This window comes from Octopus bimaculoides, chromosome 9 (assembly GCF_046866305.1).
Source record: "Octopus bimaculoides isolate indiv1 chromosome 9, ASM4686630v1, whole genome shotgun sequence".
Classification (NCBI taxonomy): Eukaryota; Metazoa; Mollusca; class Cephalopoda; order Octopoda; family Octopodidae; genus Octopus; species Octopus bimaculoides.
In genome coordinates, this window is record NC_142936.1 from 4,910,357 (window position 1) to 4,976,321 (window position 65,965).

Below are 65,965 nucleotides of genomic sequence, written 5' to 3' on the forward strand. Positions count from 1 at the left end.
CTGTCATACGAACAGGTCCAAATCAGATTCGGCTGGTTCCAGCCAATCAGAACCAGAAACCTATGGATGACACAAGCATTGGAGGTATCAGCAGCTGTGGCGGAGCAGGTGAAGAGCAACTGCAGAAAATCCTTGATGGGTTGCCACGAATTGAGGCCAGCACTTATGAACGCAGCCCCATCTGCACAGGATGTAGCATACCTGGCAGCTTGTCACCGGCAGGGAGCGGATCCATACCAAGCCCACGGCCTTTAGGCAAGAAGTGTGAGGACAGCTGCGGCCCCTGCATCGATCGCAGTTTGGAAGAGATCTCACAGAACTTCAACAGTGAAAGCCCTAAACTGACACCACCAAACAGCAAAGTGAAACCAAAGCTGAACACATCCCTCAGCTTCCGAAATCGTCGACCAGTTAGCCTGGGCGTAATGCAACGGACATTGCAAGCAACGGCAAACTACCAGCAAGCTATGGAGCGCAGTAGGGAAGCTATGGTTGCTGCTGACTCAGGTAGTGCACGCCCATATCCCTCTATGGAGGAAAAAGCTTAAACAATAATATTTACACTTGGTAATAATAATAATAGAGTTACTTATAGGCACAAGAAATAAGATTGAACAGAAACATAAAAACCAGGACAAGTACACACACACACACACACAGAGAGCTTAGAAAAATTGAAGCAATCAATAGTTAGACGTACACTGAACACACATACACGCATACCTTAACTGGGAAATCTCAACAACAAATGATAAGCCTAGTCTACTTGAATCTATTGCTGGGGGTTGGACAACTAACATCTATTAGCAAAGTAGCTCAAGTGACCCTTTTTTTTTTTTTTGCTTTTTTTTCATCACTTGGATGAATAATTAATTTAATAAACCAAATAAGAATAATGATAATAGCTTAGAAATACTGACAAAATACTAAAGTAAAAGACTATGATAAAGAAGCCAAGCCAAAGAGTATCTTTGTAATGTAAAATCTCTTTGTCGTGCCACCATCAAATGATTCGGCAATGAACCACAAATTGAAATCAAAAAAACAAAAAAAAGAATTATTTTATATTTTGTAAAATTCCTTTTTTTTAAAAAAAAATTTTTTTTTCATATTTTGTATATTATATATATATTTTTTAATTTTGTTTCATTTTAATTTCGTGTTTTCTTGTTTTATTTGCATTTAAAAAGAATTCTTGTATTCTTTAATATCTGTTGTCATGTAACTGTTTCTCTTTCTCTCTACCCCCTCTCATACACAATGCATAGTACACACACACACACATATATATATAAACATGTATGCACAGCTCATGTACATACATATATAAACAATTATTCACGTGTAGTTATGTGTGTGAGGTGGATGACTTTGAAATCACTTAGTCATCCATCAGATTATTGAGAACTGTCAGTAATTCAGGGCCCAGTTTTATCCTGACATGTATCAATATACAAGAAGTAGTTGTTGAAGTTATAACAGTACAGACAGCAACACACTGGGCAAGAGAGACACTCTTTCTTACACAATTTTAAATCTTGGATCCTTAATTTTGGCCCTCGTCTTAAATCTGTATCATATTGCTACACGATATGAATATCTAGAAATAGGTGTATAATTTGGAGAAAGAGGGGATGTTAGCTTATATATCTCTATCTCCATCAAAGAGAATTTGGAATCTGACTGAAAGCTGTAGACATACACTGGTGTCACATACATTTGTGTGACACCCTGGTATTTTGATTTCTCTCTCTCTCACACACACACACACACACACACAGAGTAAGCATTCATATATGTGTGTGTGTGTGTGTGTGTGCGTGTGTCTAGTAATGCCTTTGTCAGCTGAATTTGAGTATTTACACCTGGAAAGTTCCAAGTGTAAAGCTGGGTATATATATATGTATGTATGTGTGTTTGTTTGTGTGTGTGTGTATATATATATATATATATAAACTCATGCAGATATGTATACATGTACATATGTAATGCCTATAAAGTGTGTGTGCTCATTTGCTTATAATTTCCATATCTACGAGCATATATCTGTGTGATCCTACGCATATAGACACCAGACACATAAACATCTTGATTACAACAATATCTGGACATGTACAGAAGATTTGCCCTGGCAACAATTGTACCATTCTCCATTCTCCTATCATCTATTTAAATTTGATTTCTTTCCCCTTTTTCTTTTTTTGTTTTCTCATGTTTCAGTTTTTCAACTCAAATCCTGTTTTTTTCTTTTTTTTTTTTCACCCTCCTGTGAGAGTGGAGAATAACTTTTGCTGTTTTGTATATGTTCTGCCTGATAAGTCACCAAACAATACTGCTGAAGTGCCTAATTCTTACCTCAAATTATCTATTGGCCACTTCACTTGGATATTATTATTTTTGTTGTTGTTGTAAGGGCAGTGGATTGGCAGAATTGTTAGAGTATTGGACAAGATGCTTTGTGGTATTTCTAAAGCTCTTTACATTCTCATTTCAAATCCCTTTTGCCTTCCAGCCTTTCTGGACCAGTAAAAATCAACTCGCCCTACTCCTCAAAATTGCTGGTCGTTCCCTAACTGGGAACAGTAATTATTATTATTATGACATTTCATTTTTATATTTATTTTTTTCGTTTGTATTTCCCTTATGTTTAAAAATAACAAACTTTTATTGCTTCTTTTTTTTTACTTTTCCTCTACCAAAGACAAAACCTGCCCCAATACTTTTCTTTCATATATTATATTAATATCATCATCATCATCGTCACAATCATTTTCACCACCACCACCATTTATATCTCCCATTACACCTCTCGCTTATACAGTTCCTTTATCACAATTTCTTTCCTTTGTATGTGTAATTTCTTCTAGAATTATATTACTATACATGAGTATATTTCCAGACCTATTCTTCGACACACACACACACACACACACACACACACACACACACTGGGTGGATCTGTTGTTTGACAATGAGGATTCAGTTGTTTGGCAAACAATTACCTCCTCCTAAATTAATGTGTTGGTGGCTGAGTATTCCATAGACACCATCGTACCCTTAATGTAATTCTCAGGTAGAGTCAGCATGCTAGTGTGTGACAAGGCCCTACCTTTCAAATTACGGTTACAGTCCATTTGACAGATTCTTTACAGTTTCCTGCTGCCCAGTTCTATTCACACAGTGTATGGGTCAACCCAAGGCTACACACACACGTCTATGCTAAAAGACATACATATGCATAGATATTATATACATACACCTATTCTTAAACATACACCACAGCCAACATATCTATCCCGAGAAAACCTCAGCTATCTTCTTCATATTTATCTGTACACACACACACACACACACACACAGAGTTGACTGTAAGTCTTGTCAGAAATAAAACGAAAATACTCAAATGTATAGTAGGGGGGAAATATTTATGAAATATTTATAGCAATGTTTGAACAGCAATAGAGATCAATCATTAGGATTTGAAAAGGTGATGTCAGCTCTCATCTACAAAAGGCAGTGACAAACTGCTGTAGTTAAATATTTCTTCTTCAGTAAGAAACAAAGTCATGAACTGGTAGACAACTAGAAGTACTATAATTTGTGTGTGTGTATGTATGTATATAATATAACCATTTCATCCATTTACATAGTTGCCCCACTTCCAACATATATATAAATTAAATTAATTTTATTTTTCAAATATCATTTAAAAACTCTTTTGTCATTTTTTTTTTAAACCTATGTTTATTAAGGTATAATTTCTAACTCCTTGAGATGTTGATGGAGATATTTATTTAATATGAATAGACCAATATTTGTAGCAATATTGGTATTACCCAACAAAGGAGCTTCTACAAGGTCATTTGACAGGCTAAAAACAGCAGCCAAGAACCAACTGTGAAAAAAAAAGGATATGTAGTGATACATGATGATCACAAGTTCTAAAGGCCTTTGATATTATGTCTGGAATTAAACAACAATAATATCATTATTCTGGATGCATTCATATTTTAAGAAATCATAGAATGGTGAAAATCATTCAAATTTTCACAGTCTACATAATTACATGTGTCTGTTCGCAGATGGGTGATGATCCTACTGCCATTAGTAATATATCAAGTAGAATGAACAGATTCACTTTAACTCAAAGTATCTCAGCTATTTGAAAAGTGAACTATACTTTGTGTTCAAAATGAAAGAGGTCCACCGGATGTATCTTTTCTTGCTAATCCCATAAAAATATATTTTAGAGAAAAAAAAAGTTACGCAGCCTTCAATAATTGCCATTTGTAAATATCTGTCTTACTTGCAATTTACAAAGGTGTTTCAATGACAACTTGTCGATACAAGGCAAACAGAAAATCCAGTCTATAATTGTTTTTTGTTTTTTAGTCAAACTTCTCTCCTAATTCATTTGATTCCTAATTGCTCTTATATATTTTATTATAACTCTCTTTCTTAAAGATTTATTCTAAATAGGCTGATTTCATAATACTCAATGTAACAAAAGTGCTTTTCAGTTTAGAATTTCTAACAAAGATGAATAGGCAACAATTACGATATGAAAAGGTAAGCTAAATTTATTAATAATTTTTCTGCATTGCCTGTAAAAATTAGTGGACTAGAAGAAAAAATGTGATTAAGGGATAACAATCAGAAATAAGATTGAGCTAAAACTGAATGAGTGGTAAAGCATTAAATTGGTTGCAAGCGAGTAAAAGAATATTATTTACACACTAGCATGTGTGAATGATATACAACAAATTATCGCTTTTTTCATCACTTAAAGCTGCATAACTTTTTTACTATCTAATATCTTTTAACAAAATCGTCATCAGAAGATTCTACTCATCAAGATCTTTTAAAAGAATATAAGTAAAATATAGTTTTTCTTTTAAGTAACTGAGAAATTATAAGTCAAAGTAAACGTTAGGCGTTACTCTCCCATTTTTGATTCTACATTTTTTTATCATAAGTTTTTTTTCTACAGAACCAAATTTCGATTATTTTATGTAAAAATGTAGCTTACCATTGGCCTGTCATAGTGCAAAAAGAACGAATTAAGATTACACTAAAACTGAATGGTTGGCTGCATGTGAATAAAAGTTGACCCCAAGAATATTATTCACACACTATCATGTGGGAATGATAAGGCCATTATGAATCATCTGAACAAATACCAGTCTTTATAGCCATATTTACTAAAAACTAAGTCAGTCTGGCCTAATTAATAAATGAGCAATTGCAATTTTATGGCAGTGGATAAGAAGAAATGTTAAAATACCTCATTAAATATAAATGCCTTACAGTATTTAAGTTATATTTTGCATTCAAGCCTTGCCTTTCACCCTTTTACTGGGTGATTAGTTAACTGTATCCTTCCCCCTCACAGTTTTCAGGTCATGAACCTATCTAAGAAATCCTTATGATTAGATATATCATACACATCCCAGGAAAATATACATACATACACACACACACTTTTTGTGCAATAAGTTTTTGTGGGTTGGCTAGGTGGCAGAATGTGAAAATGGGTGAGATACACCAAGTTTAAGAATAAGCACCTCATAGACAAACACATCAACAGCTTCAGGTACATGCCCCATTTTGGCATCCTCTCTACCTATCTCTTAATCCATGCAATAGATAGTGGGATTAAGGAATGGAGAATGCTAAGAGGCAGATAGCTCAAATAACAATTTTATGCATTATTCAATTTTTCTCTTACCCTCTCCCTTACAAAATTAGTTGGGAATTTTATGGTGGTGGATGAAGGGTATAATTAATTTTATATATTCAATTAGCATCTTATTTTTATTTATATTCTTGCCAGCCTTTCAAAACTTTATTATATGTGATGTCTGTTTTAGTTTGTGTGAGAATGTTTTGTTTTCTCGTTTCTACTTTTCAACCCTAATAAAAGGTCTCTCAAATACTCTGCTATTTTTATGCTAAGCTAAATTATTCACATTTGATGCTTTTCTTGTTCAAGTTCAGATATAAACATACATGCACAATCATTGCACAGTTACTTCACACACACATCCCATACTTCAAATCTTCAATAGTAAACTTAAATAATTAGTTATATCTAAGTGATGACCAATTAATCACTATTAGCTTTGAGAGACATGAAACTGTTTTTAATGGCAAAGCTCGAAGGAGATAAAGCTATAAATAAGAATGCAAATATTAGGTTAAAAAAATATCCTTTGAATGGAAAAGTTGAGAAAGTTTTAAACATTTTTCTGTCCAAGGTTTTTTTTAACCTAATATGCTACACACTATTATTTATAGCTTTATCTGCTTTAAGTTCCACCGTTAAAAGCAATTAATTACTATCAACTTCATTTTATTTGATGAGTTGACTTTTTATTTTTTAATAAACAATAGCAATCTTTTTCTCTAACTAAAACTGAAAAAATTTTTTAAAAAGCATCATTTTGATGCTTCTTTCTCATTCAGAATTGAAATTTGAGATTTATAAATGATTAACATAAAAAGGTGAGTTGAAATAAAGTTTGACTCAAAACAATTATATAACAATACTTAAATTATCCACATTATTCTGCAACCATTAAAAAAAAAAAAAAAACATTTTTATGCATCCTGTAAGTCATCTAGTTCCACCCCCTCCACCCCTGCCAAGTGGAAAGTTAAGCAGATTCTAAGTATGAGCAAAACCTCAGTAAAAATAAGAGTTATTTCCCTTGAAATTATTTACTTATCAAAGTTATTTCTCTTTATTCTCCCCCCCCCCCCCCCAAATCCTACCAATCACTACGTTTTATTTATTATTTTTCTTGTTCTTCCCCCTCCCCACAAGACATTTTTATGAAAAGGAGGATATAATCGAATATATGAATAACTTTATTAGTTTTTTTATTTCATCAACCCTCAGCAAGAGTTTGTTGAATGAAATATCCCCAGAGCTGACTGATTGCTGTTTTTTTTTTTTTTCTTTGAAAGGGTCTAAGTACCAGTGATATGCTGTAGTCAATTACACCCTCTCCAACAAATATTGGAAATCAGTAATCATCTGAAAACTCTACATGAATATATGCAAATAGAAATCTTGTGTGTGTATAGAGGTTTACAACTTAATACATGTAGTTGATTCCTCCCCAATCTTAAATTGAGATTTTCGTTTCTGTTATTCACAGCAACGAAATAAGAAAAAATAATCTACATGTATTATGTATTGATTTTGTTTTTATCATCTGTACATTCAGTAACACAACTAACTAATGGTGTCACTAAAATAAACAACTAAATACCAAAATAAGAGATCAATTTGATTATACTCTACTCCAATTTTCCTTTTTTTATAAAAAAACAATGAGAAAATTTATTTCCCTATGCACTGTAGCAGCGTGGGCATAATCTCTGTGCCTGTGCAGGTTTTATAAATTTCCCTGAAATTGTGGTAAACTCTATGTTGCTTTAATTCTTGGACATCTGGTATATCTAGTGGTAAGTGAAGCTACCAGCTGTAGTATTTAATGCAACAAGAGTTAAACTTATCTTGAAGCTATTGTCATACCTTCAGATTAATGTGACAAATCTTTGTATGCATATGTGTGGTTGTGCAATATTACAAACACAGATATGCAAGTATATATACATACATACACACACACACACACACAAACATACTCAACTACTATTTCTTATTGTATAATGACACACACATGCTCACTCACTTTTGTATGTGTAAATTCAGACATACATACACTTTTAAACACATTTACTGTATGCATAAACACACACAAATTGACACTCTCCCGTCATTCTTATCATATATATATATATATATATATATATAATTAAATACATGCACACACAAACATATCTATGTAACTATTTCAAACCTGAATCATGCTTAAGGCTTCTGTCGGGAAATTTTTTTTTTTTTACTAATTTGAATTCATTTCTCCCCATTGAGGTAACCAAGATGTTTTTCCTTACAACAACTGTTTCAACCTACAAAAAAAAAAGTCTTGCGACTTTTACTAAATGTTATTTATATTTTATACTTATTTTTCCATTAATTGTGAAGCCTTCTTGCATGCAGTTATATTTTTTTAAACCCATTCATTCATGCTATTATGATTATTACTTTGTATATATTTGATTAAATGTGTGTGTGTGCAATTGAATTTCTACTCTTCTGTCTCAATGAACCCATTATATATATATATAGGAAAAATAGAAGTTGAAAATGCACTGAGAACAGTCAAAATATTTTTTTTTTATTATATTTAAAGATTTAACCAGTTTCACAGATTACACTGATTTTCAAAAAGTTGAAATAAAAGGGCATGGCCTATGTCATAGCTGTGTTACTTCTAACTAGTGTTTGAAGCTAGCCCCTATTTTTATAGGGAGTCCATGGCTCAAATTAGTATGTTTTGAATAGGATTTTGTTTGGTTAAGGATAGTCACATGAGTGGTCTTAGAAATTTTTGTAACAGGGAACCTACAAAAATTTTTGTAGTGGGGACATAGTAGGGAACCTACAAAAATTTCTAAGACCAACCATCTGACTATCCTCTACCAATCAAATCCTATCCAAAACATACTAATTTGAGCCCTGAACTCCCTATAAAAATAGGGGCAAACTTCAAATACTAGTCAGAAGCAAGACAGCTGCGACATAAGCCACGTCTTTCTATTTCAACTTTTTGAAAATCAGTGTAAACTGTGAAACCGGTTAAAGCTTTAAATATATTAATAATAAATATTTTAACTATTCTCAGTGCATTTGCAACTTCTATTTTTCCTATATTTCTACCCATGTGGAATTTATTTATATATATATATATATATATATAGCTAACTGTACAAATGTCTTGTTTTGGTCTCTACTGCTGGTTGTAAATGTATATGCTGTTGATCACATCAGGCTCCATCTCCAAGATACTCTCTCTATAGATACATTCTGGCTTTAGTTTTAGATTTAAGAAGTCATTAGGAATCACTGCAGATGTTGATGGCAAGTTTGCATGACGCAGTTCCACCCTTCATCTTGTTTGATTCTCCACAGGAATTATTGTTCAATTCAGTACCAAAAGCTAACAAAACACAATTTTAGTGTAGTTACTGCTTACTGAAGTGAGTTGTTCCCACATTATGGTTCCTATTTACAGCTAAATAGACTGAGGTGGGATGCTGAGAGCTGTTTTACCTACATGCACAGCACTAATGACCAATGTCTAACATCAAATACAAGGTTACTGTGTGTGTAAGACCACACAACTAACCCTGCTCCTTCTTAAGGCAGAAAGATCATGTTTGATCTGTTTGACTTTTGTGGTGAATTACAGCAATTTGTTTCATCATGAAAATATTAAGGTAGATAAATATAGCACCATTGCAGTCTCTAGCTTAATCACCTAGGTTACTGATGTTGTTTTGCCAGTGCAGCACTAGTCCACATTTCATTGCTGCAACAAGCAGAAGACTTGCAGCCTCTGCTCTGCAAGATATTCATGTGTGATCTCTCTCTGTATATATATATATATATATATATATATATATATATATATATATATATATATATATATATATATATATATATATATATATATATATATATATATATATATATATATATATATATATATATATATATAGAGAGAGAGAGAGAGAGAGAGAGAGAGAGAGAGAGAGAGAGAATGTTCTATCATCAGTTGGGTAGGTAAAGTAGCATTGAGCTGTGTGCTTGACTTCTCCTTGGCCTGTCATTCTCACAGGTTATAAACCTTTGGTCCCATCAAGAAATTAAAGCACAGTTGAGAGAACTCCTGCACACATGTCCACACAATACTCATGGTATCAAGGCACATTTACTTCATATCCCTGCCCCACTTCTGCTTCTACAATTAAATGCCTGTGAGCAGAAATTAATAGTTAAAATGTTAAAAGGAAAACAAAAAGTGTTCACATCCTGCTTTGAGTTAAAAGGTTAGGTTACAAAATATAAATTGAAACAATGACAACTATTTCTTAGGGAGAAACTAAAGCTGAAAGATTAGAAGTTATGTTGTTTGTTTTTTTTGTTGTTTTTTTAATCACGGTTTCAGTACAGACTTGTGATTAAAGGTGTGCCAGCTATGATCTACCAATCTAGAAGTACAATATCTTTTTAAGATGGTAGGGTGTAATTTGAGAGACATTTGGCTGACGACAGGAATGTTGATAAATGCAAAAGATTTTGTATGAGATTTCAAGTCCAGTAAAAGAAGAGGACAATCATACTTGTTCTCAAGAAGTTGTGCTAAAAACTTGTCTCGGACATGTTTTATTCCGTTCTTTTCTTGAAGAAATCAGGATGTAAAAGACAGAGGTAATGTTTAGAACCAAACTAAACTTTTCTCATTCGTGTCCAATTAACACAACAACACTACATAGAAACCTTCTTTTCTGTAGCGTATGTGCCTGCTTATTTTGCAAGGGTTTGGCACAAATCTGAAGCTATATAAATGAGTTTATTTATATGAAGAAAGCCATTCTCTTTCCTCTTCAATGATCAACCATGACATACTTCTCCTTTCCTCTCTCCATTCCTCTAAATGTGTGTGCATATATATATATATATATATATATATACACACATATGTATTCACACCAACCCAACGACTCTGTTAAATGTTGTCTCTTAGTGTTGTGAGAATCTCTTAGACTGATAAACAGAAATCAGTTGGATATGAGAATTATGTAATTCATTCTTATCTCATTGATTTGTTTTTCTTACTTTAATCTTAATTCATCAGATTTTAATTTTATCATCACTTCATTTAAAACAAGTAAATAAAAAAAAGTTTTTAAAATTATTGAAAAAAAAAAACTGGAGCTTTCTTCAATTGTTTGTCTTATTGTTCAGGATTTTTTTCTTTTTAAAATTGTATTTGAAATATGAACTTAAAACCCTGAAATTGTCTGTAACTCTCTTCTTTTCCCCAATCTTACAAACAATTTAACATTGTTTAACCCGAAGGGAGCTCTCAGTTTAATAACCCTTATATTGTATTAATATATTTTTTCTTTAAATTTTTTTTATAATTTATATATATATAGGGATGTGTGTGTATGTATGTATGTTGGTGCCACCATACTTTTCAACAGTTCATAATTAAAACAACAGAACAAAGATGTGTTCGTTAGTGTAACCTAAATGTCCAGCTAATCTCCTAGTTGTAGGATGGCCAATTAAATGACTGGAATTTATTGAATAAACATTAAAATTATGCCAACAAAAATGTGTTTTTGGTAATTATTTTCTAAAACTTGTTTTTTTGCCATTTTTGCCTCTCATTATTTCCAATGTCCACTAATCCTTGTTCTTACCCTATGTTGTGAGCATAAATCTCTGCATTTTCATACCACTTAAGGGTCAGTATGTACAAGTTACAGATTTCTGTTGAAATACATTGCCCTTGTTTCAATTGGTTTTGAAAATAACTGTCATTATTAAGCTGGTGTTTGGGACATAAATTAACATATAAATAATACGTTTTTTTCAATTTCATGAACTAAAAGTTGGAGTGGGGCAGGATAAATTACCTGCATCAACTTGCTATAAAAGCAGGTAGTAATTTTACCTTGTATTTATTCTTAGTGCAAGTTTTGGAGATTGCAGTTTGATTTTTAACAGTAGTATAAAAGTAGTATAAAAAAACTACACTATTTATGGAATGAGCCAATAATTTTGATTGAAGGTTTCAAATTAAGCCTACTTAAATCAGGAAATTTGTATTCTAGAACCAGGGGTAAAAAAAAGGGTAACGACTCCCTTCAGTCATGAATGACCATGGGATTGCACCTTGAAAGTTACGTTCCGAAGCACAAGCCTGGGCAAAGTTGTTTATGGAAGACAAGCAGTCAGCCATGCATACCAGCCTCCCCTCTCCATGCCACTGATGTTACCCCAGGCAAAGGCCAATACTGTTCAGACCAGTAACATGGCAACTCATTTCTACGGAGCAACATGAAATAAAGTGTCTTGCTCAACATAGCCCAGTCCAGGAATTGAACTCACTACATCATGATTGTGAGCCCAATGCTCTAACCACTGAGTTATGTGCCATCACTGAACCAGGCGTAGGCTGGTATCAAATTGGTTGAGAACTTCTACATAGTCTTTCACTCACTAATGAAGCCTCAGTGTTGTCCCTATCCTGAATAGAAATAGCAGTTAAACCCCCTCAAACCGCTCCCTAAAACACTTTGAAATGGAAACCACACACATTTTAAATCTTAAATTATGGCACAGCCTATCTCTACAAGAACACAAGGTTCTCGTTACACCGGAACATTAAATGAATGATGCTTCAGTTATTCCCCTGCCTTTTTACCATACATCATATCGTATAATATTCTAATATTATTTAAACAGCAGAATCATTAGCATGTTGGTCAAAATGCTTAGAGACATTTCGTCCAGCTTTACATTCTGAGTCCAAATTCCTTGAGAAAGATTTTGCCTTTCATCCTTTCAGAGTCAATAAGTACCAGTCATGCACTGGGGTTGATGTAATTAACTTAAAGGTTCCTTCAAAATTTGAAATAATTTAAATAAATATCTACCTGTCTGTTAACTCTCTCCATTCTTCTGGGTTGAACTGATTATTAATAATATACACAACACATAACCTCAAAGGAAAGTAAAGAAAGAAAGACATCGAAGGGGCGATACACACTCTGTGCGCACACAAGGATAAAATAATATTTAATTTAATAATCTCATATGAATTCGTATTTCAACAAAATGACATCAAGAATTATTTCCCCTCCTTATCATTTATAAAGATTCGCCTGTCCAACAGTTTTGAAGATAATCAAATCAAAATTTAATAAGTTTGAGCTACTCACCCAATGAGTATTTCTTCCAAATTTGGTGAAAATCCGTTGAGCCGTTTTTCCAGACAAGCAGACAAAGACAAGCCCTTGCTTTGCTTATGTGCGCAGGGTTAATAAATCCTTCTCATCAAGGATTACGTAGAATCCAATTTTTTTTTCAAGATTGTTGAGTAACATTTAAGGAGATTTGGCTACCATTTCTAGCAGTTCAAATAACAATGTAGAGGTTCTCTCATTAGCTCAAGACAAATTATTTTCTTCCTTAGGTAGGGGATCAAGGATCTTCAGAAGTTTCATAATTAACTGTACTAATCTTAATTACTGCTGCTAAACTTATTGGCTCTTGAATCTTGGTTATACTACTCCCCTCTACATAGCAATGAATAGATTTTTTTTTTACCTCAAAATTGTTGTAAGAAGAAATATAGTTAATTGAATTAGCTCCAATATAGATCTGGTAATTTATCGTAGAGGCAAGAAAGTCAAAGCAAAATTTGTTGATTCAAAACTAAATATGTCTGCAGTTCGTCTAAAATTGTTCCACTAAATATGTAAGCAGCTAATCTAGCACAGTACCACTTCAGCTAGTTCACCACCTTCTGCACTTAGCAAATTAATACCATTTTCATTTTTCTATTAATCTCCAACCATCATCAGATACCATGTCAGATTGGATTCAAACTCAGAACTTTTATTCCTAAGCTAAGAATAATTAACACAAATATCAAACTCAGGCACTGATGCTTGTAAAATGATGACAAATGGAGATGAAGCCAGTTAAGACAAAATGCCAGCAAGAAAGGCTGACGTTAAATGATGATGATGTAAATTGTGAGGGAATTTTTTCATCTCTGAGCTTGATGTTAATAAAGAGACCAAAGAAATTATAATCATATTAACAATAAACTCATCCCAGATATTTAGATATTTAATAATCTGTTAAACAATTAGGGAAACAGAAAAGAGAAAATAGTTGAAGCATCAGTAGTATTATGTGTCTGTATGTTTATAATAGTTCTTTAGTATGGCCACGCTCATACTAGAGCACTGCTGTCTAAACACGTGTATATATGTGTATATATATATATATATATATATATGTGTGTATTTAGACAGCAGAAGGGGGACAATAGCTTATAAGTTTCTCTGTCCACCTGTTTTGTGCATGTGTGCGTGTGTGTTGCGAAATGAAACAAATTAATTCAATGTTAAAATATTCATTAGATAAACAACCAACTGTTTTTTTCTTCTTTTTTTTTTAATTCAGTGAATAAATTTTAATTAACATTGTAATATGAGGAAGAAAAGAAGACCGACCTCAGATCAAGCTACTTTGGCCATGTGCATGATCAGATCAACCACGCGGTGGGAGTAGCCAGTTTCATTATCATACCAGGAGACCAGCTTGACAAAGTTGTCGTTTAGGCTGATGCCAGCACCAGCATCAAAGATGCTGCTGTGGGTGTCACCCAGCAAATCTGTTGAGACCACAGCATCCTCTGTGTAGCCAAGAATTCCTTTCATTTTACCTTGTGATGCCTTCTTCACGACTTTTTTGATTTGGTCGTAGCTGGCCTAAGAAAAGAAAACAAAAACAAAACTGCTAGTAGGATTATAAAAAAAAATACAAAAGGCTTCTTGGGAAGAGAAGCAGGGGATACATTTAAATGATGTCTACACCAAAAGTGTATCAGAGCAATGGCCAAGGAAATACTTTTAGGAAAGACACATGTTGTTCCATGCCAGCACGGAAAGCGGACATTAAATGATGATAACACCCTACATTAAATGATGCGGTCCTCAGTACAATGCTGTACTCAGTAAAAGACTGGTTGATTTATGGTTTAATCATGTCTGCCCTAGTGTGGCCGACCTGAGGCTAATTAAGACAACCAACCAATGAGAAGAAAAATTTATATTACAAACCAAATTCTCCAGGTGAGAACATATTTCAAATTTGCTTGATCAAATTCAGAAATTAATTATTAACATGGTATTTCCCCTTCTTTCAATTAGGTTTGGGCCTTTGGCTCATCGTCAACATGTGTCTTTGTGTCTTTTCTATAAGTATTTCCGTGGTCATTGCTCTGATACACTTTTGGCTGCTAACCCATGCCAGTATGGAAAAACGGGTGCTAAATGAGGATGATTCTGAGCAACCTCATACAGCATTTAGGTTTTGCACAGGTAAATGCCTGCTGATTGAAAGAAAAAAAAAAAAACAACTATCCTCGTTTATCACAGGGTTTGGTTCTAAACACAAACAGTGATAAATGAACCACCTTCATGCACTTTGTAAATCAAATTAATGGGAGATCCACTGATAACAAACTCACAGCAACGAAGCCTCCACCATCAGTTATTTTCCTCATCACCTCTACCATTTCCTGTACAAAATACACTCATCTACATTATTTGTTAGGATCAGGGGCACTTTGTATATTTTTCTGTTCACCAGTCCCATATTGATGGATACAGTCCATGTAAAAAATACACAATCTTGCAGCTTAGCAATATAAACACAAGTGATAATCAGTGCATTTCTGGGTAACTGGGGCACACTTTAGTGATCCTAGAAGAATCTTTCACAGATCAATTCATGATAAGCATAACACAGTCCATCACTGAGCATGCTGTTATCCCAGACCAGTAGTAAATGAGGCTACATGTATTATAGTATTAGTCAATATACTGTTTTCTCTGTTGCCTGTTTGTATGTGATGGTAGAGGAACACTGAAAATTATTTGCTCTATTAGCTGTTGATGTTTTAGCAATTAAAAACAGACCTGTTGTTTTTGTTTTTTGCTTTGTTGCCAGTGTAGAAATGAGGTTACAGCCTGTTAATTAGTTATTTACAATTATAGCCATACAACCATCAAGCATGACAAATATTTCAGTTCAACTTCTTAAAATTCAGTTTACAATTCCTTAAGTGCTTTGTTTGGCAAACGTTATGCAATACTGCAAACCTTCTGTTGTTATTTAACCCCAGGTTCAAACCTGTAATCAAGAGTGTTCTGCTATCAAACACTACATATATATAAGCTGATAGTGTGTTAGATGAGACCAATAGAATAAGTACTAGGCTTACAAAGAATATGTCTTGGGGTCAATTTGTTCGACTAAAGGCAGTGCTCCAGCATGACTGCAGTCAAATGGCTGAAACATAAGAGTAAAGAATGGACACATGCATGCAACTAGATTCTTTTGCAATCTGAGAGGCAGAATTTGTAAAGTGTCCAGTTTAAAGGCACCACGTGGCCCTTGGGTGTCTTTCACCAAGTATTTCTTGCAATCATTAATATCAGGACCCTAGACAGAGGATAAGTGAATATGGTGATGGAAAGTGGTTGGTGTTAGGAAGGGCATCCAGCCATAGAAGCCATGCCGAAACTGATATAGGGGCGAGACAAAGCCCTGCCACTCATCAGATCCAGCCCAAACCAGCAAGGGGAATGAGTGGGTGGATGGATGGATGGATGATGATGGTGGCGATGATGAGGAGGAGGAGGAGGAGGCCTCCCATTACAGTAGCTGTTGTGCTAACGTTACTTTTTCCTTTTTTCTCTGCCAAACTTGGAGCCTCTCAAAAGAATCAGGACATCACTCTTCCTCCTCTCACCAAAAGAAAACCATTTTTCTCTCCCAAAACTCCAACCACACTCATTTGCAAAACTACCGTCTCCACACATTAATGATACAACCAACAAGAAATATAGAATTAAAAGCTTGGATACTAACGCCTTTCTTAAGACGACAGGTAACATCAACAACAGAAACATCAGGTGTGGGGATACGGAATGCCATACCAGTCAATTTTCTGTAAAAGGAGGAAAAAATGATGAGTAAAATAATGTTTTCTTACATTGACATGGGCCACAAATTTGTAAGAGACAGAGAAATAGTTGCTAGGATGGATGAAACACAAATTCAACCTTGGTCGGGATTTGAACTCAGAATATAATGATAGCAAACTTGATAATCACAATCATACATTCAGCTGCCACTTCAGCACCCTCCAGAACCACATGGGATTAAATCTCTAAAACTGGCTGAGTCCCCTCCTCATCCTTCCCAGCTTATGACAGGTATTTATTTGATCAGGGTCAGTATCAAGGGTACTATGCAGTAGTATGAAGGGTACTATGCACTAGTACCAAGGGTACTGTGCACTAGTACCGAGGGTACTATGCAGTGGAACAAAAAAATGCTTAATTCCAATTTGAATTGATAAAAACTTTCAGGTGCAGGGATGGTTGTGTGGTTAAGAAGTTCGGATTGAAACCATATGCTTTTAGGCTCAATTCCACTGCACAGCACTTTAGGCAGGTGTCTTGTACAGTAGCCTCAGGCCAACCTATACCATGTAAGTGAATTTGGTAGACACTGAAAACTGTGTGGAAGCCTGTCGTATGTATGTGTCTTTGTGTCTGTTCCTCCCACTGTTTCACAACCAGTGTTGGTTTGTTTACAACACCATAACTTAGTGGTTCAGCAAAACAGACAAAATAGAATAAGTATCAAGTCCTGGGGTCAATTTGTCCAACTAAACCCTTCCGGGCATTGCTCCAGCATGGCCGTAGTCCAATAACTGAAACAACTAAAAGATAAAAAGTATTTAACCTTTCAAAGACAACTGGGTCAATATATTTGCCTAATATTGGTGTATGAGGAGCTGGCAAACTGGCAGAAACGTTAGCACACCGGGTGAAATGTTTAGCAGTATTTCATTTGTCTTTACGTTCTGAGTTCAAATTCCGCCAAGGTCAACTTTGCCTTTCATCCTTTCGGGGTGGATCAATTAAGTACCAGTTGTGTACTGGGGTCGATGTAATCGACTGGGCCCCTCCCAAAAAATTTCAGGCCTTGTGCCTAGAGTTGAAAAGAATATTAGTGTACTGGAGAAAAAATATACACTTTTACAACTCTCCATATCTGCTGAGATTTTGACACATATTTCTACAGAATTTTAAATAACATACATCATTTTTTTTTTTCTAACTAGCAAAAAATTATAAACAGAGTTCTGCCTTCATTACAAGGAAAAGAAACTATCAGTAAGCTTTGTCTCTAAAAGATTGTTTAAAATTATTATTATTTTTTAATTTGAGTTTGATTGTCAGTTACAGATATTTTATTCTTTAAATTCTAATTTGAAGTTTATTGTATACAAGTTAGTCTTAGCAATGTGCCATTACACTTCTATTCTCTTAAAAATATGAGATGAAATAAAAAGAAAATCCAAAATTTGTAGCATTTATTAAAAGCCATGAGAATCAGAAAACAATGCAAAGAAGTGAAATGAGAAAATGTTGGTTTCTTTACCCATTTAAGTCTGGGATGACTTTGCCAACAGCTTTTGCAGCTCCAGTGGAACTTGGAATAATGTTCTGGGAAGCCCCACGTCCACCTCTCCAGTCCTGTCAAAGAATTTTTATTAACACGTTACTCAGTGCCTAATTCTATTATGTTGAGTCAAAAGTTTTGCAATATTTTGGTAACTGATTTGCTTTATTCATCAATTTACAACAGAAGCATCCTAGCATTCATAGTAGAGGTCATTGTGTTGCATTGTCTGAAGCCACTTTTCTGCCAGTTCTTTGATCCCATGCTGATACCAGTTCTTGTCCTTTGAGGCAAAGAACAACTTTGACTGAATCTTCCACCTTTTTTTATTCTTGATTGATGAAGCATCACAAGCACAGGAAGTGAGCCAAAGATTGGAACAAGTAATAATCTGAGGGAGATGTTCTGCAAGTTTAATGTGCATAAGTGGTTGTTAAACAAGGGCCAGCTCCCAGAACCTGTCACCAAACATGGGGTTCTCAAACACAATTATGAGGGGATAATTCACTATGAGTTTGCTCCAGGCAGTCGAACCATCAATGCCAACCTGTACTCTGGATTGCTGAAGCAGATGTATGCCGTTGTATGGCAAAAATACCTGGCATTGGCCAAGAGAAAGCAAGCTCTTCTTTCAACAAGACAACGCAAGACCTCATACCACTTGAACGATCTGGAATAAATTCCAGGAACCTGAGAGAAACGAACTGATGCCACACCCAGCAATATATCAGACCAATTCTAGTGGGAGTGGAGCAAGTCAATTACACTGACCCCAGTAATTGACTGATACTTTATTTTATCGACTCCAAAAGGATGACAGACAAAGCTGACCTTGGCAGGATCTGAACACAGAACGTAAAGAGCCAGAAGAAATGCCACTAAGCATTCTGTCTGATGCTCTAATGATTCTGCCAGCTTTCCACCTTAACCATGCTATATAAACTGATTAAACATACAAACAGCATGTCTGTATGTGCAACCACATGAATACACTTCACTCCAGTTCTAATTTATGAAGTTACACACACACACACTTTAAATACAGATGTAGTGGGTTTGAAACCAAATTGCTAGGTAACCGAATCGACATCATGACCAAGCCACAGTAGTTTCACATGATCAGCCAATTAAGCGACCAATCAGCATCAAGCCATCACATGATTTGACTTTCTAGAACTTTCTCAATGAGCCCTAGATAAAGGTGGGTTTTGGCAGTAATCCCAGAATGCTGAGACAGTTGCTTGACATCTCTCTTTTCATTCACCAAGAGCCTACGGTAGATAGAAGACCAAGATTTTGTCACCAGTTGTGATGGGCTGGCCACCGATTGCTATATCAGTTAATCTGTCACAAATCCCAGCAATATGTCTCTCCAGGTGTGTAACTGTTGCTGTTAGTATTCGTAAAAGACCAACACAGAAAACGTGCAGTGAATAAATCTTCTGTTAAATGTTCATGAGTGTTGTTAATTACTTCTTAGAAATAAATTTTCATTCACCAGCAGCAAACAACCACCTGTGACACATTCATGTACCCTGTTAATTAATTGTACAATAAACCTATGATTTTAACTACTATGCACTTCCATATATAGACTATCTCATATTAATTAGCTTCACTCATTAGTGATAATATTTTTAATGAAATGTACAGAAATTGTGTTTCTAATTTTGAAAATAATCAGGAATTTGGTTGTTTTTTTGTTTTGGATTATTAACCTCATCTCCAGAGATTTACATCTGCTCTACACTTCAAACAATTTGATAATAAAAAAAGACAGACACATTGGATACAATAGTATGAGATAAATTGACTGGAAAGATGTGATGGTCACGGATAGAGTGCCTTTGACCATAGATCTACAGAATCAGGGTTGATATAGTTTGACATGAACAACATATGAAAGAGTGTGTGTATATATATATATATATATATGGGAGAATATACGAAAAAACAACAACAGACGAGGACAGATGGTGTAAATAACAAAAGGATGTATTAGTATGACGCTCGGGAATACGGAAAGTCTTTAACGTTTCGAGCTACGCTCTTCAACAGAAAGAATACGGAGACAAGGAGAAAAACACGGAGAAAAAAAAAAATATATGTATATATATATATATATATATATACGTCACTATGAAACAAAGATACAAATAGGAGAAAATGAAAGTACCTTTGCTGAAGGTCCATCCACAACTTTCTGTGTCGCAGTGTACGAGTGGACTGTGGTCATCAGTGCTTCTTCAATGCCAAACTCATCATGGATCACTTTGGCCAATGGTGCCAAGCAGTTGGTGGTGCAGGAAGCATTGCTAGAGAAAAGAAAAAATATGGAAACTTCATGTGAGTAGAAGAGTCTAAAATGGCTGAGTGGAGATGTTGTTGTACAGCCAACTCTTAACTTAGGAATTCAAATCCATTAGTGAAGGCAAGTGGCCTAGTGGTTGGCATGTTGCACTCATGATCGCAAGAATATGGTTTCAATTCCCAGACTGGGCAGTGTGCTGTGCTTTCAAACAAAACACTTCATTTCACATTGCTCCTGTCCACTCAACAGTAAACGTGTAACCCTGCAATGGACTGGCATCTCATCCAGGGGGAATGTTGCACCTCCACCCAGCTAAGCCTGCATCCAGAGACATGTTTCTGAGTCTTTGCTCGTCATCAGTAGCAATGGCCTGCTAGTTGGAGATGCCTGTCAAGCTCTCGTAAACATATAATAATTCCAGTGAAACACATTCACTGATTTCAAAACTAGCAGACCATTGCTACTCCAGACTGATGACGAGCAAAGACTCAGAAACATGTCTCTGGATGCAGGCTTAGCTGGATGGAGGTGCTTGTCTCCCCTTTGTAAACATAAGGACACAGGAAATGTGTCAAGGCCGAAAGGAAGCAGTGCTGCTTCCTAGGGCTAAATAGCAGTAGTATTATTCCCTTCATGAGACTGTCACGTTAAGTTGACAGCATACAACTACTTTATATATATATATATATATATATCATCATCATCATCGTTTAACGTCTGCTTTCCATGCTAGCATGGGTTGGACGATTTGACTGAGGACTGGCAAGCCAGAAGGCTGCACCAAGCTCCAATCTGATCTGGCAGAGTTTCTACAGCTGGATGCCCTTCCTAATGCCAACCACTCCGAGAGTGTAGTGGGTGCTTTTACGTGCCACCGGTACAAGGGCCAGTCACACGGTACAGGCAATATATAAGAAGCAAAGGAGGAAACCTGTACAACGATTATTCAAGGTAGAGATGGGCTGTGCAGGCCCAGAACCAGTCTGTCTTCCCAGCACGCAGCTTTAGCTTCATGTATGGAGACTATAACACACAGACATCAGGGCAAGCATGACAGTACCTTCATCTTGAAATCTGCCTTCTGTCATAGCTGTTGCATGAGCTGAGCTAGTTTACTCACAGCTCGGTGTTGCTAGATGTTAAAAGCAAGGCTGCTGCTGGGTGAAATGAACCTGCATACATTATGTCTGAATAAACTCAAGATATCACTCACCTCACAATATTGAGATCTTTCGTGTACTTATCATGATTCACTCCCATTACAAACATTGGGGCATCAGCCGAAGGAGCAGAAATAATTATCTTTTTGGCTCCACCTTTTAAATGAGCCTAAAAACAATAGAAATAAAAATGAGAAACAGAAATGCCAGTATCTCAGTTGCTACTTCAGAGCAAAACAATAAATTTCTTCAATTATTGATGTACAATTCAAAGAGGGTAACCTCTGCCAACCCTTGAAATGCTCAACGTTGCGGCCAGATCAACCTCAGTAATTTCACACCTATCTTTAACACAAGGATCACATGGTTTAAGTCTTAACATTTGGCTTCAAGCAATCAATAGGCTGGACACAACTAGAAAAGCTTATTCTGTGTTATAATAAGTACCAGGCTTACAAAGAATAAATCCTGGGATCGACTTGTTCGACTAAAGGCAGTGCTCCAGCATGGCCGCAGTCAAATTACTGAAACAAGTAAAAGAATGTGTTCTTCCTGCATACACAGTCTAGATTTCCATTGGCTGAGACAGTTGAAACCTCTCACTCGCAGCATCTTTATATTCTTGCAGGAATATCCAATCGTTTGATCTTCAGCTTCACTTAGGGAAGGCCTAGTGGGAAGTTTACTTGCTCAGAATGTGGGCGAAAGCAAATTCAAAGACCCAGCCTTCAGAGATACAGCAGTGGGATAATAACAATAACAGATTTGAAATAATCTAGACTATCGTTGTTGTTGTTGTTATTAGCAAGTAATTAACTTCAAATCATTGATTAATGTGAGGTTGCATTGTAGCTGAACAGAAGAATAATTAAGTGACTGGTGATACACAAAGTCAAATAGAAAGTGTGAAATACTCACTGCCGCCTTCTCAATAGTGGTGAAAACTCCAGTACTTTCAACAACATATTCAGCCCCAGCTAAGCTCCATGGAATGCAGGCAGGATCTTTCCTATAAAATTTGTTTTTAAATAAAAAACAAACAAACAAAATGTAGTGTTAACAAACGTGTATAAAAGAAGAGACAAGTGGTAAATCAGTTGAATATAAATGTAGCTGAAGCCATCAACAGAATGTCTATACCAGCCATAGGCAAACCGTGACCCACAGGACTTACTTTATGAATGGCGCACCATCAAAAACTTTCTTTCAATGATTTTAGTGGTGCAGCCTGCCTGATGATGAGCTATGTCTCATGCAGCACACTTCTCAAAAATTGGTTGCCCATACCTGATCTATACAGCAGCTTGACCTGTTAGAAATAGCAGCAAAATTTCCCTCACATCATACCCTACTATCTTGTCTGACATATATTGGAATATCTGTAGCAAAGCTACATATTACATAGTAATGTGTGAGTCGACCTGCACAGCAGACGAATATATTGAAGAAGCATCTAGCCTCGCTTTGATACAGTAGCCTCATTCTGAGACACTAGCTGCGTTCTGAGCTACACCGTAGAAACAGTTCAGTTCCTGCCAGGCCTTGGTCAAAGACATGTCTTCTCTGCTGCTCCATGTGCGATCTCCCACATGTGACTCACATGTCTATTCACCTTGACACAAGAGATATGGTTTGTAAACGAAGATATTTTATCACACACACATTCTCAAAATGACTGTTCTCATTACATAATTGCATACATACTGTAATACAAATATTATATGTTACTTTTTTCAGTGCAAAAGCAAATATCAAAACTTTCTTTGTATGCAAACACACATGTTTTAGTATCATACTACATGCTTCCACCACAATAGGTGAACACAGAATAAATAATATATTTATACACAAAATAGTCTTATGGTGATTCATACAAACTGTTTCCATTTAATAACATGCACTTGAACAGCCAACAACAGCCGCTGTATATCATTATCCTAGATACATCTAACGGTATCCTAGATACATCTAACGGTATCCTAGATACATCTAATGGTATCCTAGATACACTGTTAAAATAAAAATGGGTTGATTACAGCTGGAACATAATCCAGCTCAATCTTGGTTGATCACAGATGAAACAAGATATACCTTATTTATGCTTATGCTAATGATCTGGTTTGATCATGGCAGTATCTTTAATGCACACAGGATTTTACTCACTGTGTATATTAAGAAGGAAAAGTTATGTAGAGGCCAGTGATTACCACAGACTAAACCCTATCCTATACTTTTGCTTTCAAATTTTGGCACAAGGCCAGCAAGTTTGGGAGAGGGGGTAAGTCGATTACATTGACCCCCACCCCCCCATCCAGTCCTCAACTGGTACTTATTGCATCAACCCTGAAAGGATGGAAGGCAAAGTCAACCTAGGCAGAATTTGAACACAGAATGTAAAGACAAAACACTACTAAGCATTTTGCCCAGCATGCTAACAATTTTGCCAGCTCACTTCATTACCTTACCCTATGTTACCCCATAAAAAGAAGTTGGTCACAGAACATCATAGAAGATAACAAACACAGAACATCCTAAATGTCTCTACTTAAAGTGCTGTTGAATAATCCAATGTCATCTTTGTTCAAAAAATCGTTGAGTACTCCTAACAATTTCTAAGGGAACAGAAGGACCCACTTTTAGGCTGATTAACATATATTATGCTATTAGATTTACATAAAAATATTTCTTTAATAAAGACTTTTTACATTCTAAAACGGCCATAAATTTGTTGGGGAGGGAGAGTTAAGTGAATTGATTGCAGTAAATGTGTCTAATACTTATTGTATTAACTCAGGACCTATACATTCTGACCCAGGTATATTTTGAACTCTGAATGTAAAGTGACAAAGCTTAATAGAGTAAAACATTTTAGTCTGGTGTTCAACCCTTTCAGCAACACTGCTGAAACTTTTAGGCAAATGGTACAGTTGTTTCATACTAACTTCCAGTATTTCACTGACATTTCATGTCTATACATATGCATTTCTTTACATCTACAATCTCAGCATTGGCACTCATCTTTTTTTCCTGTCAAAAGCCAGTTGTTCAATTCTTAAAAGCCAGAGTGTTGTGGTTTTAAATTTACTATTTTTTCCTGCATCTTTCCATCTCTCATGTTCCTCTCATTCACTTTTTTTATGACTCAGTTCAATTTTGATCGAAGTGTAGAGTATATTTAATTCCTGACACTGTACTTTCACTCTCACAAGCTCGCTTTTATACACACTCATTCTCTGGCCTTATCTATGACACCAGCTACAGTTTAAGGCCTTGATCACAAATCAGTGTAGTGATGATAGTGGTGTTGGTGGAGTGTCTAACCATTTCCGACAACACCTCTTTATGGTTTAATTTTTTGCTATTTTATTATGGACAGTCCGTTCTCGTATGAAGTGGGGGGGAGGTACCTTTTTTACTAGATTTTGTAACTGCTTTTGATAAAATTTGCTCAACTAAAAAGTTTTTCATGGGCAGGGCCCCAGTATGGCCACAGTGCAACAACTGAAACAAGTAAGAAGTAAAATGGAAACGTATTCTTTTATTTCTTTTGTTTCAGTCATTTGATTGTGGCCATGCTGAAGCACCACCTTAAAGGGATTTTTAGTCAAAGAAATCAACCCCAAGACATTCTTTGTAAGCCTAGTACTTATTGTATTGATATCTTTAGTGAACTGCTAAGTTATGAGGACATAAACACACCAACATTGGTTGTCAAACGATGGTGGGGGTGAGGAGACAAACACACATAAATATATACATACATATACACAATGGGCTTCTTTCAGTTTCCGTCTACCAAATACACTCACAAGGCTTTTGGTCAGCCTGAGGCTATAGTAGAAGACACTTGCCCAAGGTGCCATGCAGTGGGACTGAACCCGGAACCATGTAGTTGGGAAGCAAGCTTCTTATCACACAGCCACACCCATGCCAACAAATATAACACAATAAATACATTTAGATTTGTTTTCTCTAATGTTTTAGCATATATTACACTCGTTCTCTTTCAAACTCTCATGTTCACATTGTGTTGTTTTTGTCATAGTCAGAAGAGGAGGGACAGTGCCCATGACATTTGTCAAGGTGTTCAAGACTGACGGAAAGAAGAGTGGCCCAATATAATCTGCCTGCAACACAGGATAATCTGCAAAGGGTACCCAACAGCAAGATGGAGATATTTATTATTTTGTTTATTATAAAAATTAGATGGCTTATTGGTTAAGGTGTGGCTCACAGTCCTAGATCATGGTTTCGATTCCCAGACCAGGCAATGTGTTGTGCTCTTCAGCAAAAGACTTAATTTCACATTGCTCCAACCTAGTCAGTTATGAGTACCAGCAATTATTAGGGGAGTTAATGCTGCAATGGACTGGCATCCCATTCAGCAAGAAAGAGTGTTATAATCTCAGTCACTTATAAGCCATGGAAGCCATGTTAGTCTCTGGCCTTATGAGTCCCAGGGTTCGTGGCAGACTCAAGTATATGTACAAAGGTTGAAATCTATAAAACTAAAGATTATGAGCCATCGAGGGAGCCTTTACATGGTCATTCCACTTGCTAAGAATAGTAGCAAAGTCTCCACAGAATCATACATTATCATGTCTGAAGGGAAAGAAACATTGGAATAATGTAGCTTTGAAATAAAGATGGGATGTAGATGTATAGAACATATTTGATTATATATATATATATCTACTCTATGAAGGCCAAGATATAGGGGTGGGTGGGGAGAAGTTAAACAACAGCAGTTATGAAGCTATTGGGTTACAATAAAATGAAGGTGTGTGTGGTTGGGGGTGTGCGTGTGCATATGTGAAACAGGTAATGAAAGAAGACAGTGTACTCACTCGCTAGTCACAGTAATGAGGGTATTGTTAATCTTCAGTTTATCGCCTTCCTTGCTAACACAAGCAGGGAATTGTCCATGAGTACTATCATATGTCAGCATGTAGACCTAAAACAGAGATAAGAGTCTCAACACTTAAAATTGAAATGTAGAGGATTTGATGAGAAAGCTTTGATAATAATACAACCAAAAACATGCCAGGATTTGTCACACATTCTTTCCAAGACTCAAGGCAATACAGCTGTCTTACTAATGCAGTCTTCTTACTCATTGCATAATTTTTATCCTACTTAACTTTTATGATGCACCCTGCTTTAAAAATTCTAAGACTAACTTTACTGAACATTTAACTGTCAGTTACACTCTGGACAATTTTCTTTATAACAATACATCAAAACACACACACACGTGTGTGTGCGTGCATATGTAAGACAAGCTGTAAATAATGGTCATTACATGGTCTTCCTTATTGCAGTAAATTTAACTTACAGCTGTTTCCAGTAGTCATTCTAGGTCCGTTGTTGATAGGTTTACTCAATTGGTCCATTGATCAGTTGAGGAAAACTGAACAGCCTAAAAAAGTTAATGCTATTTTCATCAGAGTCATTTCTGGAGCACAACCCCAGATTCACAAAATGGAATGGTAAGGAACTATAACCTCAGACTCTGCCACGAGAATACAAGGAGTTCTTTACTAATCTAAACAATATTGTTAGCCTGGTGTAATAACAGAGAGCTTATAAAGTATTTTGTCCAGATTAATAACCCCTCACTTTAGCTCTGTTTTATATATATATATATATATATATATATCTTAGTATATGAGAAGAGATCAGAGAATTCCAGTGTTTAGTTCAGGCAGCACTCCTGTGAACAACAACAACTATCTGAATACAGTAATCCCTCACCATATTGTGGTTCACCCATCGCAGTTTATTATTTAAGCTTACATCGATTCGTCTGTGGTGTTTGTAATAAAATAAATATATACAAATTTTTAAAATAATTTTTAAAAAATACAGTACTGTTTCTACTTTGTCGATTTTCACCTATCATGGGGGGGTTTTGGAACGTAACATCTACAAAATAGTCAAGGGATTACTGTATAAGTGAACTCATCCAATTTGTTGCTATAATCTATTTATTCTTTTTTTGGCATGCCATCAGTAACGACAATGAGGTTTCCAGTTGATCTGATCTAAGGAACAGCCTGCTTGTGAAATTAACATGCAAGTGGCTGAGCACTCCACAGACACATGTAACTTTAATACCAAAAACTCCATCCTGTCTTCCAAGAAATTTCGGCCATCAATATTCAATAAAGACCACAGCCAACTACGTAACGCTTCAACAAGGGATGCAGTTGTGTGATGAGGGCCAGAGAGACAGGACTGCTCTTGCCTAAATTAGAATGGAATTGGCAATATTTCATTGTTGCAGATGTACAGGAAACCCTAACAGCTACAACAATGCTATCTAATCATTAGTTGGTGGTCTGTCATTCATGCATCACCCTACAAGAGAGTGAGGGTTTGAATTAGGAAGCTCCCATCTAGACCGACATTGTAACTACAGTTAGGGGGTCCATCACAGTCTCGCTATGTGATTGGTCACTAACTCCAGTATTTCTGCATCCCTGTGCACTACTTGCTTTCTTCTTTTACTGGACACAAAAAGTCAAAAAGAGAAAGAAGAGTAGATAATACATAGATGCTAAACTAGTATAAATTATATTTTCAAGGGAGAAAGTGATGCGTGCACATAAAACTCACTCTCTTGCTCTTAAGCCAAGTGGCAAGATAAAGGTAACTGATCAGAGAATGTAGGTGACTGCCAAAACAGCTGAAAGGAACTCCTAACATTGCATAACCAGTTAACTTGGTATGTGTCCAGGTTAAAAAAATATCACATCATATATTTGTCCTGCATCATGGCTTCTAGCCTAGCAAGAGGGTATGTTGCCATGTGGATCAACTGTCTCTTTGGCTGTCACTGTCAACATCAAAGCTGTGAAGATGGAGGTTATTTCTTCTAAACCATGTTTCAATGAAATGCAAACATGCCACTAACAATACTCATGCATATTTAATGTGCATATCTTTATCTTTCATCTTTTACTTGTTTCAGTCATAAGACTGTGGCCATGCTGGGGCACTAACTTGAAGAATTTCAGTTGAACGAATCAGCCCCAATACTTATTTTCTTTATTAACCCCCCTTATTGTATCGGTCTCTTTTATCAAACCACTAAGTTACAAGAACATAAACACACCAACACCAGTTAAGCAGTAGTGGGGCTCAAACACAGACACAAAGATACACACATACACACATATACACATATAATGGGCTTCCTTCATTTTCCATCTAACAAATAGGATGACAGATGGGGCAATATATAGACATTAGTAAGTGAGAGACAAATAACAAAACTACTAGGTGTTAGAATCACGGCTATGATTAGTTTACCTGTCACTTACCATATAGTCCAGCTCAATAAAAGGATCGTTGACAGCAACAACATTAATATCCTTCTTTAAAGAAGCACGTAGTATGATGCGGCCAATACGACCAAACCTGGAAAATAATGGAAACACATAAAAATAACAATTTACCTTTTCCTATGATTAACGGTATTCAAAGCTGTTCGATCTAATATTCAAACATTGTGTGCCCCAACCTGGACTGTAATATACAAAGTGTCCTTAAGAAAATGGATATGATTAGAGGGAGATTTAGCATCTATTTCTAGGAGGTCAATTGACCACATAGAAACTCTCTTAGTTGCTCCCTCTTGAGGAAGTTAGGAGAAACTTGAAGGGCATGTATCACATTTTACTTGGTTCTCTACATACAACTGGTAACACAAAACCTTGAACCATTGATCTATTCTTAAAATTACATTTGACGTTGTTAGTTCAGTCTTTAAAGTTTAAAAGTAGCCCATTTAGAAGCAGACTTTATCTACCCAAAGTACTGTGTACATTAAGAATGTGTAAACAATCATAGAAGTTGAGTAAACTTCATGATTGTTTATTCAAAACTCTGATGTGGCCTGGTATTTCCTTTCAACGCTTACCTATGTTAACTATGCTTTGTATTTCACTTTTTTGAGGTCTGACAACCCTAAATTCTAATCAATGTGTATCCCCTAACTTCAGACAGACACCCAAAAATAAATCTCTATGGTCTCCAAAGAATAAGAATGAGGAAATGTGGTATAGGAAGAGGGAAAAAGTGAATGATGCTATTTTTAAAAATTAATCACTTGTAAGATAAATAAAGGTGGTGAAAAGCAATAAAGCACTACTATTCTCCTCTCTGTAAGATGAAAATTGCAATAAAACACTCTAAAACTGGAAATAATATTCGTTGTGTTTCATATATAATTAATAATATATGTTGTCAATACAATAGAATATATTAAACACCTTTATACAACTCAATATCAGGTGAGCGAGTGTGTGTATACATTGTGTTTCTTTTATCTTGTAATTTGTTTCAGTCACTGGATCATGGCCATGCTGGAGTAGTGCCCCAAAGGGTTTAAGGCAAACAAATCAATCCCAATACTAGTGTTTTTTTTTTAAGTGTGGTATTTATTTCACTCGTCTCATTTGCTGAACCGCAAATAAAAATTATCTACAGGAGGGTGTTCACAGTGTAAAAGCCTTTCCAACAGCTAAACGATGAAGTAAGAACCAAGATTACTCTCTAATATTTCTCTTCTTAATAGAGCTATGCTAGTGGAGTGCAGGTTCCTCATAGGGCCTCTCATGTTGGACAGGTAAAAGGACAGAGGCCAGACAGATGTGAACCACCTGTTCCCGGAAGTAAAAATGGGTTTGCAAGGGGATAAACCTCCCCTACTTCAGGAAGGCCACCAAATGACTTTTCTCCTCCGTTCTCAGCTGTCTTTCCTACTCCTCTCCAGCTGGATCCCTGCTTTTATTGATCTGCCTCAGTAACTCTGCAGCTTTTTAGCTTTTCTTTATATGTTTTCCTGAGGTTTCGTTTTTTTTAAATGATCGTCAATGCTTCTGTAACTTTGCTTTTTCCTGAAGTAGGGGAGGTTAGCCCTATGCAAACCCATTTTTACTTCTGGAAAGAGGTGGTTCATATCTGTCTGGCTTCTATCCATTCATCTGCCCAACATGAGAGGTCCGATGAGGAACCCGCACTCCACTGGTATAGCTCTCAAGGTCATTGGGGCATGCAAGCCACCACACTGCAACAAAGACGGGACCTTGTGGTGGCAACAAAGACTGGACCATGTTGAGGGGTAATGCAGAGGAATGTAGTGAAGTTTCACTACCACTACCACATACCTACAAATCATTAGTATTTACATACCAGCTTCCAGGAATGCATTTAATATGTAAAATTGGTATATCCAATAACTATACACCACTGTATATACAGTGGCTACTTAAGCAATGTGTTCAAGGATGATTAATGAGTTAGATGGGTGCTGATGAAGGGGGGAAAAACCCCTGAGATATGGCATATACACCCATTACCCATTTTTCATCTTTGATCTCATTGTTTGTTTGCACTTGATGTCTCGTATACAAAATGTAGTAATGAAAGTCAGTGCTGGCTATCATTTCTATAGAATGACTGTGGAGATAACCTTATCAAGTAATGTAAAAGTGCACTGCTAAAACAGTAGAATGAGGTATTGACTTGTAAAACGTTTAATATACTTTTAAGTTTATTATGGTCGCATAACAAAATACCACATGCCTACAAGTCATTAGTAATAACAAGACAGGTATAGCTACTACTAACAACTCCTGTACAATCCCACAAGTCTCAAAGACCCTACAAAGTTGGTTTTAACACTGCCCTTCCTTCTACAAGTCATAAAATGTTCCAATGTGATCTATAGTGAAGCACCTAAATATCATTGTGCTTTCATTTAAATCATTTTGTAACAGTAGAAAACTATATGAACTAGCAAATGAAGAATGCAAAACGGTAGCTTACCCATTGATTCCAACTTTGGGTGCCATTTTCTGTAGAAATGAATAAAAATCAAAATTAAAATAATACAAAATCAATAAGTAATTAGCCAATAAAATACAAAAAGGTAAACAAAGAACGTTTTTAATTGGAAATCATTTGTTTTATTAGAATGAAAGGCAGACTGTATGATGTTTGTGTGAGAACAGCCATAAAACCTTTGCCAAAATAGAACAGAACTTATTGCAGCTCCCCAGCTTACCAGTTTTCAGTCCAACAGTCCAACCCATGCCAGCATGAAAAGCGGACGTTAAATGATGATGATGATGATGATGATGATGATCAGTAAGGCACTGTAAGGGCAATGAATTGGAAGAATAAGTAAAGCACTAAGCAAAATGCCTGATGCTGTCCCTTGGTTCACCAGCTCCTATAAAACATCCAAAACCATGCCAGCATATAAAAAAATCAGACATTAAATGATGAGGATGACAACATGAAAGTTGAAAATATAATAATTTGATGAGGGTTATTGGAGCAGCAGGATATTACACTCCAAGATTTGTTGCCTTTCTCTTAAAATATCCATAGAGGAAGGAAATGTCAACTAAAGTTGTTGAGGTGAAGTCAGAATGACAACTTTACCACTTTCATTACCACAAAGTACATAAGGAAAACAGCCAGCATATGAAGACAGCACAATCATTAAACCTATCTTTAGTAGGCTGTGACTCCGAAAATGTTTATCCATATCAGCACACCTTTACGGTCTATGTATGTCACACAAACACGAAAACAAACACAAAAGCAGAAACACACAGCTGTAAAATATGCACAAACACGCACACACGGATGTTTATTAATCAAACTCACTTGATTAGACAAACAATACAGCCCATAGGTGCAGAGACATTCACAAACACACACAGGCAACAGCACACATGGATACAGACAGATAGACATAGAAGTACATACTTCCTGAGAGACACCCACAAACAAGCACAGAAGCAGCGTATGAAGAGAAACACACACACACATATTCACACAGACTTTAAATATTTTATAAGCTTCACATTGATATTGACTAGGAAGGTTAACATTCTAAATACATCCACCTACTAACCGTCAAAAGTTCTACTTTATCAAGTTGGTTATTAATACTCTGTTCTCACCACCAACCCCATCTGCACAAAGTTAGTCAAACTCAACAACTGATAACCTTATCCTTAATCTTAACATTTATAAATTTTATTAACCTTTCTTCAATATACCCAAGGTCAGAGTTTCAGCTCCACCACTACCACCACCACCACTACTACTACCACCGTAAAAGCTTCAATTTACTTGAATCTTTACAACTGCATTGTCATTCTAAATGAGGGTTTTTAGGTGGAGTGGGGGGTTAACAAGGGTGAGAAAAACAAAAGGTGAGCAGATAACACACACACACACACACACACACACACACACACTGAGAAAGGACAAACCCACATGCTCAGTGCACACAAATCTCTCTCTCTCTCTCTCTCTCTCTCTCTCTCTCTCTCAACAAGCTCCCTTACAGACTTTAAATGAAATAAGGGTTCATATTTTTAAGTTCAAAATTGCAGGTAGCATGTGCATTCAAATAAAATAAATGAAGTGGTGAAGTTCAGTCAAAACTAATACATGCAACATCTCAGTCCTACCCAGTTTAACACCATCCTGAGTAGAGCAGTTCTCTCTGTTGCAAGCTTTCTCTTTCCTTGGACCATGTTTCTCGAGCAGACATTTTCACGTACAGGTTCCGCAGGGTATCAGCGGCAACAGTCTCACCAGTCTCAGAGGGATGGTAAATGCCTTGGGCATCATCCCTCCTCTATTGACTAAATACATCATTATTTAACATCCATTTTCCTTACTGGTACAGATTGGACAGTTTGAGAGAATTTGAAGAGCCACAGGGTTGCATCAAGCTTCATTGTCAGCTTTGGCATGGTTTCTACAGACGAATGCCCTTCCTAATGCCAACTACTTTACAATATATACCAGGTGATTTTTATACAGGGGTGGGAGGAGGTAAGTGACTAAGTGGTTAGGGTGGTGGACTCATGATTGCAAGATTGTGTTTTCAATTCTTGAACCAGGCAATGTTTTAAAGGGAATTTTTCTATTATATCCAGCAAAATAAATAGCCATGTATCAGATGAAGCAATGATATAAGTTGTATAAGATTATGATATAAATAGCAAATGTGTAACAGTTTTCTCTACTAGAGAGTGGAAGAAAGATATAATCTTTAGTGAAACATAAAAGTCATTTAAACTGAGTTGAGAAAGTGGAGAAAGATATCTTACTTGGCAGTGGACACAGTTTCACAAGTCTACAGCTGATAGCAATAGTGAAGGGAGCACAATCTTTGTAATTATATATACATACAATGTATGTATATATTATATTTAATAGGTTAGAGTGTTAATTAGTGTGTGTGTGTGTGTGTGTGTGTGTGTGTGTGTGTGTGTAGATGATGAAAAAGAGACAATTAAAAGAGAAAAGAAAATGAAAAAGACAAAGGAATGAGAGGTAGGTGTATGGGGCAGAAAGAAAGTGTGTGACATGATAACAAGAGAGAGAGAGAGAGAGAGAGAGAGAGAGAGATAAAAGCAACAGTGAAAGAAAAGCATGATATACAAATATAGACAGAGAGATAGATAGACAGATATGTGTGCATACATGGATGTATGTGTGGGTGGGTGTATGACAACCAGAGAGAGAGTATGCATGCTTTTGGTAAATCAACCCCAATTAAAGTTAGATAATAAAGAGGAGGAAGATCTAGATAAACAACCACACAATTAACAATAAGAATATGTCACCATGATAATAATAATAATAATAATGATAATAATAATAATAATAATAATGGTTTCTTACCTCACACAACCTACCTACCCATTCTTTTGCATGCACACAGACACACACACAAACACAGACACACAAAACCACTACTAGACTACTTTTACATCACTTAATACTTTTCCAACACACCATTTGAAGTTTTATACTGAACTGATAATACTTTTAGTCACCCACCCCCCACACACATAGCTTTAGTCTTTAATAACCTCCCCCACTCCCCACTAAGACTCTTCTTCTCACCCCACAGCTCTGGTGCATGTCAATAAAAACCAACAAAAGAAAGACAGTTCTTGAAAAGAATTCCATGCAGGCAATTAGTCCATTCTAAGCCACAATGGAGAGAGAGAAAGAGAGAGAGAGGGGAGATAGAAAAGGAAGCTTAGGAATGGAGACAAATGTTTGAAACAGAATGAAGAAAGAAAAGACAAGAAAAAAGGAATTAACAAGAAGAGTAGGGAAAGACAGAAAGGTGAGCAAAAGAAGGTAAGAAAGTAGCAGATGGAGAGAGAGAGAGAACAATAGATAGATTTCAAGCACCAGCTTTTATTACCATCTGCACTGGTGAAAGGGAGAGGGGCTGAAATAACCAACCTTGGTATAGAACCAACTCAAGATTACAGCTGATGGTACCACCATACCTAGTTCAAGCAACAATAGGTACCATCACAAACCTGCAGTACTCTATATCTTGCAACATCATCTGCTCCTCCACAAGTGAATTTGTCAACCATCCACAGATCCCCAAAACACCACCATACGACTGGCAAACATAGCCACCATCTACAATACATTCCACTACAAATCTGAAAACCATCCACGGTAATCTTCTCTACCAACTAGAAAAACAGATGCGTTATATAAGATTAATTTTTGAGGATGTGATCAAAGACTTTTTAATTTTAAAAAAAGCAGGAGAAAATGTTTGAAATATAAATAAAGTGGAAGTATACAAAACTAAACATTATTTTCCATCTTACTATTAGTTTTGTTTCATTTTAAAAAATTAAAATTCATTTTATGGTTAATTAGTGTTCATAGTTTGAATTACATATATATGAGGCAATCAAGATCTTTTAAGAGCTTAGGGCCTCTATGTGTCTTAATCCTGCCCTGCTTTCATCCTACACCATCACAAACCCCGACCAACAACTTCATCAGTCAAAAAACATGAGCAAGTAGGAGAAAAATTCAATGGGATACATAGATGCTAACCATTCCAGCTGTTCATGTTTTACTGCAGACTTCTTTAAAACAGTGGTTAGTGTGTGGGAGATGATCTATTGATGATAGTGGTGGTGGATGATGTGATGATGTTGAGGATAATGGGGTGGTTGTTACTGTGCTAACGTAGGAGATTATACTGTTGATTGGCATCATAGTGGTTGAAGATCGTGGTGGTGGTGGTGTTGGCTATATTTAACCAATCCTAACATCCCTCATAACAACACTCCCACACACACCTGTTCACACTGGGTCCAGGGATGGGGGTGGGGAATAGAGAGAGATCAATGAAGTTAATAATCATTATACATGTGCACAGACACCGTGTAGATGTGCATGTAATTACAGAGTATTATTGGCATGTTATATTTGTCAAAACAAATATCTATTACAGCTTATCCCTTACTTAATGACAATGATGAGTATTACAAGTTGAGTAGGCAGAGAGAGAGGTGAAGGAAGAGGAGCCAATGCCAATGAAGTAACACATGGAGCAAAGGAGAAACAGAATTAGGAAGTGGAGAAGAAAGAACAGCATCTGCAACAAAAAGACAGCAGAGAGAGGAAGAAGAAAAATGGTTAACAAAAAATTCAATTACATTTTATTTATTTCAAATATCTTTTCCCACAGTGGTTGACTTTTTGTGATCTCCTTGCCCTTCACTATCAAAGGCTCTTGATAAGAACCCCATTAAAGCTTATTTGGTCTTTATCTACAGAGAAGTTATGAAACCGATAGAGAGCAAAGTTAACCATTCAAAACACCCTGAAGCAAACTACAGCCGCAGAAGGAGTTGGAAATGAAGCTGTTGACAAGATTACTAAAAGTGGTTCTGGCTATTTCTCAAGAAAGAGAGAGAGAGATTTTAGTGTAAACATTGCTAAAACTACTTTTTAGCAAAACAATGAGGGGGCCTTTATGCAGACAGTTGCAAGAAATAGCAGTTACAACTCCCTCAAACCACACCCTGTTATCTTAGATAAGCAAAGACAAGTTTCATAGATATATTGGTTCAAATTTTGGCACAAGGCTAGCAATTTCATGGGAAGGTGTAAGTTGATTACTCCAACCCTAGTGCTCAACTGTTACTTATTTCATCAACCCTGAAAGGATGAAGGCCAAAGTCAACCTCAGCAGTATTTGAACTCAGAACATAAAGACAGACAAAATGCCACTAAACATTTTACCTGGCATGCTAATGATTCTGCCAGCTCACCACCTTAAGTTTCATAGATATATAAAAGATGGGACGGTCATTGCTTGAACATCTCTGATCACAGATTTTCTTCATTGGAGCAAACTTGGGGCTAAAATACAAGCCATTACCTTGAATAAACATGCACAGCTAACTACATAAAGTAGAATATTGGTTTATCAGTCAAACAATTAGTGGATGTATGAATGTATGAATGCATGTATGCCTGTAACTAGCTAGACAGACAGACAGATATGTGGTAGATCATGGGCACAACACAACTGATGTCTATGACCAAGACACATCATTCTCACCCAGAATACAACTCACTGCAAGTAGCTACCATGATACCTTGAGACGAAACAGTAGCAAGACTTCCCTAAAATCACATCCAAATATCTTAATGAAATGAAATTACACATAGGATAATGTAACCCTAGATGCACTATAGCTGGTAAAAAAAACAAAAGGATCATCATGGCTATATTCAGAGGGTACTTCATTGATCAAGAGTGATCTGAGACTAAACGACAAGAACTGGTTGTATCAACATACAACAGGACTATGAGCAAGGAAAAAAAACTATCACTGTTATTATAGTATGATTCTGAACTGACAATAATAATAATAATAACAAAGATGAATAAGGGTATATTAATAACAAAAACTGTTGATTTATCAAAATTACTTCTGCTTCCAGAATGAATGTGTGCAAAACAACCAGAAAACAAAAAAAAAAATAGCTTCTTTTCTTAAGGGTAATTTTTATATTTATTTTCACTTTAGCATTTAAACCAGCCATATCTGGCTCAAATATTCTACCTGTTTTATGTTCTAACCTACCAGATTTGGCATATCACACCTACTCTACAATCTCATCATCAAAATCTTGAAGCTATGAGATAAGGCATGGTTAGTTCAAGACAATGTGAATAAATAAACATCACATTTGACAAGAGTAATCTGAATGCTAAAGGGTTCAATAAATACAAAATCTCACAGTCAAAAAGTGCTGTAACATATTCTCTTTGCATATCTAACATCAGCATTAATTCATTGAGATTCCTGCAATGTTGTCAAACAAATGCACAAACAGAGAAAACTTGATGCACTTTTTCCATCACTTTCTTCTGTGTCATCACCATCATCTGCCTCGTCTGATAAAAGAGGAAAATCAGAAAAATTGCTGTATACTGACATTTTTAGAGCAAGAAATAAACCACACAGTCAGATTTCTTTTGTTACTCCAAGAATCTGATGGTAGATAAATACTCAAAAAAATACCCTCATATGAGGGAGCAAAGAAGAGAATTATGAAATACTGGTCCTATTTCAGTGGTTCTTGGAGATCCAACAATGCTTGTGGTTTCTGGGACCAAATGCTTTTACTGTTGACATGAATAAATCTCAACTGTAATTTACTATAGAGAATCCAGGTATCACACATACATGCACACACACACACACACACACAAGGACATATAACAAAAGTCATTTGTACATTAGTGTATATTTACTTAGCAATCAACAACTGTTGACCTCCAAGCAAGTTGTGGCATCTCTGCTTTCCTTATCATAGTAAGCTTATCCATTAAACTTTTATGTATGTACATAAATGTATGTTACTATATATGCTTGTGTGTGTGTGTGTGTGTGTATGCATGTATATATATATATATATATATATATATATATATATATATATATATATATATATGCTAATATGTATCCATATGTGTGTGCATGGAGGTTGTCTAAATAGAAACATGGATATATTTACAACACACTCACATATAGATAACTACTTACTCGCACACACACGTATTATAAATTTACAAATACATATGCACATACACCACAACAGACTCACACAAGTCCAAATAATTGAATGGATAAGTTATAACACACAAGCATATACATAAAAGAGACCTGTTGTTGCTGCCTTGAGTAAATTGTGGAAGAATCTAGACAACTGTACACTTACCAAGTATTAACACTCTAAGACCCAATGACTATGTTCTTTCTTGCAATTTTTTAAAATTACACTTTTAAATAATTTAGTCATTCAGCTATCAGATTGATTAAGTCTCTTTATATCAAAGACCAATCCCATTTTTGTTTGATGGTCCTGTCAATGTAAGAATGTTACACACACATGGTCTTGTTCTAAACAAACCTGGGGACAAAGTGATTTTGACAATCTTCATCCCGGTACTGGGTTTCGGAATTTGAAATGTGAACAAAGATTGCCAATTATTCGCTGACACAGTTCTTAATTATTAACTGGCGCAGTTCTTAATTATTAACTGACACAGTTCTTAATTATTAACTGACACAGTTCTTAACTATTAACTGCTACCATAACATATATAGTTTCATAAAAGAATTCAGAGAAACAGTTGGTAAGTACTGAAATGGTCAGTTTTATTATCTTTAAATGTTAGATTTTATTCTTTACTCTGTTTAAGACTTTCTTCCTTATAATCTGACCATGAAGATAGACTTACAATTTATAGTCAACCTGACCCCTCCACCACACATATTTTTTTGTCTATTTCTTTATTTTGTATTATGATTATTATTGTATTTTGTCTGTCACTATATCTATAGGTTTAGTTTTGTCTGTAAACTGTTGAAAACAACACATCACTTTGGGTAAGCATTCTTACAGAGTGAAATGACAGTAGGATCTAATGAAGAACTTATTTAAACAATCACCTGAGGTGCATCTTACACCTTGAATGGCTGATAATGATTACACAACATCTCACCAATATATTACAAATGTAAAAATGTGCTGAAACCATTGTTGTGATTTTAAATAAAAAATTTTGTTTGTTCCATTTTCTATCATTTATCTATTTATATAAACTCCACAGTTACTATGGAAGGAATTCCCTGATGAATATTCAGTAGCAGGAACATTTCCACTGTATGATGACATCAGGTAGCCAATAACTGTGGACGAGCTTTGCATAGCATTCTACAAAGTTTTTGACCCAAATCTTAGCGAGCATGTGTGTGTGTATAGGTATGTATATGTGTGTATACAATAATCCCTTGTCATATCGCAGTTTATTTAAGCTTACGTTGATTCCTCAAAGGTGTTGTTTTGCATTTATAATAAAAATATATACAAATTATAAATATAATAAAAAAATATATAGTACATTACTGCTCCTACTTCGCAGATTTTCACCTATCACACAAGGGTTTTGGAACGTAACACCCACGATAGTCAAGGGATTACTGTATATTGATTACATATCTTTTATATCAAATTATAAAAGGTTATGACACTTCCCTGGAAATCTTTGGAGAAAAGCTGTTATTCACTGACTTCTCTAGAGTAAAGATTATTTGCCAACATAACATGGCAGTCCTGGTTTAGGATGAATGTTGTTGTAATTTAGCCCAAGGAGACACCGTCTCCAGCTCGCTATATGACACAACCTCTGTCCTTATGACAGTAGGATCCTACTGACTTCTCTGTCTTGTGATATCCAGAAATGTCAGTGGATAACAACTTTTCTCCAAAGATTTCCTGGAGAGGGGGCTGTAACCCTGAAATATTGAAATACCAGTTGAAACTATCAATCTGTATTACTCTATAATTTGCACTGTTTTGGCATAGTGGTTAGGGTGTTGCACTCATGATCACTAGATTGTGGGTTCAATTCCCTGACTGGGTGGCACATTGTGTTCCAGAGCAAAACATTTCATTTGACATTGCTCTACCATCACTTCAACATCTAACACGGGGCACACATGAGCACCTATACAGACGCCAACTTGATTGCGGGATTGAACTTTTGTAAACACAAACATTCGTTCACTATAAACTAAACATCTGTGTTATTCAGCAAGAAACTGTGGACCCCTGTCTGCCATCTAATGATAGAAGAGTTCATAATATATACATATGATGACAATGATAAATATATGTATATACGTATGTCTATATATATAAACATGAGCATATATATAAAGATTCTTCTATTTTTCCTGAGTATTAAACTAATACACCAGTTTGTTGTTTTCTGTAAATTTGAATTATGTGTGTGCGTGTTTGTACATTATATATATATATATATACAACACATACAAATGTTTTTATATATATATATAAACATGTGCATGTGTGTATATGCATTATTTATATACACACACACTACTAGAAATGTTATCTCTTAAAGATATATCTATCAAAATTCTATTCCCAAAACCTAAAGCTAATATATTTTTAATTCAATTTATCAAGTTAATAAATATTATATAAACAACTTTATAGCCAAATATTTGGCACCAGTTATTTGCATTTCTGTTTATGCTTGTTTACCAAATTCCTTATGTAGGCACACGTGGAATGCCTTTTTAAAAACAAACAGATAAATATATTCTAACACAGATCTGAAAAGTACATGTCCTCCCATTTTTAAACTGTTTACTCACAAAGTTAAAAATGACATGCGGTCAGTTAATAAAAGTACAACCAGACATAGTACACTTCAATATTGCCCCAAAGTTAAGAAGTTCACTTCAAAATCATGAGGTTATAGGTTTGATCACACTACCTGGTACCCCTTTAACAAAGGCGATGTGAAGAGGATGTCAGGTGTTATGCCCACCTCCCAGCCCTATTTGCAACAGCAAAAGACTGGGAACTGCAAGTCAGCCTGGCGAAGTAGCTGAAGTTTTCAGAAACTGTCATGTCAACATCACTAAGACCAGGCATGGTACTGAATCAAAGGCATCTAAGCCGGTGGTTCCGTTAGAACTTTCCTGAGAGGACTGCATTTAGAAGACTATAATGAGAGAAAAAAAAGTAATATGCTGAGTGAACCTGTGAAGCTATGCTAAAGCAATGGGTAGCGAGTATGATCCTATTCAGGTGGGATACAGAGAATTCACAGCCAATCCCTCTGCACAGCTTACAACATGCTGGGCATCACAGGGACCAGTAGGCAGGAGGCCATCAAGCTGGCTATGGAGGCAACAGAGGTTGCTTCAAGGTGGCTGTAAATCAGATGTGAGCCCTGGTAGAGGCAATGCTACCAAGGGTAATGCTAATTGAACACAAGCTGGGACTTGATTAACCCTGGGTGGGTCAACTGAATGAGGGTTGGCAACAGGCAACCAGCTGTAGATGATTATGATCTTATTCACTTGAACACATTTGTTCAAAAGAATAATCCTATCTATTGATTTTTGGCAATGATGATCAACCCTGGTTTTATTTACCTGTTTCATCCAAAAGGATGAAAGGCAAAGTTGACCTCAGCGGAATTTGAACTCAGAACATAAAGATAGATGAAATATCGCTAAGCATTTCACCTGGCATGCTAATGTTTCTGCCAGCTCACCACCTTGTCTGAGATGGATATATTCTTTTCTACTCTAGGCACAAGGTCCAAAATTTTGGGGGAGAGGGCCAGTCAATTAGATCGACCCCAGTATGCAACTAGTACTTAATTCATTGACCCCTGAAAGGATGAAAGGCAAAGTCGACCTCAGCAGAATTTGAACTCAGAACGTAAAAACAGATGAAATACTGCTAAGCATTTTGCCCAGCGTGCTACTGTTTCTGTCAGCTTTCCGCCTTCACCCCAAATAGATATTACAATTGAATGGAAGGCAGCTGACTAGACACACAAATAGAAAACAGCAAATATGAAGTAGAAATCAAAAGAAGGATTGTATTAAATAGAGAGTAATTTGAATTGTTATCTACAAGCTATTGCAAATGTAGAATCACCAAGAAATACTAATATTGAAATCAGAAAACATTAATATGCTATATTTGTTCCCTTTGATTATACACCATTGAAAAACATGGTCATTAACAAAAGTATTAGCAGATAGATTAAAAGCCTTTGAACTTTTGAGAACACCAATGACATAATAGAAAACCAATGATTAAGTACTTAGACTATCAAAAAAAAAAATTAGACTCTTTCATAGAGTTAAAAAGTAGATTACAAAACATTAAAGTACAAGTAATATTAGTGATGTTTAAGTAAATATTATTATTATAGAGTCAAACTAAGTAGAAGAGACTGTCTAGATTAAATTTAGCCTATAGTAGTGAGCATCAAGAATAGAATTAGCCTATAGGAAGCCCAACTTCACATTGAGGATATAATGTGATCTTCCAAGACATTTTTTGTAGGCGGGGGGGGGGGGGGCGATATGCCAACAAATACAGTAATTGGAAATATATATTTATAGAGTCTATTATTAGAAGATAATATGAAGGAGAAAAGTAAAAAGTGGAAGGGGAAAATCTAAGAATTATGTGAAATGATAATATCAAGAATTGGACTAACTTAAAATGCAGTGAATGCATAAAAACAGCATAAGACCAAGATAGCAGCACACAGAGTTCAACCACATGAAAGTAGACAACACTGTATGATGATGATGATGATGCTGATGCTAGCTGTTATACTTTCCTTTTGATAATACATTGCTAAATTATCCAGTTATAGACCGAACAAGCTGTTCACATCACTCATTTCTCTCTTTGGACAAGCTACACATTTTACAGTTTAATTCCCTGCACGTAAAGAACCAAGCAATTTCACATTACCAATATAGAGTTCTCTACTCGGCTAGGCTAAAAAATTTTAGGCATGTTTTAAACTGAAAGAATTACCAAAACAGTAAACACATGTTCTGCCACATTTTTGCAAGAAAAAAAGAAGTATTTCTTTTTTGTCAGCAGCACATTTGGCACTCAAAGAGGAACTGTAACACAATTTACTCAGTGAACAAACACTAATACATGATTATGAAAGTTAGTCAGCTGGTATAGATTACCTACATACGTTTTCCCAAAATGTGGTTAAGAAGCCTGCTTCCCAACCATGTGGTCTTGGGTTCAACTCCACTGCACAACACATTAGGCAAGTGTTTTCAACTTTGTGGGTGGATTTGGTAGACAGAAACTGAAAAAAGCTTATCACACACATATAGGTATATACATATCATCATCCTCATCATGTCAAAAGGCTCATGTCCCAGAATCCCCTGTGCCAATGAGTCAAGTGTGTTGAGCACACTATAAGACAGAAGCTTTTCTCCTTTGACTTACATTACAATAATTGACTGGTACTTTATTTCTTATCCCTAATTGTAGCAATCTCACTTCATTTCCTTTTGTTCACTTCACTACTCGTCTGTTTCATGCCTACAGGTGAGGAAAGGTGTGCCACACATTCCAAAGAGCAGTAAGTAAAACAGTAGCGATTAAAGCTGTTTCATTTCTACAGAGATTATATTGGATAATAAATAAAAAGGTATGGCTGTATGGTTAAGAAGCTTGCTTTGCAACCATCTGGTTTCAAATTCAATCCCACTCTACAAACCATTGGGCAAGTGTCTTCTACTGAAGACTTGTGAGTAAATTTGATAACATAAACCAAGTGGAAGCTCATCATATGTGTGTGTGTTCTTTGTTCCCATCACTGCTTGATGTGTGGTGGTGGTTTGTTTATGTTCCCATAACTTAGCTGTTCAGCAAAAAAAACCGATAAGTACCAACTTAAAAAAATAAGTACTGAGGGATGGGGTCAATTTATTCAACTAAACCTTTAAGGCAGTGCCCCAGCATGGTCATCGACCCCATCCTCCCAGTACTTATTTTTTTAAGTCGGTACAAGTAAAAGAGAAAAAAATGATATGTGATTAACTTATGCCTGCATGGAAAAACCATGTAAAACAATGCTGATGTCACTGACACCAACACACATCGGCACCCATCCCAGGACAGTAAAAATAAATTAAATGAACTAAAAAGCAGCAGTATGAAAGAAAACCGTTTTTAGATATTGATTATATTTGTAAGGAAGTAAAAAGAAAAACACAGACAGTCAATTACTCAAATTTCCTTCATTGTTGATTCAGGATGCTTTTTTTTTTAATATAAATTTCTTTTCGCGAGAGGGAGTTTTTTTTTTTTTTTTAATATAAAATTTCTTGTGGTGGGTAGAAATCTATTTTAAATTTATTAATACACATCATTCCTTTTATTTGTTTAACATCCGTTGTTCCAAGCTAGCATGGTTTAGATAAATGAAGATATTACTAAATCATTGTTTTACACCCAAATGCCACTCCTGTCACAAACTCTTAATAGCTATTTTTCAGGTAAGGAATATTTCATACTATGTCTGATGATACAAGGCCAGCAGATGACCCATAGAATACATGACAGCAAAATCACTTACTCAAATGGTTTTCCAAGAAGCACTATCAACAAATATATATATATATACACACACATATATATATATATATATTTATTACAAGTCACTTCCCTCATGGTCCTTTAATTTTACTTCCAAATGCCTAGGAGGTTGCCAAAGAGGATTTGAGGCACCCTCTAGGGGTCGGTGAGCAATTAGAGGACTGATGATAGCCAAGGGGTCAGCATGTGAAAGACCAGCTCACCCAGATGAAATGCTTGAAGTACTTAGTCAGCGGCATGAAATATGGGAAAACATGATAAATTTTCACTGCAGCGAGAAGTCTGCTGTTGCTAACATTCAAGGCTTGATATGGTAATCTGTATCATAATCAAAGATTAAGAGGTGTGACTGAGGGGATGCAAACTGTCAAGCGTTTGCTTATAGAAATTACCTGAACCTGGAGGAATGAGATGATTTGAGAGAGAAATTGACCAATATTCAGCCTGATATTAATGCCTTGATGCACAATGCTCATACCTCACATTGATGTTGCCAATTTCAATAAAAGATATTCCAGTAATATATATGATGCATTTTTCACATTTTCTAACAGTAAAAACAATTTCATAAAAATTGAAAGTTTAATTCTGTATTCTCGTACACGTAATTTTAAATGTAAAACACAAGTCATCTTCAATAGAATTTCTTAATTTGTTGTACATGTATATTTTAGCTAACATTTTAATTAATTGCCAGCATCAGTATCCAGTACGCATTTAAGATATGGAACGGCAGGGTAAGGTATTAAGGTATTTTAAATGGGGAGGGTGGTCGAGGCAGATGGGGAAGTGGCTAAAGGGGATCGATGCAGAACAAGTGGCTAAAGGTGGGGGTCGATGTGGAAGAAGTGGCTACTGGGGGTCAATGGTCGAAAATGTTTGGCAACCCCTGGCCTAGATGAAAGGTATATACCAACATTTCAGAAACATCTTTTTGTTTCTAGAAAAAAATCTACATACAAATATGGATGGTAAAATCAGTAGAGCATCAACAGAATAATGTATTTATGTTCCTTTACTTTCTTTATGAGTTGGAATCCTGCCAAAGTTGTCTTCAACTTTCATCTTTCCATGATCAATAAAATAAATACTAGAGTTTTGTAATCTACTATACTTGTAGAAGTGATAACCCAATCTGTAGCCTGGTACATTAGTCTGGCTATAAATTGAAGTACTACATTCTTAAATCAGTAAACAGAATAAAAGAATGATTTTTTTTTTTTTTATATATATAAAAGTCTAAGCTTCTATATTTATTTCTTGATTCTGTTATGCTGCTGAAATGTCATACACACATGATGATACATACAAGTGATATGAAACAAATCTGGTGATAAAGTAAAACTGACAAATTTTTTTCCAGTATATTTTAGAAGTGGATATTTGAATGAAAATAGACAATGGCTTACAGTCACAATTGTAATTATTAAGATAGATTTCAATATTAAGATACACAGACAGATAGAGTGTGTGTGTGTGTGAAAGAGTAATTTTTGTTTGCAAAGGAATAAAGTTTAACCAACTGACCACATAGCCACACTTTGACTGCTACTTCCTCTCTTTCTCTCTGAAACTTAAATTCTAAAATTAACTTTGGTCTATCTATATTTCCCAATTTAAACTAAAATCACTGTCTGTCCATCGCTTTCACACACCTCCATGTTTATTCCATACTAAAATAAGCAATGCTATTTTCTGCAGGTACTACACTAGTAATAAAATATATTTCTAAACACAAAATAATGGCACAAGTAAGCTAAACCTGTTGTTGTTTAAGCAGATTAACCTAGACTAGACAAGCCTATGTTGAAAAGTATCCCACTCATGGCCACTGCAATATTTTAAACCTCTGCGTGTCCTGTGTATCACATACAATACACAGGACATGTTTCCTTGGTGTCCAGGCATCATGTATGTACGTATGGTAGTCTATTGTAATCCAAGTAGGATAGTTCTGCAATTTCTGGCTGAACAACCTGTACAGACAGATGATTTGTTTACAGTGGTCATATGCTGGTGCTGTCTCCTTCCATCAAATCAACACTGCCCGTTTAGGTGCACAGTGTACCACATGTCAGGTGTCAAAGGGATTAAAGAGCAACACAAGATGAAGAGTTTAGCTCAAGAACACAATGCACCATCCGGTCCAGGAACTGAAACCACAATCGTGAGATCGTGAGTGCAACACTAACCACTAGGCTATGCACACTCCACGCATCATACACAGGGTGCGGTGAATATATTGTCGTCTAAATTACGCAAAAATGAAAATAACACTTACATCTCATTTCAACAGATATATTTACCAAAATTACATAAAAATATCTTGAAATACTAAAGAGTAAATTTATTCAATAAAATCGCCATAACAAGGATGTGAACCAGTCGGATTCGGCGTAGCAAAAAGAGTAAGAACGAATTTCTCTGTCCTATATATAGGCTGAAAGACTGCTGGCTCCCCCTGGCGGACAAAACCATTCTAGAACGTTCCATGCCATAGTGACATTACTAAAAAGAACATAAATCCGCTATTCTTGAAACATTCTAGAATGTTTGACAAGACAGGTCACTGGTATCGAATCCCGTAGCTTCCACAGAAGCGTAAATAGAACAATGACAGAAGCTGTTTCAATTTACGTCATGCCTACAAGTGCTTATTTTCAGAACTTTCGTTTTTGAATTTCCGTTACAAAAATGTATTGCTTACATGAACTAAACTATTACCACAGTATAACGTAGTTTTTTTTTTTTTTTTTTCTTTTTGGAATTTTTTGCAAAAAAAAAAATAATATTAAGGATTTATCCTTTTAAAATTTTTTACATGCTTGTTCAATCATTTTAGCCCTAATCTTAACTGCATCCTAACCCTAATCCCCAACATTAACCCTAAACTCTAACGTATTGATTGCTTATTTTGTAATTTTTCGCAAAAAAAAATTCCTTTGTAAATTGTTTACGAGCCTGTTCGACCGTTTCACATGATTTTATTCATTAAAACTTCTTACGACTTCGGTCGTTGTAATATGTCTTTCTTTCATTTTGTTTAAAAATAATTCATCGTCGTATTGTTTTAGCTTTCATTCTGTGATAGACAGCTATCACGCTTTCAAACCCTGTTTTCTGATTGCGTAAAAATTTTCAAACTTTAAACTTCTGCAACATTTTTCTGAAATAAGTTAAATAACCCTTTCTACTACAGGCACAAGGCCTGACATTTTGGGGGAGGGTAAGATGATTACATCGACCCCAGTGCTCACCTGGTACTGATTTTATCGACCCCAAGAGGATGAAAGGCGAAGTCGATCTCGGCGGAATTGGAACTCAGAGCGAGAAAAGGCGGACGAAATACCGCTTAGTATTTCGCTCGGCGTGCGAAACAAGTTAGCAATATAATCAGATTCAGCATGAAAATTTGCATCAATTTATCAATTTGTAAAATTTACACTTAATTTTCAAAATTTCAAGACCACCAACAGAAAAGAGCCCTTAGGGTTACGCTACGCAATATTTAAGACGTTAAGATTTTGTATCAGGTTGATAACGTAAGACTCCCTTGATGGCTGATCTATTTTCTTTTTCAAATACGACGCCGATCTACGCAAATTTATGAATTACTATCTAAAGTAGTTGGGGGGGGGGGTTATGTTTTAAACGACGGGATGACATTTCGGAATAAAAAACACTTTGTTTTTTGTCCGGAAAACGGGGGTTGAGGTGGGGTGAAACGCTCGGAGATGTCACCCCCTCCCCCCAACATTTTACAGAAATAAGTTTTCGAGAATGTGGATATTTTTCCGAACAAAAATAAGAGTTTGCGGCACATTAGGAGATCGGGGGACTTGATTCCATGCACCCATCAAAATTTACCAAAATAAGTACAGCTGTCCGTGTACACACACACACACACACATATAATAATAATACTTAACGAAATCAAAGAAAATAACTAAAATTATTCTTTATTAGAATAATTATAATGAACGAACGAGCAAAGGAGTGTAGACATGGTCACTCGAGCAACTAGAAACAACACCCATATCTCCCTCGCCTTAAAACAGAAACCGGAGCACCTATGATATATGTACAAAAGAGGTGGTCACGACTGGGACATCTTTGATATTAAGCATGCAATTTGGGGGCTCACAAACACTACGATATAATAATAATAATAACAATAATAGTAATTTTCAATTGATCATTATTCTTATTCAAATTCCACACAAACAGTACCAATCATGATAAATCAATGATTGTTACCAAATTCCGTTCTTTTTCAAGACCATAAAGACATCGGCCATTATCCTATCTTATGTTCCATTTCTCCAGTTTTATTTGAAATATTATATACTAGTTGATTCCAAGAGAGGAAGAGAAAACAGTTGCATTAAATTGCTCTTCTTAAAATTGTGTGTGGTTAAAACAGACTTAATTTAAAATTATACATATTATTTTCTGAGAGTCGCTAAATAAAACAAAATTAGATTGTGGATAAGTCGTTGTAGCCATTTTCAATCGGATATACCCTTTTTTTTTTACTTAATCTTGTAGTGTATACATATATATATATATATATATATATATATATATATATATATATATTATAATAATAGGGAAAAAATCCAAAATTACAGGTAAAAACTCAATTAAAATCAATTTATTAAAAATTTAAATTAAATTAAGTTTCACAGTATAAAATATATATAAATATATAGTATTCGGGAAAAGAACCAAGGTTTATGAACTCATCGATGAAAATCCAGTCATATATAGAAAAAATTTATAATTAAAAGTACAATAAATAAGGATAATATAATGCAAAGTAAATATCATAAGATCAAGATGAGTTCATAAACCTTGGTTCTTTTCCCTAATACTATATATTTATATATATTTATATATATATATATATATATATATAAAAGATAGATACTAATATGCACATATACATTGCATACATGCACTATAAAGTGAAGTTTCGTCATAATGAGACTGCGAACAATAATTATTACAAAATAAAGCAAAGAGGTGAAGATAATGGAATGTATTTGAGTTTTAAATAACCGTGATGTCTATTCCTTGATGTAATTGTTTCGGTAGCAACCCCACGAATCGTAACCTCGAAAAGGGCAAAGGTAAAGAATACGGACACCACCCCGTTCTCGGCGTTTAGGGTTAGGGTTACGCCGAAAACGGGTGGCATGCGTATTCTTTACCTCCGCCCCCGAAACCTACCCGCAATTATTATTATTTTTTAAGTTAACCCTTTGTCTTTCCCGTGTTTCACGTATGATGAACAGGACGTGTTTCCCTGGCATCCATTCATATACGATATACATTCTCAATTTGTGTCAACCACCGGAAAAACTTGGGGCTTATGAAAGGAGAGCTTCATAGAACCCAGAACGTAAGAGACAAGAGCTAACTAAATGTCTGTAAACAAATATGGGCATTTGTTATGACAAATGTTCTGACGAGTTGTCAAAATTGTCTAAGACAGATCGCAAATTTCATTTTAGAATCTGAAATGGCTAAAGGACATCTTGGAATTAGACAGAAATGGGGTTCGTTTAAATTTTGACTTTTATAATGTCCATGACCAATATATTTGAAGTGGCTGAGACAATCGAATGCCAAACAAAATCCATTATCAGTGTATATAGTTTTTGCTCCTCTCCAATCCGAGTTCAAGACCTGCCGTTGTCGGTTAGCCCCAGGCCATCCTTCATCAAGCAGAGCAATGATCTAGTGTTCCAATCATAAGCATACCGGTGTTTATATATTTACGGAGTGTCCATCGTATTTTTTTTCAAGACAATAGGATGTGATTTGAGGGAGATTTGAGCATCCAATTCTTAACAAGTCAAACGACAATGTACAGATCCTCCTCCTTCATCGACTCCTTTTCGAATTGGCCTCATTGCCCTCCGGAGACGATATAAGTTGAACGTCAAAATTTTCTTTAAAATCTCCTGCAGCTTTAAAATAAGATTATATATATACATATATATATATATATATATATATATATATATATATACATGTATGGGCGAAAGTAAAGAATACGTACACCAGGGGGGTGAGGGTTAGGGTTTTTGTTACGCCGAAAACGGGTGGTGCAAGTATTCTTTACCTCCGCCCATATACATGTATGTATATACATGTATACATATATATATATATATATATGTATGTATATACATGTATACATATATATATACATGTATATATATATATGTATATACATGTATACATATATATATACATGTATATATATATATGTATATACATGTATACATATATATATACATGTATATATATATATGTATATACATGTATACATATATATATACATGTATATATATATATGTATATACATGTATACATATATATATACATGTATATATATATATATATATATATGTATATACATGTATACATATATATATACATGTATATATATATATATGTATATACATGTATACATATATATATACATGTATATATATATATATGTATATACATGTATACATATATATATATACATGTATATATATATATATATGTATATACATGTATACATATATATGTATATATATATGTATATATATACATGTATACATATATATGTATATATATATGTATATATATATATACATGTATATATATATAATATATATATATATACATGTATATATATATAATATATATATATATACATGTATATATATATAATATATATATATATACATGTATATATATATAATATATATATATATACATGTATATATATATAATATATATATATATACATGTATATATATATAATATATATACATGTATATATATATAATATATATACATGTATATATATATAATATATATACATGTATATATATATAATATATATACATGTATATATATATAATATATATACATGTATATATATATATATATATATATATATACAGGTGTGTATATATATATATACACATATATATATATATATATATATATACATGTGTGTATATATATATACATATATATATATATACATGTGTATATATATATACATATATATATATATACATGTGTATATATATATACATATATATATATATACATGTGTATATATATATACATATATATATATATATATATATATATATACACACATATATATATATACACACATGTATATACATGTATATATATAGATATATAATTGTTTAGGACCTATATTACTTCAAGGATATAAATACCTAAGGGGATGTCAGCACCCAAGTTCCCTGGTTTTATCAAGGGTTTTCTTGAGATACAATATATATTTAATGTGCATTATTTCGTAATGTTGATCAAATTTCACAATATATATATTTGTGAGTGTATATAAAATAACCTTATAACCAAGAAACCAACTACCAGAAGGTTAAAAAAATAATCTCTTACCGATTTCCGATCGTGAGAGGAGAGAGATGCACAACATACTAGACAAAAGTTTTTCTCTTCCATTGTTATCAAATGAAACCATATTGTCTTCTTCTTTCAGTCTGGGAGAGACCGAGATTATTTTTTCGTTTTTTTTTTTCATTTGCAGAAAAATGGTACTAAAAGTATGAAACTGTTGTTGTTTTCTATTTATTTAGATGAAACATTCCAGAAAATTAAAAAGTATGTTTAAATCTAGATATCAAAATTTCGGCCATCATCTCAGAAACTGTAGGAACAAGAATATGCTAGCAGTGACGGCAAACGTTTGTTCATTTTTTTGTTTTAAATTTTTATTTAAGTATTTTCTATTTATCTATCATTTATGATAAAGATGAAGAATATTAAAACAAAAAATAATAATGTAACTAAAATATAGATTTTAAACAATTTCAATGGAGCGTAGTCGGGTCGTACATACGTACGTACGTATGTGCATGCGTATATGTATGCACGTATGGATATATATATATATATATATATATATATATATATATATATATATATATATCGTATTTCTTTTATGCGTTTCAGCCATGTGGCTACGGTCATCATGGATCTCGGGATCTTTTCTTTAAATATATTAATATTTATATGTATATATGTATTTATCTGTGTTTCGAGAGAAAGACAGAAATGTGTATCCTTGTTGAACGATATTCTATTTCTGTGTGTGCGTGGACAGACGGGTATCAGATTTGCTTTGCCCGACACAGAACTTGTAGGAACTCCTTTAGAGAGTTTGCAAGCTAGGATAATGGCGTCATCATAAACCCTGCTGTATATTAAACAGGTATCTCATTATCAAAAGAGTTTCGCCCTCTAGCATGACGCTTCGCAAGTGTAGAGCACCGAGGATTTAAAATATCTATCGCCAGCAGAAAGGTTCCATCTACGATTTATTGTCAACCATGAACATTTTAAACTGGTCTTAGCTGTTACGGTTATTCTACTCAGTGGCTTTCTTCAGTTGTTTGAACTCCAAACCAAGCTTTCTCTCTCTCTCTCTCTCTCTCTCTCTCTTTCTCTCTCTCTTTCTCTCTCTCTCCTTCACGCGCGTACGCAGTTTGACTTCGCCATGTCAACAAACTTCAAAATTGGTAAAAGTTATGGTTGAAAATCGATTTTTATAGCTATACGCGGGTGCCTCTGAGAGAAAAAGTTGACGAAAATGCAGCTAGGATCATGACGAATGTCCTCCTAAAATTGGAGCGACATGCGTGCTAATTTCTGGACGTGTATAAACTACATTCACGTACACACACACACCCTGCCTTTTATATATTGGGATATCTCATATCTTCATTCATTCTGACAACATAGCTAATGTAATATATCCAGCTCAAATATCAAGATCTATCTCTCTCTCTCTCTCTCTCTCTCTCTTCTCCTCCTCCTCCTCCTCCTCCATTCCATTAAATCGTTCTCTTATAGATATACAGAACAGTAGGTTTTATTTGAGACATGTATTAAGATATCCTTATCTGTGTACTTAGTGGGTTATTTTTAATTTGACTTTAGGTAACAAGCAATTAATTTTACTTTATCTAGATGTGCTTACGTTTTCACTCTATATCTACTATTTTTACTGCAGCTATCTAATGTACAAAAGTTTTCTTTATTTAACATATTTTTACACTTTACTCCCTTGTTCATGTCTTTACCTTAGCGAATCTACCTTCTACTACAGCGTGAGCCAGCAAGCGGTCGTCTACGTGGTTGTGCGATCAAGCTAGAAATAGCAGCCAAATTTCCCTCAAATTACTCCTATCGTCTTCAGAGCTTATGTTCCAGTGTAGTTCTAGGTATACAAGTAGGCGGAATGGTCATGACTGGAAGGCCTTTATTTCATAAATCTGCTCGTTCAGACAGACAGACAGACAAACAGACAGAAAGATAGACAGACGGACAGAAGAACAGACGGACAGAAGAACAGACGGACAGAAGAACAGACGGACAGAAGAACAGACGGACAGACGAGCAGACAGACAAACAGACAGAGAGAGAGAGAGATTGGTAGATGGATGGACAGACAGACAGATAGATAGATAGATCACAACTGTCAGCTGAATCAGTAATGTAAAAATGAGAGTGTTTTTTTAAGTATAAGAAAAATAAATGACAAGCTCTTCCATGTGTTCCATTCTTGAACCATCTTGATCTAACATGATCTTTTCTATTATAGGCACAAGGCTTGAAATTCTGTTATTAATAGTTTTTGTTTATTTTATTTTATTTATTTATTTGATTTATTTGACGTTAAACCTATGAAGGTTTGGCAGCAATCCTTCAGTATTAGTACACAATGTCATTCACCCATACAACCTTCCCTCATGATATAGATAGACAGGCTAAGCTGAAAAAGAGGGTGACATCGTCTCCTCATACCGACACTCTGGAGACCAATACCAATGGATCGTCAGTTTTAGCTTCATCAGCTATATGGTTTTTGTCGCACACGCATATACATTCACACGTATGAATACATATGTACATACATACATGCATTTTCTCTCTCTCCCCACTATATCTCTCTTTCTTTCTTTCTCTCTCAATCTGAATCTCTGCCTTCGCCTAGGCAGCATCTGTAAAACAACAGCAGCAAAAATAAATACATTAATGCAGTCCTGAAAAGTGAAGTGAGCAACATTGTACGAGTTGGCAGTGAACTCCTCAAGAAACACTCTCTTCCTGATGGTCTCCTATACAGCCTCAAAACAGCTGGGTTCTCTTACCTCAAAGAAGACCTGGATGGAAAGCACTCAACATACAAAAAAAACAAACATCATGCATGAGTATGTTGCCCGGAAGCTTGAAGAAGACAGTAGAATTGACATGAAGCACAGCCACTCTTAGACACAAGACCACTATATCACATCACACTTTGAAGGCTATGTGTTTGCAATCCAGGAACAGGAGATTGCCACAAAGTACTTTGTGAACAAGAGAGACAGTGACACTCTTTTAATCCCAAGGTACAACAGCATGTGTAGGCTGTCATGTTCTGTGGAAGACATCACGCATGTGATTAGCAGCTGTCCTAAAATGTCATTTTAGTGTGTGTGTGCACGCGCGTATATGTGTGTGTGTGGTTGAGTGCATGTGTGTGTGCATATAAATACACACACACACACGCATAAACTCATATATTTATGAGGGAGGGTCGGGTAAAAAAATTCATGAGCTGGCCAAGATACTCTCATAGAATGTGACCAAATGAGGTTTATTTTCCAACATAACCCTTTCGGTATTGCAGAGCTTAGATCCCATCGGTGAAGAAGCTTTCATCAAAAATCTCTTTACTTGAGGCAAGTTTAAAATCCTCTTATTATAATGTCCTTCACTAGGTCAGTGCCAGGACAGTGTTTTTAATGTACGACAGCCTTTCGTTTGGTTTGTGATAGGGCTTGTATGAACAGATACCCAGGCCTAGAGCAATGTCTAAAAATTTAACAATGGTAACGTAGGTCTCAGTTGTAATGTTAAGGTCATGGGGTCTAAGAGTACAAATTAGTTCCTTCCTAACTCTACCTCCAGTATACTCGTTGGCAGCTCTAGACATGACCAAAATGTCATCTTTGTACAGACCAAAAGGGACTGACGCGAGCTTCTTCGTTAAGGTATCTCGTATATAAAATCTTATGAGGTCACAGACATCCATGCTGTCGAATGCTTCCATCGCCACATTGAAGGATCATACTGGGTAAGATTGTTTGACCAAGATGGAACGTACAACAGCGTTTTCCTAGTGTGCATAATTACCTAATGAGTTACCTATACCACTTAGAACTTTATAGGAGTAAAACCAATGATTGATTCAAATATTTCCAACTGAGTGTTTACATAGCTTGCGACTCTATGAAGAGTCAATACAAAAAGAAAACAAAACAAAACAAACAGATATCGATCAGCGACAAGCTGAAAGGATGATCGTGCTTTTGAGCGGCTCCAAATAATGATCTTTTAGTTAAATTAATGACTTCATTACAAAGGATTTGACAAAGCAGCGAGGAACATCTGGTTAATGAGGCCAACGGAACGAAGCGGCTATGCACACACACACACACACACACACACCATATGCATATCAAAGTTGAATTGTCACACATATGAGTGAGGTGTGCTCAACAGATATTGTAGTGCAGGAGTCAACGAACTTCTTATATAATTGACGTTTTCATGGAATCGTTGATAACTCATCTACCTCAATCATACAGATTTCTGAAATAAAACGAAAAAGTACAATATTAATAAACAATTTTCTTGATTTAAAACTAATAATTTCTTCAATCTTTTGTGTTAGCATTATTGGTCACACATACATAGTATATGTGACATGTTTAAACACCCATCTGCTGCAAGATAGCTTTCCCTGGATACTGTGTATGCGTGACAGATGTTTACAATACTAGAACTGTTTTAATTCATATTTTTTTTGTGTATGTTGTTACCACTTTTTAATGAGAAATATTTGAAAGAAATTTAATGAAAATACATAACGTAATTAATAAAAACAAAACAATAGTAATAAAGTTGGAGTACTTAATGTGAAAAATGTATTTGGTAGCAATAACTTATTACATCAATATTTGGTTCGAGATTAGTAAGATTTAACCTTAAAACACTGCACTCTTCCAGGATCAGTTTAGTTCCTCTAAAGCTCAAAATTTCAGGTGTTTATTGAGCCCTTGGATAGCTGCATAAACCCTTGCCCCCAGGAGTCAATATTGATCACTTTTCCGACCTCTGTAGTAGAGTATATTGTTTATTGAAAGTGAAAGTTTATTTTTTGATTTGAGTTTCATATCACTGCGAACTCCAAGTGAGAATTGTTATTCGTTTTGGTGATATATTTATATTCGATGGCGTGGGTGAGGTCTCACGCTTGTATTTGTTCATTGGTTTGCATTTTCTGTTTGTTTATTGACTTTTATTGGTAAATTTCTATATTAATACCCGCACGATTTCCACTAAGAAAATTTTAAAAACTCAGATTTTTTTTTTTTGCATGAAATCAAGTACCATGACCTCCTAACATGCTGCAAATCCCTTATTTTGGTTCGGAAAATGGGGTGGGGCCAGTACCCCCCTCCTCCCAGAATCATTGGATTTTTTTATTTTTGCTGAAGGTATTCCTGTGACCTCCTAATATGCTACAAAACCCTTTTTGGGGTCCGAAAAATGGGGTAGGGGTGAGGTGGAAGCCTCGGAAATTTCACCCCCACCCCCATTGAACTTTTCCGAGGCTTCCACCTCACTATTTATGAGAACTAACACGCTACACAGTTCAATGAATAGAGGAGTAGTGATCGATGACAGCTAGTTTTGAAGGATAGAGATAATAGATACAGGCTTCAGGGTATGTGGTCTAGGTCTTTAGAGTGTTGTACTCAAACCTCGATCACAAGACCACAGTTTCAATTCCTGGACCGCGCAGTGCACTGTATTCTTGAGTCAAACAATTTTATGTTGTTCTGTGATTATTTCAGCATCTGACATACAGCACATCGTGTAACTGTACAAGGGATATCAATTTGATGGAGGGGAGGGAGTTAATGTACACTACAAGCAAATCTGTGCAAGTTGTTCAACAACAAAAAATTGCAGAACTCACTTCTGTTGTCTATGACAGGAAATTCCACAAATATAAGCTCAGCACACATCTCAGTTTGACCAGGATGTTTTGATCTGGAGGGTCTGTCCCATCTGGTTAGCAAATTTTTGTCGTCTGCTCTGGAATATCTCCCAATGCCTCTGCTATGAATCAAAGACTTAACTTCTTAGACACAATCAGTGGGAGGAGCTTATAGTGTTGTAGCAAGAGAATTTGATACAAATAAAAGACAGAGTAAAGAGACACAAGGGATAAAATATTTGTTTGATATTTGATAAACTTGATTGTGTTACTGGACTTCTTGACTAGACTAAACAGTCAGACAGTTGGCTGCTTGGGTAGCTAAAGTGGTATTTAAATTTGGGTATCAGTAAACAGAGAATTATAAATTAACTGGGATAGTTATGTCTTGAGTAACTTCAAAGAAGTAGAAATATTTAAAGAGAGTGAGAGAAAGAAAGAAAGAAAGAAAAAGGACAATACTGTCAGTCTCATTCTCATCTCTCTTTCTTTATCTTTCTCTCTTTCTCTTTCCGGGTATCTTATCAGGTTTCCTCGTCAGACTATTTCAAACACATTCTCAGAATTTTTTAATTTACTTTGAAAATAATTTAAATACATCTAAAAACATGAGTGGAATGCAGTGATGACTCTACTAGATGCATATTATTTTATGATGTATTTCAGTTATTTTTTTATTAACTGTTAAAACAAAACTTATTATTATTATTATTATTATTATTCACGCTGGACAAAATGTTTAACAGTATTTTACCTGATGCTATGTTCTGAGTTCAAATTCCACTGAAGTTGACTTTGCCTTTCATCCTTTCAGGGGTCGATAAATTAAGTACCAGTGAAACACTGCGATTGATGTAAAGGACTAGATTTCAGACCTTGTGCCTTTAGTAGAAAGTCCCACCACCTTTCTTTGCCTGGGAAGGGTAGGCTGTTTTTCTTTGCCTGACAGCCTTAGCAAAAGAGGTTGTGTGATGGACCAGGCTGAAAGAATTGAAAGCTAAGCCCTCATCAACTTTTCCAAGTTTCACTTGAAAAGGAAAGTGAGAGTAGAAAGGGAAATTTCTGCCTCTCAGCAATTTTGTTAATAAATGGGTGAATGTTGCAGGAATAGCTCAAATGAAGGGGTCTACTCTAAGCATGCACCTGTAGACAAAGTGGAAAGGGTGCTTACTCCAGTGGTTAGGATTGTTGTGGATTTGTAGGGTTTCCTCATGCAGTCCTAGGAGATCTCCCTCTTTTGGAGAATATCGTTGTTGTAATCAATTGTTTTTCATTCTTTACATGACCTTCATGTAACTCCATATTCTATTTGTCCTGTTCTGTCCACAATGTTTTTTAAATGTAAGCCCTTTGTGGTTAGTAAAGAAATAATAATAATAATAATCATCATCATTATTATTGTTATTATTTTCATTATGATACATGTGTGTGAACTGCCATGCTTCACGACAGTGAAACATGGGCTGTGACTGCAGAGGACATGTGAAGGCTCGAAAGAAATGAAGTTAGCATGATCCGCTGGATGTGTAATGTCAGTGTGCACACATGACAGAGTGTAAGTGCCCTGAGAGAAATGTTGGACATAAGAAGCATGAGATGTGGCGTGCAAGAGAGACGCTTGCGCTGGTATGGCCATGTACTATGGGATAGATGTGGAGAGATGCGTGAAGTGCCACTCCCAAACATTTGAAGGAATCCGGAGTAAAGGTAGACCCAGGAAGACATGGGATGAGGTGGTGAAGCATGACTTTCGAATGTTGGGCCTCACCGAGGCAATGACGAAAGACCGAAACCTCTGGAGATATGCTTTGACTGCAAAGACCCGGCAAATAAAGTGAGTTCATGGCTGTATCCTACACCAGTTTCGCATAACCATCTCCAGCCCATTCAAAAGTACCTTGGATCGTAGGGCGACCTGCTGTGCTTGAGGAGACCTATTGAGTCAAGTACATCAACATCAAAATGAAAATCAAATGGAAATTGTAGTTGTGATACCCATGCCGGTGGCACGTAAAAAGCACCATTCAAACGTGGTCGGTGACAGTGCTGCCTTGACTGGCTTCTATGTTGGTGGCATGTAAAAAGCACCAACCAATCATGGCCGTTGCCAGCCTCCTCTGGCTCCTATGCCAGTGGCACGTAAAAAGCACCCACTACACTCACGGAGTGGTTGGCATTGGGAAGGGCATCCAGCTGCAACAAGTGTGTGAATCTGAGAGGGGAATATATTGAATAAAATCATAATTAACTGCTCCTCCTGTATTTTCTTTTACCCCAAACCATGAATTTTTCAGCACCCTCACATAACGGAAAGCAAACTATTCATTATAAATAATTGTCTTCATAAGCAACTACTCAATAAAAAACTCCAAATTATAAGAAGACATAAATGTACATCAAAATAATGACGAGATGAAATTTACAGGAAACAAACTAAATCTACATACTTTGCATGAGACTTAAATCAATGGACTTTGGCTTGTATAGAGATGATGGGTTATCTATAACCAAATATGCTAGCAGACACACTTTTGAGTATATTAAGATTAAATATTATCTACATGTTGGGTACAAAATTAACAATCGTTACATATTTAAGAACAGTTAATCATCTGGGTGTTATCCTAAATTTAACCATAAATTTACATTGGTTGTTTTGTAAAACAAATGAAAAACTTATGTCAACATAGGCTCCTGACCCATTTATAGGACGTTAGAACATTATTTATAGCATCAGCAGAAAGATAAAAAGTTGTCCTCAAATTTAAAAATTCCATAGTAACCCATTACTATTGGTAAGGCCTAAGAATCCAGAGGATTCAATGAAAAAAATTGCCATATCCCTAACTGTCGCCAGTAAAAGAAATAGGAAACGATTCAATGATTTACATTTCACTTTTCATTAAATATTAATTCTAATGTTTGCTAAGATCTCTCTACCTCTAACTGAACATTTTCCAACTAATCATAAATATAGAAAATTATATAACTGAATCAATCTTATGTTACAGTTGCACCATTAACATGAAGAACATTATATCATATACACCTCCGAAACAAACTGAGGTACATGTAAAATACCAGAGCATACCACTTAATATGCCTTAAAACAGAGAACCTTAATATATGAATCGGATATTACCATCCCCAAACAAAACAAAATCAAACCTCAATGTAGTATATAATATTACATAGGCATGACTGAAGAAAAGTTTAAGGAAATGTTTTACTATTATATTTTCCTCATTTAGATACATCAAAAAGGAAATGTAATGGAAAATATTAGATTGAAATTTTTGCAAAATGTTGTTATTTCGACTGGAATTTATTATATAACTTGAATACACCAGACTAAGTGATCCACTGTCACCTTTTACCTGTCTACATTGTAGTGCATAAGAGAGTAGTAGTAGTAGTACTTATACAACAGAATGCAGTAGATGAATACACAAGCATCATAATTGCTCCTCTTGAGGTCTAAAAGCCAGCTGAGACAGTTCAAAAGTTAAGGTGGTTGTAGCAGTTTGGCTTCAAAGCCTATTCAAATTTTGTCTCAATGTTTCAAATTCTACCTCAAAGAATACTTGAAATATTTCGGTATAAGCTTTTCGTTTGTGGTTCTTGTTGAAACCTTTCATTGTATTGGATATAAAAGAAGTATGTCTACCACATTGTCTATGTACTACTAACCTCTTCACCCTTGAAAAGGATCTTTTGATCAAAACTTCATTACCCAACCCAACCAAACCAAACCAAACCAAAGCATTGTCCATTCAAATACACAAACATGCATACAAAAATAAATATATACATGCAAACAAAAATACATACATGCAAGCATACATATATACATACATGTACACATATATACACACATGTATATGTATGTGTATATATATATATGTATGCATACACACACACACACACTGTCCACCTAGATTTCTGGTTTATATTCAGAAGATAGTTTATAATCTGTTTTTTTTGTATGTCAAACAAATTTTTCAAAATATCTAACATACATCTAATATAATGACATACTATTTGTGTCAGTATATTTATTTTCTGCCTGTAAGTTTTTAACGTACAAAAATACCAGAGTGGTAGTGAAAGGGAGAGACAGGTCAGGCGTGGTGAGGGAAAGTAAGAGATTTAGGACACAAGACAACAAATGGTGAATGATGACTAGAGAAAGTGTGAGAGATAAATGAAACTAATGTGAGAGAATGAGATATATAGGGTCAAAAGTTAGGAGAGTAAAAGTAAGAACTAGATTTAAATAAGGAAAAAGAAGACTAGGAATGTGTGGTAAAATTTTTGACATCACAGTGTCTTTAGGTATTTCATTCTCTTTTTTAAAGTGTGCTAAATAGAATAATAGCATGATCAACTGTAAATCTCTACAGTCCAGTACCCCAATGGATACTCCTTTAAAATCAGTTTATAAAGCCAAATGACACTTTTTGAAGGGTGAGTGTTTGAAAGGCACTCATTTTAAAAGCAATTTAATGAGAAGTACTTTACAAAACAGGCTACCATTTCCAAGGCACAGATTCAATTGTGTGTGTGTGTGTGTGTGTGTATCTTAGATCCTACCATTCCCCAAAGAACATTGGGGAACAAAAGATGTCCAACGAACACAGTTTCAAGTCCTGTTATGAGCCTACTCTCAGAACAGGCTCATATCTGCCAAATCCTCTTCTATAGTTCTCAACCAAGTCTTGACAAATCTGCCTCACCTCCTTCACCTCTACCTCTGACTACCACTCAAGAGAAATTTTCTCCAGTCTCTTTCTAGGCATGCATAGTACATGACCAAGCATTTTCTGCCATCACATGGCAATGGTATCATGTAGGCTATTCAGCCTTGGTCTTTCTATGATTTCTTCATTCATAATGTAATTGAGCCAAGAAATTTGTAGTATGGTTCCAGAGCAACATCTGTGAAAGACATCTGCAGTTCTATAGATTCTGCTGGTCTTTTCCCATGTCTTGCAGTTATAAGTCATTATCAGGATAATGATGGATGTATACAGGCAAAGTTTGCTGCCCTGGTCGATATAAATGCATTGTATTATTTTGGGCCCTTTGTACCTAAGAGCTCCACCATTTTGTGTTCATGTTTGTTACACATCATGACTTGTATATGAACAGTCCCAACTTTCCAGTTGCCATAACCTTCCTGACAATTATGCATTTTAATAATGTGTTAGGAAATGCAAACACCCACCAGAGAGAAAAACGTTATGCATTGTCATTCAAGGAAGAATAATTTTCTAATCATGAATTTAAAGATTGCCAAGGTAAAAATATGATAAAGAAGCTCGTTATTTTAAATGCTGCACCGTTACTCTGCAAAATGCAAATAATCCGTGTTAATGAAACACAAAATTTCTATTAAACGAAACTGCTTTTATGTGGTTAAGTCTAGTGTTGATATTTTCCGATTCATAAAGGAAGAGGTTAACGGAGAGTGAACAAACAGTGAACTGCTTATTATTAGCTATATTTTGTTGATCATAAAATTCCGTTTGCAAACATTGATAGTCTCCTGACGAAAAATTAACAACATAAAGAACCAAACCTTCATACGTTATTCAAGATGGAAGAGCCTTTCATGAAAATAGATGCAACAGATATCTGTGAGACACAAAAGATTTCTATTATAATATAGTTATATTTATGAGTTACTTTGATTTCAATAAACATAATGTTGTAGATGCTTTATTAGACAGTGTATTCTTCAAAAATGGATGGCCCTGGGTCTTTACAATACTGGCAAATGTGAACGAAATATTTCTCTAGAAAATATTATTGTTTTTCGATGATGGGTACAAAATATGGGTTTCAGAAATTATCGAATGATTAAATACCTTCTGCTTTTATTAAAGGAAGCCTCTGTTGTTCTTTTCCTCTTCACTCTGGCCATACTGTTTGTGTATTGCTTTCATATTTGGTGGCTTTTTAAAAACATTTAACATCTTACTTTTTTTCACAATAGCAAAAGACAATAGAAGTTTACACTTATTTAAGAAGTTGTGATGACGACTTACCACAAAATACCTAAACTTTCACAAACTAGGTACCATATTTAATAGCATATACGACACACTATATTTCCAAAGATATGTCTCCAAAATATCACCTTGAGTCCTATATGCAAAGTGGGACCTTTCATAAAGAACATTTTTTGTCCTGAATATCTGCTTCTGAAAATGTCATGAGTCTACTTAACACACCTGTATTTTATGCCATCAAATTTGATTTTATTTATATTTCCAAAGTTAACTGAAATTTGACAAGGTTTATGGTGCCAGAGAGCTTATACGGTATCAAGCAATCACAGAATCAAACATACACTACTTTTCTTTCATTATGTGCTCAAGAAGAGAAACCTACTGAATGCTGAATTCCAACCTGGGTATTTCAGGCAGTAGTGTAGCTGGGGAAGGGGCCGGTCACATCCAGAGTAATGCTTTTTATGGGTACAGCACATTTGGGTCTGTTTTATAAGCCTGTAGCTGGGGAAGGGGCCAGTCCATCCAGAGTAACGCTTTTTATGGGTACGGCACATTTGGGTCTGCTTTATAAGCCTGTATATAAATGGTGGAGGCAAAAGAGAAAAGCTCAAGGACCACCCCGGGTAGCATACAATCTGGCTACATCACTGATTTCAAATTACATTATCAGTATTTCATGATATTATAAGAATACAAAAATCTTTTGAGTTTCTGTATTTATGATAAATTATTGCAGAACATTACATTATCAGAAATTGACTCAGAGATGGGGACTTAGAATTCCAAATAGTTTCCTCAGTTGGCACTCATGCAAATACTGGCTAATCGAGTGCATAAAACGGACAGTCTTCTATAAAGGAAACCATTCCATACAAAATGAAATTCAAAGGATAATTTATTAATTGTTTATGTTATGATTTTATTTACTCCATGTACCCAGACCTTGTGGACACCCTGTATATGCCATTAATGTTATCCAAAGGAAAGGTAAAGGCTGATACAGCTTGGCACCAGTGATGTTGCAACTCATTTCTACAGTGAACCGGATCTACGTGAAATAAAGTGTCTTGCTCAAGAACACAATGCACAGCCCAGTTTGGAAATTGAACTCACTACCTCATGATTGTGAGCCTGACACACAAACCACTGAGTTATGTGCCTTCACTACTATATATATATATATATATATATATATATATATATATATTCATGCCAGTGCCACATAAAAGCACCCAGTATACTCTGTAAAGTGGTTGGCGTTAGGAAGGGCATCCAGCTGTAGAAACCCTGCCAAATCAGACAGGGGCCTGGTGCAGTTCCTCGGCTTGCCAGCTCTGGTCAGACTGTCCAACTCATACCATTTAACCCATAGACGTTAAATGATAATGATGATGATAATGATGATATACGATGGGCTTCCCCACAGTTTCCGTTTTCCAAATTCACAAATTCACTCATAAGGCATTGGGTTGTATGGGGCTCTTATAGAAGTCACTTATAGCTAAGTGAGATTGAACCCAAAGCCACGTGGCTGCAAAGCGAGCTTCTTAACCACACAGCCATTCCTGCGTCTATTTGTTGATTTGTCTTCTGAAGAAAAGAAATATGCATATTTTGCCAAAATGAAATTAAAATTCCGAATGACATCATGGTCGTAATATTTCCTTAAAAATATCTTCCAACCCACCCTCGACCAACACTCCACATGAATTTGGCAGTTATCGTGTGTCAATCATTTTTCAATGTCAACCATTTCCGTGCTTACACCTCCGATGT

The 65,965-nt window shown here is 35.4% G+C and overlaps 3 protein-coding genes across 12 annotated transcripts in view; 2 read left to right on the forward strand and 1 right to left on the reverse strand.

Moving 5' to 3' along the window:
* LOC106880640 (disintegrin and metalloproteinase domain-containing protein unc-71) overlaps positions 1 to 924 on the forward strand; it is a 278,669-nt gene extending 277,745 nt beyond the window's left edge. For both annotated transcript variants that reach the window (XM_014930680.3, XM_014930681.3), the window contains one exon: positions 1 to 924. This exon is cut by the window's left edge and continues 301 nt beyond it. In XM_014930680.3, the coding sequence (XP_014786166.2) occupies positions 1 to 548 (548 nt within the window). In that variant the 3' untranslated portion in view covers positions 549 to 924.
* A 12,849-nt stretch (positions 925 to 13,773) lies between these two features.
* On the reverse strand, positions 13,774 to 52,608 carry LOC106880635 (glyceraldehyde-3-phosphate dehydrogenase). Of its 5 annotated transcripts, none has more exons than XM_014930671.3 (10): positions 52,499 to 52,608; positions 31,514 to 31,542; positions 29,005 to 29,101; positions 26,527 to 26,633; positions 22,598 to 22,688; positions 21,733 to 21,848; positions 20,385 to 20,523; positions 18,188 to 18,282; positions 16,604 to 16,682; positions 13,774 to 14,436 (listed from the first exon to the last, which is right to left on the reverse strand). In XM_014930671.3, exons 1-10 carry the CDS (start codon positions 52,559 to 52,561, stop codon positions 14,185 to 14,187), a joined length of 1,068 nt encoding a protein of 355 aa, XP_014786157.2. In that variant the 5' UTR covers positions 52,562 to 52,608; the 3' UTR covers positions 13,774 to 14,184. The 5 variants fall into 5 exon arrangements, with proteins under 5 accessions (XP_014786157.2, XP_014786159.2, XP_014786158.3 ...); XM_014930673.3 differs by lacking the exon at positions 52,499 to 52,608 and adding an exon at positions 33,826 to 33,871; XM_014930672.3 differs by lacking the exon at positions 52,499 to 52,608 and adding an exon at positions 32,135 to 33,871.
* LOC106880636 (uncharacterized) lies at positions 50,026 to 56,877 on the forward strand. 5 transcript variants are annotated; one of them, XM_089357040.1, is made up of 3 exons: positions 50,026 to 50,456; positions 52,696 to 52,803; positions 54,207 to 54,669. In XM_089357040.1, exons 1-3 carry the CDS (start codon positions 50,427 to 50,429, stop codon positions 54,435 to 54,437), a joined length of 369 nt encoding a protein of 122 aa, XP_089213166.1. In that variant the 5' UTR covers positions 50,026 to 50,426; the 3' UTR covers positions 54,438 to 54,669. The 5 variants fall into 5 exon arrangements, 1 of the variants encoding a protein (XP_089213166.1); XR_016243018.1 differs by having other exon boundaries at positions 50,030 to 50,613; positions 52,647 to 52,803; XR_016243016.1 differs by lacking the exon at positions 54,207 to 54,669 and adding an exon at positions 55,120 to 56,877 and having other exon boundaries at positions 50,036 to 50,613.
* Positions 56,878 to 65,965: the final 9,088 nt, after the last annotated feature.

Excerpts from the sequence above, each read along its gene's own strand:
- LOC106880636 (XM_089357040.1), top strand. The coding sequence starts at position 50,427 with ATGAAAGGAGAGCTTCATAGAACCCAGAAC. Across the intron at positions 50,457-52,695 it reads AGCTTCATAGAACCCAGAAC|ATGAAACATTCCAGAAAATT; the intron begins GTAAGAGACAAG and ends CTATTTATTTAG. Across the intron at positions 52,804-54,206 it reads TGCTAGCAGTGACGGCAAAC|CGAATCTACCTTCTACTACA; the intron begins GTTTGTTCATTT and ends TCTTTACCTTAG.
- LOC106880635 (XM_014930671.3), bottom strand. The coding sequence starts at position 52,561 with ATGGAAGAGAAAAACTTTTGTCTAGTATGTTGTGCATCTCTCTCCTCT. Across the intron at positions 29,102-31,513 it reads CCCAAAGTTGGAATCAATGG|GTTTGGTCGTATTGGCCGCA; the intron begins GTAAGCTACCGT and ends ATTATTTTCCAG. Across the intron at positions 26,634-29,004 it reads TTATTGAGCTGGACTATATG|GTCTACATGCTGACATATGA; the intron begins GTAAGTGACAGG and ends TCTCTGTTTTAG.